The sequence below is a fragment of the Amphiprion ocellaris genome, chromosome 18 (assembly GCF_022539595.1).
Source record: "Amphiprion ocellaris isolate individual 3 ecotype Okinawa chromosome 18, ASM2253959v1, whole genome shotgun sequence".
Lineage (NCBI taxonomy): Eukaryota > Metazoa > Chordata > Actinopteri > Pomacentridae > Amphiprion > Amphiprion ocellaris.
Window position 1 is genome coordinate 5,381,516 of NC_072783.1, and position 72,089 is coordinate 5,453,604.

At 37.7% G+C, this 72,089-nt stretch overlaps 2 protein-coding genes across 2 annotated transcripts in view; both read right to left on the reverse strand.

Moving 5' to 3' along the window:
* The window catches only part of sost (sclerostin), a 7,240-nt gene extending 3,093 nt beyond the window's left edge, over window positions 1-4,147 (reverse strand). The window contains exon 1 of the mRNA XM_023270202.3: window positions 2,250-4,147. Within this exon, the coding sequence (XP_023125970.1) occupies window positions 2,250-2,493 (244 nt within the window). The 5' untranslated portion in view covers window positions 2,494-4,147. The remainder of the gene's footprint in view (window positions 1-2,249) is intronic.
* An 18,713-nt stretch (window positions 4,148-22,860) lies between these two features.
* dusp3a (dual specificity phosphatase 3a) lies at window positions 22,861-51,324 on the reverse strand. The gene is made up of 3 exons (XM_023270197.3): window positions 51,088-51,324; window positions 41,068-41,300; window positions 22,861-33,144 (listed from the first exon to the last, which is right to left on the reverse strand). Exons 1-3 carry the CDS (start codon window positions 51,270-51,272, stop codon window positions 32,915-32,917), a joined length of 648 nt encoding a protein of 215 aa, XP_023125965.1. The 5' UTR covers window positions 51,273-51,324; the 3' UTR covers window positions 22,861-32,914.
* Window positions 51,325-72,089: the final 20,765 nt, after the last annotated feature.

Below are 72,089 nucleotides of genomic sequence, written 5' to 3' on the forward strand. Positions count from 1 at the left end.
AGGCAGCATTTCATTTAAACTCGACCGCATTACGAGACACAAAGCTGATAGAAATACACTTTTATAAATTCGACTAAACGCAGCAATTTGTCCGTTTAAGTGTAGGTTTAAGATCCGATCAGGGGTTCTGATTTTGATTCATGGTCTAATCATTAGCTGACAAACGGAGCTTGACAAAGAAATCCAGCTGGCAGCAATCAGCTGATAGCAAATCCAGACCAGAGGGCCATTAAACAGCTCAATCAAACCCAGCGGAGGTTTGGGCTGGAAGGGAACGCTGGCATTCTCTGCTGGCCCTCAGGAAATGTATGTGGTGATGGAAGAGTAAATAGCTGTCTGGTTATTTTAAGGCAGCACAACTGGACATCTGCCAGACTGATTTGAGACAACACACTCGGCCTGAAATCCTATATTTGAGCCTCGGCTTTTTAACAGCCGCATGCATGAGTTATTGTCCATGTTTTTTTACAAGCTGTGTGTAAAAAAGGGGCAAAAGAAGCGTCGGTTAAGAAATGATACGCTCGGAGAGGGATCTGTTTTCCTCTGTGGCTTTCTTTGCAAAAAGGGCTGAACAAAGGATTTATGTGAGGTGACTTCCTCTTTTTTTTCTCCACCATGAGAACCTGATATAGTGTTATTCTGCGGCCGAGGGGACCACAGTGGTGCAACAAAGCCTACAGCGCTCACTGGGCAGCGGTTTGTACCGAAGTAACCGCCAAAAATAGTCAAGCAACTTGGTGTGTTTTAATCTTTTCCACTACATTTCCTCTCCTCCTCTCTGCTGCCACTCTGAAAAAATATTACTAATGAGGGTGGCCTGTAAAAGAAAAGGAGAAATATAAAAAAAGGGATCTAACACTGGGCTATTGTGGGGTTGCGTGAGCTGTTCAAGCCTTGGGAGAGGACTGGATGGAGGTCAAAGCCGCCGCCGTGACCCCACGAGAAGCAGGACCAAATCATCCAGGAGATTTCTGTCTCCGTGTGTTTTCCATCGCTTTTTGGGAGGCGAACACAGAATTAAGCACGAGACGTTGTTTAATTCGGTGGTAATATCCTCAAAACAGACAAAAAAATCAGTCCCACTAACCGAGCATGACTCGCTAATTCCCTCCTGTCAGCTGTTGCTCCTCTAATCTAATCAATCATCTCCTCTGATCTGAGAATCCAGCGGCCGTGATTAAGCAAAGGCACAAACTCCACTTCCACCACCCATCTCGAGCGCATGAGAGCGAGCGTGAGATTATCCTGCTCAATCAGAACATGAGCAACCTTTCCTGGACACAGGTGGGAATCATTGTCAGAGGCAGTGTTGCATTTAAAAAGCAATTTCTAGAAAGCCCCCAAAGACATCTTCCCCCTCTTCCCAAGAACAAACTGTGGGGCTTTTTCTATTTGGGACGACATGTTGTTGCAATCAAATAGTTATTCCGTAAGTAGAGCTTGACTAATAGTATGAAGACAGAAGGAAACAACCTGGAAGACCGAGTGAAAAAGCCCCCGATGTGTCTCAGCTTCAAGATGTGTCGGGGAAGAAACCGCAAAGAATGTGAGCCCCTCTCATCACTGCATTAAAACACTCTTCCCACACAGCTCCACTGCTCCTAATCAGGGAATTGGTGTGAAAACGAAGCACAATGTTGTCTCTGTGTGCTGAGGAAGACAAATTCACTAAGGCGGGGAGCCTAGAATTCCCACATTTATAAGAAAATTCAATTTTATAATAGAAAAAAGCTCCTCAAACCTCGAACAAAATGTGGGAGATATCAGGTACATTTCTGGAATTGACATTTTTGAGCTTTTAAGTGAAGATTCTTGAACTATTTGTTTCTATTTAAGCACAAACCAACTGAGTCACAAGTTTTTAATATTTAATGCACAAAAAATCTATTTTTGTCAGAATAAAATCTAAATTTAGGTAGGAATTGATTTTAAAATGTGCGTAAAACGTGCGTAAATTGCATTTGGATTACTAGAGAAATATAATGTTATCTTTCTGTGTATTTGTTCACATACAAGCGGGTCGTTGACAATAAGGTTTAACTGATGCATGTTTTGTTTGATACGTTTTTACGCATTTAAAAAGCTTTAATGTCAATTTGGACACTTTTACGCACGAAACTCCAAATTAAGGCGCATGAAAAATTACAATATGGCACATAAGTAATTATAAAGCTGCTATTTTTGAATTCATTTAACACGTATTATGAAGAACTAATAAAGGATTTCACATTTAATGACAGGATACTTACTGTAGGTGACCGTGTTTCCCGTCCTGCCGCCGGTTTTCGCCCGGTTATTCACCGTGTTGCTGCTGCTGTTGCCGCCGGCCGCCTGCAGCATCGCCTCTTGGGGCGTCCGCGCGTTCTCCCGGTACTCCGGTAAAATCTCCGTGGCATCATTTTTTAATTCCTTCCATCCCTTGACGGCGGCGCAGCATCCCTGGAGCAGCAGGAGCGCCGCGCTGGAGACGAGGAGGGCCACAGACACCTGCATGCTGCTCAGTCGGGAATTTAAAAAAAAAAAAACAAAACGCGCGCAGAGGAAGAAAGAAGGGAGGAAAAAATGAAAAGAAAAAGACGCACAAGAAGATGCCTCGCTTGGAACAAGTTTCCACTCTCAGTGCAACAACAAGGCGCGCACGGTATTTAAGCGTTACGCAAGTTTTCGTCAGGGCTGACAATTAGGAGCTCAGTGGGAGGGGTCGAACCTGGGAGAGATTCATTGAGAAAGGAGGAGGGAGAGGAGGAGGAGAGGGTTGGATGATAGAGGAGACGAGAGGGGGGAAAGGTGAGGAAAGAGGAGAAGATTTTGAGGGAGAAAATACAGAAAAGGTGCAAATAAAAAATAAGATGCAGAGAAGGAAAAGGAGACGCATCTTTCTCTGGAAATGAAACGTAGAAATGCATCTTGTCTCCGCAGCATTACGTGTCTCTAAAAGCATCTTCGAGGTGGTTTATTTTGGAATGAACCTCACAAAGGCGCAGCTTGTTCCACTGCTGCAACAAGCCTGAATGTTTGGCTGTACACAGATGAATCATTCATCTCTTCATTAATTACACATTAATAAACCTCTCAGTAGAGACATCCAGCTCGCTAACATCTCCCTTCTTCCCCATTTGTATCTAACTAATGGTTTGAATAACTGGTTTGAATAAAGTGATAAAGTTTTTTGGCGTCCCTCTACTTGATGAGTGCTTACAGTTGGAGGATCTTTCATTCAAACACTGCCCTCTAGAGGGAGAACAAACCAATCAGAAGATGGGATTAGAGGCTCATCAGAGGAGCACATGGAGAGTGGAAGATAAAGACTAAAAGCGGAGATATAAGGCGGTCAAACACCAACAACATCCAGTCATTTCAGATGCTTCCATAATCACACGTCCTCTTCATGGTCCTTGTCGTTTCATACGAGTCTTAAATCAGGGTTTGGAGCTGCGGCCACAACTCACAACGATGGATGGAATCAGAGGCGACGCTAAATTAAGATAATTTTACTGCAGAACAACGTCGAGGCGGTTGGAAATGTGTTCTTCTAAAGACTGATGAGCTTTTTGAAAATTGCAATAAACAGTTAAAGAGCAGCCTGTTGATATGAAACGTATGAAGGTCAAGTTATTTCTACTGGTGAGACGTGATTCTGAAAATTTATCTAATTAATTAGAGGCTTTGCAGTTCATTTATGCATTTTTGCACAATAAGCAAGTTTTTCAGTTCAGATAAATGTTGGTTGAGACGGAGTGGATGAATAGATGAATACGTAAACTTAGACAACTAAAATGTTTGTTTCATTTCTATTTATCTGCATTTTTCATCTGTTTACTACATTCACAGCTCATCTACTGCAAACAAAGTGCAATTCTAGTGATTCTATTTAACATTTTAAGATTTTTCGTAAATGCAAGCACTTTCAGTGTCTTCTAAAGTGGTCTATTATGGGATGGCTACACCGTTAGCCACTACCACGACTGTCATAGCTAACATATGGTGCGTCGCTCCAGAGCTCATTTGCATAAAGTAGCTTCATTTATGCTAATACAGCATGGGAACGGAAGTCCACGAAACTTTCGCTAAAGTAAAGTAGCCATCGTTGAACTAAACTAGCCTTCGCTTTACAAAACTAGCCGTTACTTAACTAAACTACCCGTCATTGAACTAAGGTAGCTGTCATTTAACTGAACTAGCCGTCATTAAACTAAACTACACGTCATTGAACTAAGGTAGCCGTCATTAAACTAAACTAGCCGTTGTTGAACTAAACTAGCCGTCGCTTAACCTAACTAGCCATCGCTTAACTAAACTAGCCATCGAACTAAGGTAGCCGTCGTTGAACTAAACTAGCCATCATTAGCTAAACCAGCCATTGTTAAACTAAACTAACCTTCGTTGAAGTAAACTAGCCGTCGTTGAACTAAACTAGCCATCATTAGCTAACTAGCCAGCGTTAAACTAACCTTCATTGAACTAAACTAGCCGTCGTTGAACTAAAACCAGGACAGATTCAGCAGATCATTTCTCGACAAAACAGACTTTAGGTTCATTACCGCCACCTGCTGGGCTGGAGTGTGCATCAGTGTTACCAGTGTGTCAGAAATTAGGGAACTTAGAAAGGTGTGATTAAACGCGTTATTGTTCAGAAACCAGTTTTGGTCTTTATCAGGGATGAGAATTTTCCGCGGATCCGCGGAATTCCGAGTTTTTTTCCGCCGAAAGTATAGTTTTTGTGAATCGTGTAAATCCGTTGAGAAAATTGTAGGGGGGTAGGGGTAGGCAAGCGGCCGGCCGGCCGACGCGTCGCGAGCCGAGGCTTGTGATGGCCGCCCGCCGTGATGGCCATCCTGCCGCCGACATCTTTCGGCAAGGCGCATTGCAGGGGGGGGGGGGGCCGCCGCCTTCGGCAGACATTTTCAGAGTTTTTTTCCCATTTGTCATTCTCATCCCTGCTTTATAGAAGCTAAAACACAATGTATTTTTACACATAATTGATTAAACTGAACGGTAATGTGAATATTTTCGGAAAAAGGTCTTTATTTATAATGAAGTGCGCATTTCTTTGAATTAGTTGTCAGATAACCACTGAAAATTGACCTTCAAGATAAGAAAATGACAGCAAATTACAAAAGCTTTGCAATTTAATGAATATTCTAGGTAAAAAAAATTTTTTTTTTTATGCATTTAGTATGTTGAGATTAGCAGTTGGTGGTGCAAATTTTTCACAGGTGAGGAAAAAGGCACAAAGAAATAAAAAAAAAATGTAGTCCCAAAAATTGCATTTCTTTAAATGTCCACTAGAGGCTGCATCTAAAAACGACTCAATCCCCATAGAGCTCCATGTTAAAAAGTCCAACTTTACAGCAGAAATAAACATGATTATAGTCTGGTATAAAAACTGTTTTGGTTTCTAGAGCTAATTTGCTCATTCATGAGAACTTTACAGGAAATTAATTTTAAAATAACTCTTCTGTTTAAATCATATTGAGGATACAGAGAAATTTGGAGCTCTTGTGTTTGCTGCACTGAAGTTACAAAAATTTTCTAGGTGGAACCCTCTGAGTTCACTGATGCTTTTTGAGAACAAAAAAGTTTAAGATTCAACACCTATATCTGTAATTTCTTGTCCATCTTGAGAAGCTCAGAACGAATCGTCTTCAACCATCGATGGGACTTTTCTAATGTTTATGAAGCCCAACATTGAGCACGATTCTCCTTTTCTGATCCAAGAGGTTTTAAAGTAAGTTGAGCAGACAGTTCTGTCCTCCTGTTGTGTGGAACCCTCCAGCTCTGAGGTTGTGCCAGATGTCTTTTATTTTTTTCCTCAGGGAGGGATTGATGCTCCCTCTGTCTACACTGAGCCAGCTCTGATTACAGCCTTCTCGCCGACATTGCGACGGATGTCATTCACGCTCTCCATTTAGACCTCTCTGGGTTTCTTTATGGAGCCCTCGGGCCCCAGCGCCATGTTTTTATCATGACAACGGCACAATGAGGCCTAAATAACAATCAGATGCTCGGCAGATTGCAGGAAAGCCTCCAGCGCTGCAGACGACAGCAGACGGAGCTTCGTTGTTTTTGCAGAAAAACAGTGTTTTCGGTCCGTAAATAAAGTGTTCCAGCTCCTCGTGCCGGCTGTTTGCTGGTGTGATTCATCACATGGAGGTTAGAAGCAACTACAGGCCGGCGATAGTAACTACGGAGATATTATTACAGCGTTTGGAACCGTGCAGCGTTTAACGTGTAGTGAATTATTCATAAGGCGTCCTCCACAATTATGCAAAGAAGGTTCAAGTTTAGCTTTCTGGATTCTAAATCAGCGCTGGACAAACGTTACAGTCGGGGTTAAATTAACATGTACGTTTGTTTTTTTTCTGACACAAATGGGAACATGTTGAATAAAATGAACTGTGACGCTGAAGAACATTAAAAATCCACTGAGTTCCCATCGTGACTTAATGAGGAACTCCATAAAACTCTGCAGCTCTCAGGTGGAAAAGAAAGTAGTTTTTTTTATATCATTTAGGTGAAGTGTGGGTCGAGATTCAGTGGAATCTGGTGTAGAATAAACACTGTTCAGTGCTCCAAATTAGTCAAACTTCCATTTTCACATCTTTGGTTTACTCTCATTTGGAAATACCAATTATTTACTATTTATGTTCTTGAACCACTTGTTTTTGTGTTTATACAGCATCCAGTGGCTTCTTTTTTTGGAATAAATCAAATTTTTGTCATATTTCTCAAAGTAAGGCATCAGAAAGTATGATTTTTGGTATTTATACAGAAATTTAAGTTGGAAAAAACTGCTAAAAAATATAAGAAACCCTGTGGTGGTTGTTTATTTACTGTATGTTGCAAAAGGAAGAAAGACAATTTGTCCAGCAACGCTCTCCAAGAGAAACACAAGCTTATTTATCATACGACAATGAACACAAAACTCTTGTCCATTGGCTCGTTTTTACCAGTTTGGCTACTCTGGTGCAGAATAAACAGTTAAATGCTGTAAATTGGTCAAACTTCCATTTTCACATTACTGGTTTATTTTCATTGGCAGAAATTACACTTTGAAATTCCAGTTATTTACTATTTAAGTTCTTGAACCACTTGCTTTTGTGTTTATACAACATCCAATGACTTCTTTTACCATATTAAACATATTTTTGCTGAAAACTCTTCATATCTCTCAAAGTAAGGTATCAGAAATAGTATGATTTTGGTATTTATACAGAAACTTGGGATAAAAAAATTGTGGAAAAACTGCTAAAAAAAAAAAAAAAAAAACACAAGAAACCCTGTGGTGGTTGTTTATTTACTGTATGTTGCAATAGGAAGACAGATTGAATTTGTCCAGCAGCTCTCTCCAAGAGAAACAAAAGCTTATTTATCGTACGACAATGAACACAAAACTTTTCTCCAATTGGCTCGTTTTGACCAGTTTGACAAGTTTAACCAATAAAACTCCAAGTCAATATTATTTAAAGCGAGAAAATAGCTTCTTTAGACTAGAACTTAACTCCTAATGAGAGCTGTCTCTATTTTTGTCTCTACTTATGTCACACAAACACATCTGCTAACCTGGAAGCAGCAGTCAGCTTTAACCTGAAAATGCATTTAGTTTCTCTAAAAATGATGATAATGAATAGATGATTAAACATAAAAAAGAAAGGATAAGCTATGAGCTTACAGGTGATTTTGTTTTCACAGTATGTGCACTAGTACTTGTAAGCATTATTTCTAAATTTTAAGTAATATCCTAAGTTAAGGCTGCAAAGATGCCACATTTTACCATTTTACTTTTGGAAAAAATATAGTAAACGACAGCTGTAGCACCAATTTAACTAATATTCTACGTAAAAAAATAAACTTTTTATGCATTTAGTATGTTAAGGTTACCAGTTGGTGGCCCTAATCCTTCACCACAGCAGAGGAAAAGGGCACGAGGAAATAGCAAAAAAAAAAAATAAATAAATAAAAAAAAAATGTTGTGCCAAAAACTGCAGTTCCTCAAATGTCCGCTAGAGGCTGCATCCAAAAGCGAGTCAATCCCCATAGAGCTCCACGTTAAAATGTCCAACTTTACAGCAGAAATAAACAAGTTTACAGCCTGGAACAAAACCAGTTTTGGTCTCTAGAGATAATTTACTCACTCATGACAACTTTAAAGGAAATTAATTTTACTATAACTCACCTCTTGAAATGTTATTGAGACTTAAAGTTGTGCATAATAAGGAATGACGTCGCAGAGGATTCGTCCATCTTTACATGCAGTCTATCGGCAGAGCGAATAGAGCTCCTGTCAAATATCAAACAGTAGAAAACAAAGTAGTAAGTGTACTAGAAATGTCACATTTGCTGTAAGTAAATTGCATGTATTAATGTGAGGAAGGTTGCAGACTGTCTTCTTTATTATCTGCCGGTTTGGTGCTTCTACTACAAGTTATCGCATATTGCTTCTATTAAAACACTGACTCTTCCAGCCTTGTGTCATTATCCATCCATTATCTATACACCGCTTAATCCTCACTAGGGTCGCGGGGGGGGCTGGAGCCTATCCCAGCTGACTCGGGCGAAGGCAGGGGACACCCTAGACAGGTCGCCAGTCTGTCGCAGGGCTCCTTGTGTCATTAATGGTGGATAAATAACATGTCAGAGTTACTTTTTTGCAAATCATCTCACACCATACCTCCTTACGCTCTGACCTTAATCCATCTCAGAACGAGTAGATATGAAATGCAAAACATGCCTGAAGTGGTGCAATCTCACCATGACCTGTTGACTTTTCTATCACAGCCAAGAACAATAAGGGTTTCACAAGATCTCAAAGGCTTTTTATGCAGAAATTAAAATTGTGCAAAGACCTGCTGGTACGTTGTTCAGTCTTGATCCATAAAATACAACAGAAGGAGTTTCATAAACTCCATGTGATTCTCATTACAGGATCCAATACGACATGGAACAACACAATCTGTTTAGAATGGAACCTGGGCTCCGTCACAAACTGGATATTTATGCTCTCCTCTGTGAAACATGATGTTAAACACAAGGATTCTGATGGGTTTTTGATACACGGTGATGGATTAATGCGCTGATGGCTGGAAGTCGTCTCAAACATTGAAGAGTTGTCATGGAGCGTTCATCTAAAGAGAAACTGGACCGACTCCTGAATCAGGATCAGACCTGCAGGAAGGAATCGGTTGTGAGGGGATGAAGATAAAGTTACGCAGCAGAACCACGATTCATGCAGATATTTATCCAAGTGTTTGTGGATCGTATTTGCATTTCAAGAAGCCGCACATCTGGACGGATTTAATTCAGTTTTTAAACTGAAAAATCTACTTTAAATGTCGCACCGTTTCCACCCTTTAATCTGTCGCTGTCTCTTTTTTCACAACAAATAATCTAATAACCACTCAGATTTGATGGATTACATAAATGTTTTCTGTCCAGGCCTGGTTTAATTTTAACAGGATGCAAAAGTGAAAATCAAGCCACACCAAAATGATCAAAAGCAAATGTGTTCTCGCTCTTTCATCGCGTCCACGTGTCGGGAATTTAAAAACCGCCAACAAAGAGCCTCGTTCTGCTGCAAATGATCAATAACTGCATCAACCCTGGACCTGTTTAAAACAAGTTTCTTTATTGAAATCGGCTCTGCTTTGCATCACTTTGTGTATCTCACTCAGATTTCAGTGCATTGTTGTGTAATGAAAATAATCTATCACGGAATAAAACTGCTGCGAAACGTCCTGACCTGGATTGAGTTCAGTTTGGAGAAATGTACAGACAGAATGAGTGGAATTAAAAAGACGGTGAAATGGATTATAGCTCAGGATGCTGCCAGTAATGTGTATTTTCCTCATCCTAACCCCGACGCTCAATCTGTTTGTCTGCTGGCAGCCCGGCCGGGTTCTCCAGGAGGTCACGGGGAGGTGAGCGACTGCTCCGATAAGCCTCTGAGTCCAAACTGGAATTCTTCTTCCTCCCTGATCTTTCATGTGGTTTTCCATGCAGGAAAACAGGAGATTTAACCCTGGCTGGTAGAAATCACACCGCAGCCACTCCATTGTTTGTCTTTCAGCTTTTCAGAGAATCGTCAAAATAGAAAGTACGCCCATTGAGTCGAGCCTCGCAGCCAAGAAGGAGAAGAAGAAGAAGAAACTGTGGGAACTCGTCTAGCCGGACCTCGGAGACCACACAAAACAAAAAAAAGCGAGCTTCCCATCGCACCGCTCACCACCGGCACGCTGCTGCCAGCCGGCCACAGGCGCTATTCCTAGCAGCGACAGATTACCCAACAAATTATTCACTGCACAAAGTGGAGCGCTATCTCCGTGTGAAAGTCGCTTTTTCTAGAACATAATAGTCCGGCGTGTCGTCGCCTGTTTGGTCTCAGAACAGGATATTTTTGCTTCCACTTCCTGACTCTGGAAAAAGTGGTTTTTGATGCGTTGTTGCACAACTAAACAAGAACTAAAAACTGAAATCTGCAGCACAGAAAACTAGATAATAAAAAACTCAACTTTAAGGTAATTTTAAAGCATCCATATAGACTGCATGTCCAAAAAAAAATTCTCCACCTGGATTTAACTAAGCCAGTAGGTAAGATCCTTCCATTGGATAATTACTGCAGTGACGACAACAACTTATTTAACCCTAGCTGATGCATTGAGGAGCTTCTCATTTCTTGAACAACCATGTTGGAAGACATATCCTGTGGTCATGGAAAAGAACTTAATCTGACTCAGAAGGGTCAAATTATTGGCAAAGAAAACAACTAAGAAGATTTCTGAAACTACTAGAATCAGGTTAAGAACCATCCAACGCATCATTAAAACCTGAAGGATAGTGGAGAACCATCATCTTCCAGGAACAAATGTGATCAGTCATGTGGTCTCATCATTATGGTCAATCATTAACCAGCTGCTACATCCTGTATGATGTGTAAAGTCCCAGGTATATATATATATAGACTTTTGTGTATATCTACTTCTACGCTACTGTCCTCATAGTGTAGTACTGTATTTGGATGTCCACAAAGGGGATTGTACACACTCTCGTTGAAACTAGTGAATGACGAAACTTAGGCCAACCATACTTTCTACATTCCCGGATACACAAAGGTATCTGAGAGTCGGTGTGATGTGGGAGGAAGTTAAAGCACCTGGAAAAAAACAACACAAGTATGAAGAGAACACGAAAACTCAACATAGAAAGACCTTCATCAACCAGCAGGTTCAAATCCAGAACCTTCTTGATGTGAAGCAACAGTGATAGCCACTGTCCCACAGCGCCACCCTGCTGTCTAAACTGTATTATTATTAATTATGCATGTTATTTTTAAGGCTTGATTGTACAGGCTATGCACAGAACGTAGTTGTTGTTGTTTGCAGGCGTCCATTGGGGGACGCCGTTCTATATATTAGCTGTAGGTCATATCTACATATTCCATGCATGTCCACTGTTGTCCTTGTACTGTAGCCCCCACATGGATATAAATTCTAGGTTGCATGTGGACGTACATAAAGGGTTCTACTTAGACTCTTGTAGACTTTGGAACATGGAGGAATTAACCTTACACAGACCTTTGCAGAAAGTACATTTCGTATCTCTCTAAATACACAAAAATCCACATGCGGTCCAATATTTATGTCCGTGCAGCGACTATGCTAGAATAGGTGCATTCGCATTCATGCGTAGGCATGATCTAATGCACATGTATGCAGCATAGTTCTCTCAACAAATTCCCACGGACTAGACAAGTAGTATAAAGTCCAATTAATGGTTTCCACATGACCAATGTGACTTTGAAAGCAGATGCTGTTCTGTTGGTTCTACAGTAGGTGTTAGTCGGTCTGACAAAAACTAAAACCTCAGTCAGAGTTAACAGGTATGAAGGTGGTTTTCTTTCTGCTTCGAACTCATCCACACAAACAGGAATAATCGATACAATACTCCATTACTAAAATAATCGATAGATGCAGCCCTAGTGGGTAGATGATGAAATTAACATTATGTAGACTGTAGAAAGCATGAATTGGCATTAATAACAATAACAATGCATCAGTGGTTGCCTGCACTGGAGTATAATCATGATTTACTGTCTTTACTTTCATATATTGTTCATCTAACAAATAAAGGAGCTTCTCTTGCCGCCACGAGTTCGGCACCATGTTTCGTGTGTAATCCTGATTGTAGCATAGAAGTGGATGCATGTCAAAGCCTCAAACACAGATAGACTAAGACTGGTATCAATGCTCTCACCTAACAAAAGTAAAGATTTATATTTCAGAACATGCTTATTTTCAATTAAAACCTCTATAATTACTCTGACATTTTAATATGAGTAAACTAACTGTTCAATCAAGCCCTGATTCAGACCTGTCCATCCTTTAGTTTCACAGGATCTGACTGTATACAAACAAGATCCACACAGGACAGTCATCACCCATCTGTTTCTGCTTTACAGGTTAAATGAAGTAAATAAAACCCAGGATTTATCCACCCAGCATGCACTAAATGTTCCTGTTTAGCAGCCTGTCCTATTAGTGTCATTCTGAAGGTGTTTCTAGCTGCAGTGTTCTGCTGACTCATGTCGTCCTGCAGCTTCCCTACAATCTGAACACTGTATTATCAAACAGCAGCGCCATAAAATGTCTAAATATAACCTGAGCAGCAGTCAGAGAGGCCAGGATTGTAATTTACACTGCAGCAGGAGGAGGAGGAGGACTGGAGACTGCAGTTTAGGTTCCATAAAGAAGCTGCTTTTAGCCAAGTTTAGACAGAGATGTTCTGCTGTTATATATAGAAACACAGCGAGTTGTGTGTCCTATAAGAGGTAAAATATACTCTACTGTTCAAAAGTTTGGGGTCACCCAGACAATTCCATGTTTTACATGAAAACTCCCACTTTTATCCATGTGCTAACATAACTGCACAAGGGTTTTCTAATCATCAATGAGCCTTTCAACACCATTAGCTAACACAATGTAGCATTAGAACACAGGAGTGATGGTTGCTGGAAATGTTCCTCTGTACCTCTATGGAGATATTCCATTAAAAATCAGCTGTTTCCAGCTAGAATAGTCATTTACCACATTAACAATGTCTACACTGGATTTATCATTAATTTAATGTTATCTTCATTGAAAAAAAAAACTGCTTTTCTTTCAAAAATAAGGACATTTCTATGTGACCCTAAACAGTAGTGTATGTAAGTTTCATGCTAATTTGAAAAGAAATAGTTTTAAGAAGAGCAAAAATTCCCCTTTCTCTAGCTGACAGATGAACTTGTGCTTTAAAGATGAAATGCTCACTCGTTTTTTTGAGCTAAATCAAAGGACCGTACCATAATAAAACGCATCAGTGCTGCAGTTAATGCTAATATTTCCTGTCAAATTTATGAAAATTCGTATTTTATGGGTTGAAACTGGCTAAACATGTCACCTGCTGTTGCTTTAAATCATCTGAATCTTGTAACTCAGTGCTGACAAACGGTTAAATGTTTACAAAAAGAAGAAAATAAAACACGAAAACATACTAAACTCAACTTCATCCAGCCTTGTTTAGCCTTCTGTTTTAGTTTTTTTCTCAGTCTGTAGCACTATTAGAGGAAGCTGCTGCACCACAGTCCCCATTGTTTCCCCATGAGATCACACGAGGTAAAGCTTTGCTCCCTTTGGCACCATAATCCTAATATTATTTCTAATTATCCTATTATAGTGTCATGCACTGTTACTCTAAAGTCTTGTAGCTTCAGCATTTCTGATATTAGAGGAGTAACTGTGAAGTTTCTCCTTAGTTATTTCTATTTAGAGCTTTATTTCAAACACAGATCGTCTACATTAATAAAACCTTTCTGTAAATGTACTGGAGTTAGCATTAGGATAAATTATACTAAATACAAAAAGGCAAACAAACACAACCAGCATCCCATCACAACCAAGACACACACACACAAATGTGAAATGTTAAATAAATGTAAATTATATGATGATCCATAGAAATGAATGCAATTATTCAACAGAAAGGTCAAATAAATGAACAAAAAACTAACAAAAAATTATGTGTGATAAACCCTGATTTCAAAATCTGTTATATTTTAAATCTCCTTTAAAGTTTTAGTTTTAGACATGTTAGTAGGTGGATTTTTGACCTTTAAACAGAGTAATGCTAAAACTGTTTTGCCTTTTTCTAGTTTTTACGCTAAAAAAGTTCAAGCTCCAAACCCCAAACTGTAGATAAAAGGTCAAACTCGTCTCTGGGTCTGAAAAAGGTAAGTAGAAACAAAAGTATCCTGTGTTTAATGAGACAAAATGGAAGTTTGTTAAACCTGCATTCTTTCTTTCAGCCAGCAGGGGGCAAATCCTCTGGTTGTATAGAAGTCAGTGAGAAAATGAGCCAACTTCTCACTTGATTTGTTGCTTCAGTCAACATTTTCCTGATGAATTTATGGCCTCAATAGTTGGTTTCAAGTCTATTTTAATACAAAATGTTGTGCATTTTGTAAATTATGATCCCATTAATGCAGCGGTGTCAAACTCATTTTAGCTCAGGGGCCACATTCAGCCAAATTCATCAAGTGGGCCGGACCAGGAAAATTACAGCGTAATAACCTATAAATAACAACAACCCCAAATTTTAATCTCAGATATCTAGAACTGAACAATATAGTATTTTACTTTATGATAAAAATGACAGACAAAAAACCCACCAAAAACAAAATATTACAAAAATGAGAGACAAAACAACAAAAAAATGACAAAATATGAGACAAACGGCACGAAACAAAACAAGAAAGAGACAAAAAATTAGACAAGTGACAAAAAAATGGACAAACAATTTCAGTGAAACAAAAAAATACAAAACGACAAAAACAATGCACAAAACAGCAAATATAGCAAATCACAAAATGACAAAAGCGAGAGGAAAATGACAAAAATGAGACAAACAACATGAAACAAAACAAAAAAGCGACTAAAAATTTGACAAAAAGTTACAAAGCGACAAAAAAATGGACAAACTACAAAAATGAGACAAAAAAATTATACAAATGACAAACAGGACAAAAAATGCGGGTCGCATGTTGGACACCCCTGCATTAATGGAAAATTTTGGATAAATTAAGGTATTTTTTAGGTCCCCTCGCTACAAAACAGTCGGCAACGTCCAAACTCCAAAACAGTAGTTCAGAAACCAGCGTGTGACGTCATGGTGGCCTCATCTATCGTCTATATACAGTTTATACGTTAAACTCATCAGAATCGCGTCAATATTTTTATCTTGCTTTCAACACCAACGCAAATAAGCGGATTTGCCAAAATAGCCCCATAAACTGCAGACGCTGTAAATACGGTCTGCTTTTTCCCTTAAACTTTAATTTATACGGAGCTGGAGTCATTATTCATGCAACGTATGACGGCTATAACATACGTTGGAGCTTTTTCTCTGTTGTTCTATCAGGTGCCAAGGAGTGACTGACAAGTGTTTTTGCAAGCAGAGAAAAAAAAAACCTCTGCAAGTTTATGGAAATATCAGCAGGAACCAGCGTGATATATGGAGGCGCTGAATGAGAAATCTGCTGCTGCCTCAGCGCTGCTCGTTCCTCCACGTCAGAGATCTCCCAGAATACTTTGCAAGGTGCGTTAATTAAGCATGAAAGTACGAACAGGCTGGGAGTCGCTCCCAGCTTTACAAGATTAATAAAACAAGATAACAAGCGTGTGAGAATAATCGTGTTTAATCCAATAAAGGCTAATTATAAGCAGAGGTCTGAGCAGAGGTCTGAGCGGCGGTCGTGCCTCGGCTCGTCCTGTAAAGGTGCTGCAGCTCGACGTTGGTTCCAAGCCCACCCACTGAGCTCCATCTGAGAAAGTCCAGGATTTGTTTTAAGCACAAATGTTGCTTCCCTGCACTTTTACACAAAGTTCGAACGGGTTATTTGTGACTCACGCGGCTCAGAAACCACCGCAGAAACCATCCAAAAAAGAAAAAGAGGAGTATTTGTTGGCTTTGAAGACAGATTTCTCCATAAACAGGGTGGATCCTTTCCCCTGCATGTGATGTAAGAATACATCAGGTGCACTTTGCTTGTTGTTGAAGGCTTTAAAGACGACTTTATGATTCGTCATGAACAGGATATCACTCGGCTTCCGCTAAAAGCTGCACACACATGCTTTCCGCTTCATTCCTAATGACTCAAATGAGCTTATTAAAACGCTAAACCGTGCCTTGAAGAGGAAAGAAAGGCTCCCATTAATGAAGTGAACACTGCTGCAGCCTGCATTAGCAATACGAGCCAGTTAACTCTGAGCAGGTGAAGCTAATTGAGTGGTACAGACCATCTGCAGGCGATTAAAGAAAACATATCACTCAAACACAATTCCTGTAATGGGACAGGTCAGTCCCGATCGCAGCGACGTAGACGAGCTGCAGCGCGTTGTGTTTGTGTAATGAACAGATATTTGAAGGCGGCACTTTGGGGAATACTTAGTTTTTTCCATGGTTCAGTCAAATGTTGGACGTCTGGTGACACAGCAGGTTGATGATGTGCAGATTTTTGCAGTTAAATCTGTTTCAGAGCTGAAAACGAGGCCTGCGTTCCAACAAAGACACCCGGGTAGTTTCCACGACTGTTAAACGCTGCTGTGCAACAACGACCGACAGTTCTTCATGTTTGTGTTTATGGATAAGTTGAGGATGTTGTTCCTCCAACAACAATCCTGCACTTTATTACCAAAGCTATACAGTTAAGCTAACCCTAACCCTTTGACCAATCGGTTTCTTCTAGCTGTAAATGACATAAACAAGCGACTGAAGATGGTAAAACATCAGGTTTGACTTGTAAACTATGAATTTTAACTATTTTGATGCATTTTTTTTTACTCAAAATGTGTCCAAAGTTCTTCATAACCACTGTATCTCACAGATTTTTTCAATCTTCTGTTCAATTTCAAATGCCCCTGTTAGTTTCGTCCACGTCCTAGAGAGTTCTAATGCACTATAAACTACGAATAGCTGATGCAATAGTTCTCTAGTCAGTTCCACTGTTTATGGATAAGTTGAGGATGTTGTTCCTCCCACAACAATCCTGCACTTTGTTACCAAAGTTATACGGTTAAGCTAATGATAACTTTTGATTTATAATGAATTTTTCATCTGACCAATCAGTTTCTTTTGGCTGTAAATGACATAAACAAGCAACAGAAGATGGTAAAACATCAGGTTTGACTTGTAAACTATGACTTTCAACTACTTTTGTGCATCTTTTACTCAAAATGTGTCCGAAGTTCTTCATAACCACTGTATCTCTCACAGATTTTTCAATCTTCTGTTCAATTTCAAATGCTCCTGTTAGTTTTTTCCATGTTCTAGAGAGTTCTGATGAACTATAAACATAGAACAGTTGATGCAGTAGTTCTCTAGCCAGTTGCTAGTCAGTTCCACTGTTTATGGATAAGTTATACAGTTAAGTTTATGCCAACTTTTTTCATTTATAGTGAATTTCTGTTGGACCAATTGGTTTCTTTTGGCTGGAAGTGACATGATCAAGTGACAGAAGATGGTAAAACATCAGGTTTGACTTGTAAACTATGAATTTGAGATATTTTTGTGCATTTTTTTTACTCAAAATGTGTCGCTGAAACTCACAGATTCTTCAACCTTCTGTTCAATTTCCAATTCTTCTGGTAGTTTGGTGACTTTGCTGATCTAGCTGAGATCCCTGCAGAGACAGGGAAAAAATAGGAAGCCATATCCAAGTAATTTAAGGCTCCAGTGGCCACTTAGGGAAAGTATCTTCAAAAAGTACAAAGATTTCCACACTTAAAGAATGAAAAAGGCCTAGTAGGAAGATTAAAGTAACCCAAGAAAAATCCAAGGATCAGCACCAATATCATCCTGATGAATGTGAGCAGTTCTGGTAGAAACATCTCAATCAATCAGACACTGGACAAGGCTGATCTCCATGAAGACCAAGAAGGACTACATTTCTACTAAAGATCAGTTGGTCAAAGGAGAAACCTGCTGATGTTCAGTTCTGTGGTCAAGTCAGATCAAAATCAAAGAAATTAGAAGTTTTCAACCCCCAAGAACTCCATCAAAACAGTCAAACATGGCGAGTCATCAAGCATATACATTGGGTTGATTTTCTTAACTTTAATGAACTTGAAATGTGTATTATCTCGGAAAATAGTACAAAACTGGGATTAAATTGAATGGCTTGGATCTGACTGGGGCCAAAAAAACAACTATTTTAATGACATCCCTGACAGAAAAAGTTAACATTTACCACTTAAATCTGTAACACATGTCCCATGTCCTATTTATGACATTTCCAATCCCTCCCCCAAAAATGAAAAAACACTTTTTGGTCAAATAAAAGTTGACTATAAATTAAAACTGGCTGTTGGTAATAATAATTTTAGTTTTTTTTAGTATCCAGGAAGAGAAAAACTAGGATTTCAGTTGCTATTTCAAAAACTTCTTGAATGTTTTTTGTGTAGCAGCTTGAAGTTCTGGTCGGTTTGTGGGTTTACGTCCAAACATCGGCCCTGCAGGATCAGCGTTCAGCACAGCAAGTGCACCGAAACTGCACTTTAGAGATGAAACAAGCGACACCAGCCGTTTGGAAGAAGATCTGAGGATCGCTCAGCTCCAACAGCCCATTCTCTCCTTCTCCCTCAATATTTTCTAATAATTAGCGCTGCGCCACAGATGTGCTTTTTTCCCCCCCTCTTTTCACCACACTCCGAATGCAGGATATTAGGATTGAAAGCGAGCATCATGTGCTTTCTATTTGATAGAGCCATTAAAAAACGAGGACAAAGATTAAAGCCGTGAGTAAAAAGTAGTTTGACGAATCCTCAACATGTGGGCGAAAAAAAGAGAAGACAAATGTAAGTAAATCAGCTGACTGGGTTTCATAAAGCCGGTGGGAAACGGGACAAATGAGTCAACTGGCAGTAAAATTCTGATAACTTTATTTAGTGAAATTATGGGGAAAATCCAGCCTCATTAAGGCCTAAAATATCTGCGAATGATTAGATGTCCTGTTTCTCACTAATGAATCATTTCCCCCGTAAACAAGAATCCAACACCAGCTTCCACCCATATTATTCAAACATGACTCAGGTATGAGGACGATGAATCAGAGCTCACTTTCATCTCCGAGCAGAAAAAAACCCTGCAGATGTTCGGTTTCTAGCTGAAGCATGACACTTTATATTTGAAACTTCCTAAATCAAATCCATCCTGAAAGTAAACACACGCTTCCGTTGGAGTCGCCGGTTAAAAGTGTCGCAGGAACTGGTCTGCTTCGGTTCCGTCCTCGGCTATAAACATTTCCACGAAAAAAAAAAAAAGACCTGCATAGCTGAAATAAATGGCACTTCATCACACGGGGCCTGTTATTGATGAGAAACAAGCATCCTGGATTCCTTCAAATAAGCAGCAGAGAGGGACCTATAACCTGCTGCAACACATAATCCCTCGTTTCAACTCCCCGGCCAGCGCTGTACCTGGAATATTTCTCAGTCTGCATGCGGAGGTTCTTTTACTTCTTAATTGTTCACCTTTCTCTGTGCAGTGAAATGTCATTTTTCTGTTCTGTACTTGCAGGGATAGTTTGAATGGAGCCGGAGCAGGGAGGAGGAGGAGGTCCCGGTTTACTGGAGGCCCCTGAAGGGACCACACAGCTGGTCGGCAGTAATTGCAATGCAAGAGAGCGTGGAGAGAGAATACCAGAGCAGCGGGTAGAGAGAGTCACTCCAGCCCTGATGGATGTCACGCCGGTCCATCCCAGGTGTACCGGGGCAGGCTTGTGAAACATAAAATAGCATTTGCATCAACACTTGGAGAGTCGGACTTGGAAAGGCCGTTTCCTTCCCCTGTCATCTCCTTCCCACTCTTGATGTAATTTCCCATCAGACCCTGCTGCGTTCTCTCCATCTTTCTCTATTTTCTGTCATTAGTTCTTGCTGCTTTCGTCCAAGATGAGAGTTTAAACAGGAGTTCGGCTCCACCTAGTGGCCAAATTCTGCACACTGCTGCTGTAAATGGAGCAGCAACAACTTTAAAACCACTTTAAAGCCAGGTGGAGTTAATAACACTTATAATCTCATTAAAATGAGATGTTCTGCTGGGAATCTTTGGGTTTTGGCATCTATGTGAGTCCAGGTGTTCAAAAAAGTTCATCTGGATCAGAGTTATTGAAGTAAATTACTGTGAAACTGCAGCCAAATTCTAACAGTAGTGTGTCGTTTCTCCAAAATACGGTGAAATACTGTAAAGTCTTCATTTTAAGCCAATTATCGTGGAGTTGTAATGTTTACATGACAAGTTATTACGCATCAAATGGAGGTTTTAGAGAAATTAGGTAGGAACATTACTGAGGCAGCAGAATGACGTTAAAGGAGACGTCTGGAAATATTGACTCTGAAACACTTTGACCAGCTGCTGACAGCTGCTATATAAACTTTCCTTGCTTTTAACTGAACCATGCTCATTTTAAGGGTTTTGTCTGCAGTACAGATCAATGGACTCAAGTTTAAAAGCTTCAGACAAGTTGGAGAAGTTAAAAATATTCAAAAATAAAATTGCGATCCAGACGTAAACTTGACAGCTTTCTTCTGTCATTCAAGTTTTCCATGACTATATCGATCACTTTGTTCCTGATGGTGTCGCATCATGCTCTTTAAAAACATATTAATATATTGTTGTCCTGAGGGACTCAAAAGCTCCCAGTTCTGCCAATGTAGTTTTGCCAAATAAAACCATTTATTCCAGATAAAATCAAACAAATGTGAAAAAGTTCCAGCCTGACTCCCTCAGAATCAGGTGATGTTTTAAATATACAGTAGTGTGGCACAATTAATAAAGCCTCAGAAAATGTACCTTCCTTTTTGCCTTCCTAAAGTTGTTGTACATAATAAATCCACTGATTCTAAGGCACTGATTGGTTTTTCATGGACTGACCCTCCTGAGTGTAGTTTGCCAAAGGTCCTACTTTAAAGAATTCTACACTATCATATGGAATAGGGGCACATGTAAACTAATGTGGATTGTACTTGGAATAAAAGCTGTAATTTATACTTTAAAAACTGATCTTATTTTAATTCTATATGATACATCTTTGTAATACTGTTTTGAGAAGAAAATAGTTTGCATTTTGCTATGGTGGTTGTCGTCTTGGTGGGCTGAAGGTTTTGTGCATGCATGCTTTTTGTTGTTTGCTGTACCTTTAATGTAGCTAAGTATAGCTGCAAAAAGATATGAAGATGTTTTCTTTTGTTGTTGGCATAAAAATACTTTGTAATGAAATCCTACATTAAAGTGCAGCTCAAAATGGGAGTGCCTCAACCTAATTCATGGATATTTCTTGGTATATTTGATGTACAGAATATAAACAGGTACATATACATAGATATAAAATACAAACCATCCACCATCATCCAGTGCAGCTTTCATTTCAACAGAAAACATTGTGCCCTAATCCACCAAATCTTAAAACCACTTGCCTGTCATTGTGACGGTTCCTCAAAACAGCCCGGGACCACCACGGTATGAATATGGGACCTCTGTAGGTGTCCTGTGGTGCCTCGAACCGGGATGCTGGATTCCAAGATGGGGACTTTGTAGGATCAGGATTGTTGTGGTGCATTTTGTACATCCTAGATTGGATTCACATCTGTGGAACCAAAAGACCAGGTCAAGAACTTGGCCTCTTCGTTGTGTTCCTTGAGTCGTCCCTGCACTTTTGGCTGATTGGTGTAAAAAAAAAAAAAAAAAAACATTCTGAGTATCAAAATAACAAACCAGTCAAAGCTCTATGATGTTAATACCTCAGATAATTAGCAACGGGGCACCATGACTAAGACTTCTGTGACAGTTAATGGGCTCCAATCAGAGCTCACACCTTGAAAACAAGCTTACCTGGACAACCACTTCTGAGTGGCTAATCTACCTAAGTTAGTTCTGCAGCGGTCTGCAGCAGTGTCAAGGTAGGTGCTATGTGTTACGAATGCCAGGATCCACGGTGTCTCTGCAAAACATTGCATTTTATCAACAAGATCAATGTTAATTACGTCACCTGCCAGAGGTTTTAATGTTTTGGCAGACTGGTGAAGAAAAAACACGATGAGTATCAAAATAAATAAAAAAAACCACTCATGACTCTTAAGATGTTAATACCTTAAACAGCTAGCAATGGGGCACCGTGACAAAGACTTCTGTGGCGAGTAAATTCTGCAGTGGTGGTGTTGCTGGTCTGCAACAAGGTCAGTGGTTTTATTGTTGCGGCTGATTGGTGCAGAAAAAACACTTTGAGGATCACAAACAAAGTCATGACTGTAGCTAGGTAGCAGGTAGCCAGCAAAGGGCCACCATGACAAAGACTTCTGTAGCAGTTAAAGGGCTCTGATCAGAGCTCACATCTCAAAAACAAATGTAAGTTTACCTGGACAACCTCTTGGAACTGAGTGGCTAATATACCTAATCAGTTCTGCAGCGGTGGTGTCCTTAGCCTGCAACAAAGTTATCAATGTTAATTACGTCACCTGTCAGTGGTTTTAATGTTCTGGCTGCTTGGTGCAGAAAAAAACATGCTGAGGATCACAATAACAAAGAAAGTCATGACTTTGAGATGTTAATTCCTCAGGTAGCTAGCAAAGGGCCACCATGACAAAGACTTCTGTAGTGGTTGATGGGTTCCGATCAGGGTTCCCATCTTAAAAACAAGGCAAAGTATACCTGGACAACCTCCTGAAACTAAGTCAATTATGCAGCAGAGGTGGTGTTACTCGTCTGCAACAATGTCAAGGGCAGTGGAAAAAAACATTTTGAACATCAAAACAACAAACCACTCGTGACTCTGAGACATTAATACCTCAGCCATTTATTTCTTAAACATAAGAAAGAAGGGACTTCTCCAAGGTAAGAAAAATAACATTGCAATTTAAAATCAAGTGCACTTCATCGATGTGTCGCTCTGTAAGGGATCGTCCCTTCCTACCGTGTGAAGTGAGATACACAAACTCAAAAACATATCTGAAGAATCAATCATTTACTGTAAGGCTTTGGGTGCCGAGTGCCGTGTCGTCGTGATGCTTTCGTTGAGATGTCAGCAGCGGTGACAAATATACAGTATATATAGATATCTATATTCATATAAGTGGATATACCCATTGACAGCCAATCCAACGTCACAACAACGTCCTCTGCAACACCTGTACACAAACAGAAACGGTGTGACAAGATAAGACTGTAATGGACTCCAGGAGGAGTCAGGCAGTGGGCTCATTTGTGCTAAAACTCCTGCTTTAGGCCAAGAAGATGACAGCTCTGCAGTCAGAACCTCACCTGCGCCAGACGGTATTTGTAAGTAATCCCAGTTGTTTGTTGGAGCCGCCCTCAGGAGCTCCGGAGGGATGCAGCTTATTGCATCATAAGCTCAACCACATGAGTTTCCATGACATAAAGAATCAGCTGTCGGTCACTTTTCAGCGTCTTGCCTCCAGATGTTCGAGCTGCGCCACACGGGACGGCGAATTTGAACGAAAATCACAGGAAATCATTCGTAATGTACTTTTTCTACGATAATAAACACAACTACCTGTGTGATTGATTTACCAGCCCTCCTCTCTACTCTGGTTTTTGAAACAACCGGCGAGTTACAATTACAGCCTGGCCCAGGTCTGACCACCATTACACATGTAGGCGACTACATCCAAAAACAACACGTATCAAACTGAAAAATTACGTCGGAGAAGCAGGTCACAATCACACTTTCATGAACATTCCCTATTGTACAAAAAATAGCCGTCTTTAGTTAAAATAATCAGAACTTATGCCCTTGCAACAGGACAAAAATCTAGATAAAAACAAACAAAACATCACTTTGAGGAGAAAGTAAGTCAAAACGAATGTTTCATCAAGATCCAATATCAAACTATGTCCTATCTTTACACTGTAATAGGCCAGTTATAACAGTAAAATGCAGCAATTCACAATTGCCTTATAGTGCGTGTTACATACTCAGTATATATAACAATATACATCAATGGCATTTCACATTTGACATTCTCAATAATACATAATGTACTGTATAACCCACAAAATGATGCTGGTACCTTTGAAACGAACAAATCCATTGCTTAATATTGACGTTACATGGTTTCACATTTGGGAACACGGGATTGGATTGTAACTATTTACTGTATGATGCCATGAGTTATAATCACCATAAATCAAAGAGTGTGCAAACTACTGGATTTGTTGAACAGCAGGTGGCAGTGTTTATCTGTTACTCAATGCATAAAGGAGCCAGCAGTGTAGCCATGATAGACATCTTCTTCTTACGCGTGATTTGTTGCATTTTTGTTTCATCCAAAAAGTGTTTTCAGCAGTGGAAGAAAACGTCCACCATGGCTAGTTCGGCCACCACAGAGTGTTTGTGTCTCGGAAGCCAAAAACTGTCAATGGTTTACTCAATGGGCAGGTCAGTGTAGGCAGTTAATGCTATAAAGTCAAGTCTGTCTCACAAAAATGACGTCGTTATTCAAGTAAACTGCATTCTCATTTACGACATGAAAGAAAACTGTATTGTAGATCAGCTGTAGTACCTGGGAGCACCATCAGGTGGAGCCTCTTACTATTTAAAGAGATGAAATACTGCACTTTGGGTTTTATGCTGTAGCATCCCAAGAAGGCGGTCGCTAAGGCTATGGGCAGTTCTCGCTTTTGGTTTTTGTGCCATCAAAAGCATTGTGGGGGTTTAGCTAGCAAGGGGCACCATGACAAAGACTTGTGTGGTGGTTAATGGATTTCCACCAAAGCTAACATATGTAAAACAAACCAAAGTTTAACCAGACAACCTCTGGTAACCATTACATTAGTACTTTGGTCAATTCTGTGGCTACATCAGGGTTAGGGGTTGGCTAACTAAATTATGCATCACTACAAGCGAAGTAGGAATGGTCACAATATCCACGTTAGCAGGTAGAAGTTAGCAACAAGACTTTACTCCAACACTTACTTTTCATTTTCACTTGTTGCTTACTTTCAGTTGTAACCCTTTACTTGGTTAAAACTATGTTTGGACATTTTTTGGGTTACCAAGGTACTGAGTTCTGCCTCACCTAATATACAATAGGTGGGCTATAAAGGAATGACAGCAAAACAGTACAATAAATGGCAAAGATAGGTTGATCTTAAATATCTTTGTGGTACATCATGAATATAATTTGGAAGAATATCCCGGAAAACGGAAATAAGAATGCAGTCTAGTTGTATAGAAATGTGATTTTTGGGAGACAGTGGTGTATAAAGTACGTACCCTCATCCTGGACCGATTTGAACAACCCCAATAATTCCCAAATTTAAAGAAACACCGTGTGTACAACTGAACAAGGAAAAAGTGAAGGTTGTTGCTTTTTGTGTATTCAGAAGGAGGGCAGTATTGTAGAGCAGATGCAAACCCCAGGCCATTTGAATGACAACAAAGCCAATCATGAATGTTAACAGTACATTGGCACAAACAGTTCTGGTAAAATATGTAGTTGTGAGAGGTTTGTAATTCTCTCTGGCTGTAGACTGAAGTACAATCCTTCAATCTTCATCGCTGTGTGGTGTGGGGTTCATGTTGAGGTGATGGGAAAATGAAAGTATGACGCCATGCACTAAATTACACTCCTCAAATCTGAACTAGTGCACCTGATTTATCCTGCCAGACACTTTGGTGATCCCACAAGAGGAAGCAAAGTTTGTGAGATGTCTGAAATCGAATGTATTGCTGTAAGGATTTCAAACATTGTATGAAATGACCAGATGACAGGGGTCAGAGTTGACTGAACAACCTGTAGATGAACCTGGACCGAGACACTCACTCTGCAAGCTTTGCCCTCAGCTTTAACTCCCTGTGAGAATATTAACTTCTTCCTGGCCAGTAATGAGTCAGAGGCCACAGCAGCGCTGGACATTTCAGTGAATGTTTCTTTGGGATCTAAACACTGGATTTTATGACATCAGGGGCCTTTAAAATGGCTCCTCGGGCTGTTTTTATGTGCACTCGTGTACATTTTATGCACACTACCTGGACAAGAAAGGCAATTACTCACTTTATCATTGATCTGGTGATTATTTTTGGTCTATAAAACCCCAGAAAACAGTAAAAATAAACTTTATACTGTCCTAGAGCCAAATATACGTAAGAACTGACAGTCCAAAACCAGATGATATTCAATTTACTTTGCTGTAAGACAGGAAGTCAACACAATATATTTAGCATTTTTACTTCCTGCCAATCACCTAATCAAATAATGGAACCTTTTCTGGACGCTGTCATACCTACTTTAGAATCTTTATTCCAAAGTTAAAACTGAGCATCTAGATCTGCCATCTAATGCACCTAAAATGTAAAAATTAGAAGTTTGACTTGTTTGATGGTCAAGTTTCTAAATCACTTCATGCCCTGCCCTGTTCATTGATTGTTTTAGAACGGACACAGATATAAAAGACACGTATAAAATCCATTGTCTGCTTGTAAAAACACAGCTTCTAATACTTTGCCAGTAGGTGGTGACAGAGCCTCATCTGCAGGTCTGAACTGTAGGGACACAGTGAAGGTCAACATGTCCAGAACTTCACAAAGTTACTTTAACTCTGACTGTGGCCTCATTTAAACTTTGTTGTCACACTTCAGGTCAAATCTTGTCTCCAGATAAAATATTTTGTGTGTTTAATCTTAAACATAGACTGTAAATAAAAGATGGAGATGGATCTGAAGAGTGAAGCCGATGCAGAAGTGACTTAAATCTGCATTCTATCTAACAGCCAGCAGGGGGCGACTCTTGTACAAGTCTATGAGAAAATGACCCTACTTTGTCCTTGATTTGCTACCTCAGTAAACATTTTCCTGATGAGTCTATGCACTCAATCGCTAATTTTAAGAGTCCTTCAAGACAGCACGACTTTTATTTTGTAAATTATGGTCTTATTTGGACTAAAATAGACAACAAAGGCATGCATAGTTCGATTCACACCTTGCTTGTCATGTCTGGTTTCAAGATCGCTCCAAAACAGTAGTCCACAAACCAAAGGGTGACACTATGTCCATCTTTCCTATACAGTCCATGATCTTAATTTGGACCAATTGCTGTGAATTTTGGGTAAATTAAGACTAATTTCAAGCGTTTTACAAGTGCTCAGCTCTTTCTGTTTACTCTAACAGAACTTGTTTGTGTTTTGGAAGAACTCTACAGTTAAATAATTTAGCAGTGAGTGTGACAACACAAAAACTTTAACCCTCTGAACCCCCAAAACCTGCTAGCAGGTTTGAACGTCATGCTGACTTTGAAAAAAATGGGCAAACGGCATCATTCATCTAAGTCTTTCCAATGGTCTTTGAACTACTCATTTGTAAAGTGACATTCTGTTGGAAAAATCAACCAAATCTACACTTAAAATTGTGACATTTAATCAATATCGTGTCAAAAATGTTCCTCGGTTGAACTGCAGGCTGTGTTTACACAAAGCAGAAAGACGACAAGAATGGAACCAAGTTAAAAATGTAAATAGTAAAATATCTAAAACATGTAGAGCCGCCATTTTTACTGGTAACACCTATGGACGCTTGGAAATATGTTGTACTTGTTGATTCCAGTTTTTTTCTATTTCTGCTTCATAGCATTATACTTTTAATTTACTGCACAGAAGACATTTCTAAGTTCTTCATGGTTGTGCCGTTTCCAAAGAGGTGCATGACTTTATATTGGAGTGAAAAATGAGCCTACAGTGAAAAAAAAACTGTGACTGGAGCAAAAAAGCGTCCAGAAACTGCTTGGTGTTCAGAGGGTTAAGAAGCATATAAGTCTTTCAACTCGATTAATCTTTATCTTTAACTCGTATTAGACGTATCCGGAAACGAAATCAACACTAACCAAACACTGAAATGTCTTCATGCAGCAAGCCTGTAATCCAACAATAACTGAGCTGCTGCCCCTAGTGGAGAAACTGCAGCCTGCAAATGCAAAGAAGTTATAGATCTAAACAGAAAAAATGTGATTCCTATCAACAAAGAAACTGCTGAAAATGTGTTAAAGCACCATATAAATGGTTGATGGGACGATGTGATGGTTCGTACGCATATGCAGGACGATCTCATATGCATCTTATGCTGCCACCTGCATCCTGCTGTATCTTATGAATGAATCAGCATCACTAATGGAAACTCAAACCTTCACGAAACACTAGTAGAACACCATGATTACATGCCTCAGTATCCCAGCTAAGCCCGGACGAAAAAAAAAACCCAAACCCTGCTATCAAGCTAGCGAGTTTTGCACAATTGCGATACCAAATATCACAATCACACAGAACATGTTACATGCACATCGTACCTGGATACCAATGTGCATGTAGACAAAACAGAAAGAAAGGAGGAGCTACTCCATGATACGAATATAACATGATATATAAAGACATACTGACGATACCTACACGTTATAGACACATTGCTCATACATTCATATATGTCAACACTTAAATATGTATATACAGTATACATGTATATATTTAGATGTATACAGATATATCAAAGGAGGAATAAATAGTGCCAATAATGAGGTGAGGCAACCTAGTTTTCATCTATCTTCCTCTGTCCCTCTTGGATTCATGCTAACATGCCTCAGACCAGAGAAATATGCATCTGACGTGTTGGACATAGTGGCTGAACTGACTCTTCTCTGACTTCCTGTCTCACACTTTCCTCTCTAAACCCGGAGGAGTGATGCTGTGCAGCTTCTAGAGACACTCCATCACCCTTCCCTCCTGGCACTAGGTCTAGTTTACAGTATTATGTCCAGTAATAAATACAGTGTCTGTCAAAATGGACTGTAAAGTTGCCGTGTACTATATGTAGCAACTACTGCCTGGTTAGTGGGAGTACATGTGGTTACATTCTATATATCTGATGGGGTATTGACATATATTGCAATGCTTTAGTACAAACGAAAACAAGGCTTTGTGAGGAGTTGTGTGTGCATAATTTAGTGTATGACACACACAGTTGGGAGTGAGACATGTTGTGTATGGACCTCGGACAGACTGCGTGGATGAAACAGTGTCAGGGAATTGGCAGTGGACAACTCTCTGGCGACGATGACTGGAACTTTCTGTTGGGAGCGGGTGGCATCTTTCCCCGGTGGAAACTGGAGGCCTCTAGTTTGAAGCTGAGCATTATCGGCTTTTAACACCCCGGTTGCCGCCATGTCGAGCGAGATGTTGAGAATGGGTTAGGAATATTCAGCTAAAAGCGCTAACCTGCACACTAGATGCCAGATAAATCTGAAAAGATGTCTGATTCTTTCCATTTTGGCCTTTTATTTGCAAAAATCTAGAGCTGAAATAAGCTGGCAGATCAAATCAATCAACGAATGTCTTCTTTTCAGAATAACTGGTTGGTCGATATGCTCTAATTCAACCAAAATTTCATTAGTTGGACCATGTCTGGTGCTACATCAACAGGTCTTCTGGGATTAATCCGTTACTTTTGGTAATGGTTGAAAGAAACAACCTGTGAACAACCCCAAGATGTTTTAAATACCATTTACCAGCAGATTTACACAAAAACTACCAAGACAATTTTCGTGAAACATGGGCTACCTACTAAATTTTTTGTGCAAATCTGGTTTGGATGGTGAAATACCATGTCGTAGAAGAGTGGACTATTAACTTTGGAGAAAGTCCTTCTAGTTATAGTTTAATTTTTAGAGAAGAAATTGGAATTAGAAGGTGGTTCCTTGTAGTAAGCTGCGTATTTGCTAGGGGTTGTAGGGTCCAGGTCGATTTAATGGTCGATATGCTTTCATTCCACTAAATTCTTATTGGTCAAACAATCTCTGGTGCTACTTTCATAATGACAGAAGCTCTACATCAACAGCCTTCTAGGAGTAATCCATTATTTTTGGCAATGGTAGGAAAACACAACTTGTGAATGTTTTGATAACCGTTTACAGGCAGATTTATACAAAAACCACCAAGACAATTTTCATGAAACTTGGTGAAACATGAGATACCTACTAAATTTTGGTGCAAATCTGGTTTCGGGTTTGAAATAGCATGTCGTAGAAGAGTTGACTACTAGCCTTGGAGAAAGTCCTTCTAGTTTTAGTTTCTCTTATAGAGAAGAAATTGGAATTACAAGCTGGTTCATTGCAGTACAAAGACAGCTCTGCCATTTCCCCAGTTTCAGGTGTGTGTGGTCCAGGACAATTTGTTGGTTGAAATGCTCTCATCCGACCAAATACTTACTGGTTGGACAATCTCTGGTGGTATCTTTATAAGGAAATAAGCTCTACATCAACAGTATTCTAGGATTAATCCATTACTTTTGGTGATGGTTGGAAAAAACACAACCTTTGAACACCCAAATGATGTTTTAAATAGCATTTAAAAATTACACAAAAACAGAATTACACAAAAACCACCAAGCCAATTTTCATGGAACTTGGTGAAACATGGGCTACCTACGAATTTTTTGTGCAAACCTGGTTTGGGGTGTGAAATAGTGTGTTGTAGAACAGTTGACTATCGGCCTTGGAGAAAGTCTGCACTCCCCAAGTGTCTTTCTCATTTTAGTTTCACTTTTAGAGACCAAATTTTTACTTGGAGCCAACATTTGACCTTTTCTTGGGGGGTTCCTTGTAGGGCTGCTCACTAGACATTGATTACTCAAATGTATCATCCAGAAGTCCATTTGAACTCTGTTTATCCGCTAGTTTTTTAGCTGTGTAACTGTTAGGTTTGTAGTGTCCATGGACAACTGGTTTGGTTGGTGCTTTTATCCAGCCAAAATTTCACTGGTGGGACAATCTCCAGTGTTGCTTTTTTAGGAAGAAAGTACTACGTCAACAGTCGTCCAGGATTAATCCAGTGTTTTCGGTGGTGGGAAGAACAGACTACCAATGAACACCCCTTTAGTGTTTTCACAACCATTTAGCAGCAACATTACACAAAAACCACTGAGCCAATTTTGGTAGAAGGATGCAACATGGGCACAGCAAGAAACTATTACAGTTCGGCGCTAATCTGGTCTAGGCTGCAAGATTACACGTAGAAGAAGAGTTGATTATTGGCCTTGGAGAAAGTCTACGTTCTCCAAGTATCATTCCAGGAGCAGTCTTCGTTTTAGTGAAGAAAATAGAATTATAAGCAAACATTTGGCCTCTTCATTGAAGAACTAGGATGGTTCCTTATAGTGCAATGACAGCTCTGCTTTTATTTTAGGGTAGTTTTTAGCTTAAGCTCAGCATTTTTTAGCTGTGTGATAGTTAAACGAAGTAACATTAAACTGGTCAAAGCAGCTACATTTTAAGGCTGCAAGAAGTCACCGATTAATCAGTTAGTTGTCAAATTATAAAATATTTGCCTATTTGGATCACCGATTGATCAGTTTCAGCAACTTTCCAAGAAAAAAAAGTCTAAATTCACTGATTCAAGGTTCTTAAATGCGAAAATTTTTTGAATTTCCTTCCTCTACTATGACAGTAAACTGAAAATATTTGGATGGTGGACAGAAGATATTTCAGGATATCATGTTGAGCATTGGGAAACACTGATTGACATTTCTATTTTACCATTTTTTTGAACAACAAATTAATTGACAAATTGACAGAGAACTGAACATAATTGTTCCATTACACTGGAACCCTGTTACAGCGTGATAAATATCATGAAAAACGATGAAAATGTTTGAAAATTACTGCAACCTTAAGGGATTTAAAACACATTAAGGGTCTTTTTAAGTCTTCATCCAATCTTGGACTTTATAAAGTCTTGCAAGTAAATAATAAAGTGTTGCTTATAACACACAAACTCAATCCTAAATTTATTTTTTAGATGGACGCTATTAAAGAAAACAGAAAAACAGCCTTCTGGTTACTTATGTGAGTAAAATAATGCAAATCTGAAGCTGCTTCTGTGGCCGAAAATTAAAACAACTTCACATGAACGTCTACTTTAAGCAGAAGGAACTGCAGGAGAAACATTCGACGCAGTGTTTCCCTCAGATTTCTGTACCGTGGAGGCCGACTGTCGAGCTAAAAATCAACATCCGTCATATCTGCTGCTAACTACGGCCGCCACACGAACAACCAGCGCAGCTCGTTATTTTTAATTAGCTTGACCTTTGCTGCTCCCGGCGCCGCTCCGCTCCATGTCAACAACCGATAAATTTCATGTCGCCACCGTCAAACTAGAGGCCGGAGGACCGAGACGCTACGCAGAGCTGCAGCTTTGGAGTGCGAGTCGTTTGTGCATTAAACATCCGCCGCTACGGGCAGAAGAAGGAAAATAATCGAGGGTTTTAAAAAGAATCTGGGCATCTTTTTTTAAGTTTTCATGGAATGTTTGGGATTTTCCTCCTCCATCCACTCTTTGTTGCATCTCGTGTGGCCATCGATGTTTAGGAGTTTGGAATCTGAGGATCACTCCTGCTGGCGGAGACATCACTGACATTCCCGGCAGTGGAAAACTATGGAATGATTGTGCTATCATCGTTTTTTTTATTTTCCTGCAACTCTGAGAAAATTTCTAGAAATCAGGGCAAAGTTTTCACCTTCTTACCTCACGGGGAATCGAAGGAATGCTTCAAAGTGGCTCGAAAAGTGACGGTAATTTGGTTCGAGCGGCGAGTTAGAAAAAGGGGGATTTTTTGTTTTTGTATTTTGAGATCACACTTTCGTAGGACAGCAGTGAGAGAGACTAAAAAGGAAACGGAATGAGCGCGAGACGATTATCTACACGGATAAATGCATGTATGTTTGTGTTTCAGATACCCCTGGTGTGTTGGATGGGTGCTGGTTTGGTCTCCGAGAGCAGCTGAAAGGCATGATGGGAGGAGACGGGTCGGAGAGTCTCTTTCTGCCTCCTTCTGCTCTCATTTGGTCTTTAGTTTGCCCACCTCGCCGTTCAGCTTGCCCTCCTTTGCCAGTTTCTCGTTCAGCTGGCACAGCTGGCGGAGGAAGCCGTCGTTCGGCCCGATCTCCCTCTTGTGCCTCACCGTGGCGACCGCCAGCCGGGCGTCCATCTTGTGGCGCAGCATGAGGTAAGCGACGACCATGGTGGGGGAGCGGCTGTAGCCTTCTCTGCAGTGAACGTACACCTTCCCTACAGGAAACAGGAAACAAGGAGATCAGTGCTGCTGTATAGCCAGTGTTGCCAACTCCTCAGTAAGGAAAGTAGCTATTGGCTGTCCTAGAAGTCGCTAAATGACCTCATTGTCTAATTTGCATAACCGGTCATTTCATGTATTTGTAATGGACGCTGTATTTTAGAATATCAAATTTAATCAAAAGACTACTACGTGGGGTGGAGTTGCTAGCATTCTGTTTATCTAAATATTGCTTTTGTGTCCTTATCTACACTGTAAAGCATCTTTGGGTCTCTTAAAAAGCACAATACAAGTATTATGCATTATTATTATTATTCATGGTGTAGTTATATCCAGGAGTGACTGGACCTTTAAGATACTGGAGTCTTTATACTACAATCACCGAGACACATTCACTACATTTAGATTATCTTTATTTTAATAACTGTGTGACTTTTAGCACCGATTGGCTGCACCTGTGTGCACTTATGCAAGCCAATTTACACTTTTAATTCATTTGCGTGACTTTGTATAAATCTGCGGAATATGTCGTCTTTTTTGTACATTTTTTGTCGAAAAAAAGCCAAATTAAATTGGCCAGGATTCAATGCTAAAAAGCAATAAAAAGAGCAAAACTTCTCACTTTCCAGATGCTGAGTCCTGATATAAGACCCCAAAGAAGAACAACACAAATCCCAAAAAAAGACCAAGACTAACCCAGAAACTGCAAGGTATTATATTTTTAGCAAACAGATTGAATTTACTACCCGTTTAGAATTAGAAGAACCTCCAGGAACTCTAGAGAAACTCAAGGAACCGTACTTGGTTGTGGGGTTTTTAGAGGAACCTTTAAGAGCTGAATGAAGAGAATATGTCATTGGAAGAAGCTTTGATGATTAAAACTGGTTCTTGGAGAATTTTTGGTTGAGCTACACCCCTTTCTTTTAGTTGTTTTATTTTCTAATCTTTGTTTTAGTGCATTTATCTGCATTCGACTATAGATAAAATCAGTTTAGTTAATTTTAGAATAGAAAAGAACAATAAGTAGAATATAGTTTTAAAAATTCTCCATATTTACATGATATACAGAATCTTGGCCCCATGACCTAGAAGACAGTGGTAGTGCTGCCGCTTTGGTGGTTTAACACCAACAATTAGAAATATACAGAGAAATTAGTTTTTTGGTGCTAAATTATGGAAACTGTTTGGACACTATTGGAGATATTGTTGGACGTTATAGAGACCAGTTTTGTACATTTGGCAAATTGAAATCATGTTTCTGTCAACAGATTTGTGTGCAAATAATGACACTAACGCCAAGCTTCCCACTCAGGAAAATCAGTCCTATTATATACAGAAACGTCTACAATAGAGTCCAATATCTGTCTTACATTTGGAGTTAAAAAGCATAACCACCACCAAACTTCTAGACTGAGTATCATGGATTGTGTTTCCTTCTGTTTCCTCTTTTATTCACTTAAGAGATCAGATAACTTCATGCTGGCAGTGGCCTCATATGACTCCAGCAAATATTATGACATTCAAGCTGCAGAACTTCCACTTGATACACAAGAAAATATGTAGTGGTTCTCTAGAGGAAACTGCAATTGGACTTTAAATGCTGGGTGCTCCAGCTGTTTAATGAAGTCAAAGAAAACAAGGTGATGATGTTTTCTGAAAGCAGATTTCAAGATGCTGTATAACTGAAGCCAACAGAGCTGGACTCGGGCCGGTCTAACTCCTGATCAACGAGACCTTTAACCACCAAAATCTAATCAGTTCACGCTCCAGTCCAAGAGAAGTTCTGTGCCAGATTTAAAGAACTTCTCTCAAGGTGTTTCAGAAATTCACAAGAATTGGACAAACGGACACAAATATGTTTTTTGCACAAAAAATTGAAAAAAACAAAGAGATAAGGGAATAATTATATTATTAGAACCTGGGAAACTCAAGTTTTAATTCATACTGTCCTTATAGCACCATTTAGAGATGCTTATTGTCCTTGGGAACTTGGGATGGAGAGACACTCAAATCAGATTTTTTGCACATAAATTTGCCAAAAACAAAGCGATAAGGGAATAATTTCAATAGTAGAACCTATAAAATTCATGTTTTTTTTCCCACAGAGTCCTGAAAACACCACCAAGAAAAGTTAAACATCAAGTTCCGTAATAAAATCAACAGGATTTCTCTAGAATTTTTCCTGTAAGACTGCAGCTGAAGAACACAATAAGAAAAAATAGCAAAAATAGGGACGGAAAGACACTCAAATATGATTTTTTTTTGCCCCCCAAAACTGACAGAAATGAAGAGAAATGGGAATATTTACATGATTAAAACCTAGTAAATTCCTTTTTTTTCTCCACTGTGTCCTTATAACATCTTCTGGAAATGGTACACATCCAGTTCATGATTAAAACCAACAGGATTTCTTTTGCATTATGGCTTTTTACTTCAAAAAAGCAAAAAGCTAAGGAACCAAATAGGCCATTTGGAGAAAAAACTAGTAAACAAATGAGAGAAAACTTAAGACAGAAAACTAAAGAGTAAGAATAGCAAGGAAATGTATGCTGGGACACTCAAATGTGAGTTGTTTTGCACAAAAATGTGCCTAAAACCTGTAAATAACCTGGAAAACGTATGTTACAATTCATAATTCTTATAAAAAGCCATAATGCTGGAAAAATCCTGTTGGTATGATTCTTTTCTAAATGGTGCTATTTCAAAAAAACAAAGAACTAAAGAACCAAGTAAGTCATATGGAGGAAAAAAGAGCAAAGGAATAAGAAACAACTTGGGACAAGATACTCAAATAGGATTTTTTTTGCCCAGAATGTGACAAAAATGAAGAGATATGGGAATATTTACATCACTAAAACCTAGTAAATTCCTGTTTTTTTTTTGCAGTGTCATTAAAACACCAACCAGAAATGTAAAACGTAAACTTCAGTGTAAGAACCAACAGGATTTCTCCAACATTGTGGCTTTTTACTGCTGTAAAAGCTGAAGAGGTGATTTAGAGAAAAAAAAGAGCAAAGAAATGAGAAACAAGGTAAGACAGAAAACTAAAGACAGTAAGAACAGCTGGAAAACATATGCTGGGATGCTCAAATATGATGTTTTTTGCCCAAAATGTGTCAAAAACAAATTGATAATGGAATAATTACATTATTAGAACCCCGAAAATTCATTATTTTTTTTCCCCCCAGTTTCCTTAAAACAAGAAATCTTAAATGTCCAGTTCTGTATTAAGGCCAACAGGGTTTTTCCTGCGTTGTGGCTTTTTACTGTAAGACTGCAGCTGAAGAACAAAAGAAGAAAAATGAGGAAACAAGTTGAGAAAGAAAACAAAAGACAGTAAGAGTAGCTGGGGAACATATGCTGTGACTAAAGTTGCCGAGCGAAGCAGCTTCTCTGCCAGGAGATGCAAATACTCGACCTGACCTCTGCTGCAGACTCGGCAAAGTCAATCATCTTCACTGCAGCCACAGGGAGGAAAAAAAGCCGCTTCCTGCTAGAACCCTGTCATCTGCATGTCCACGCTCTGTGTTTGTGTTTTCGTACACGTTAGTCTTGTTTGTTTCAGTACGCTGAAGCCCCACCTGGGATTTCTCTTGGCAATCTTCACAGAGCAGCTGAGCTCAGGTCAGATCTGCACATTCTGCACTTTATCTGAAACCCAACACCTCCTCTGGTATCGTCCCGACATCTCTGCCCTCGACACCTCCCTCTAAGCTCGCCAATGACGCGACCTCTTCAATACCTAATCAGCCGCCTGCCACCGATCAATGTAGATTCCTCTGTAGCCTCTTGTTCGACACCAGGAGGATCTTTGGCTGGTTTTCTCTCCATCACTCTCCGGCTGACAAATCTCCCTGTCTTTACTCTTTTCTTGTTGCTGTTTAATGCAGTTAAACACTCGAGCAAATTGATGCTTGATTGCAGTTTTGCAGTCAGATCAGATATTTTATGGATCGTAGTTGTGGATCAGGTGCAGATTTAACTAAAACCAGAGGGATTTCTTTGATTTCTAGACTTTATTTTTAACTAGATTTTCTTTTTCAGATTCTGAGTGCAATCCTAGAAAAAGGTGTGTCATGCAACTCCTCTTTTTCACAACATGGACCAATCAAACAATAAATACCTAAGAAAAACAAGAAAAGCACTCAGAGAGTGCAGTCCTCCCCCAAGGCTGCTCATTCCCCCATATGTCAGAAATGCACCATTTGTTTATTAGTTCTTGATGATCAGAAATTACGGCACCATAGAATGTGTCCATTTAATGTAGATGTACCCACAAACAAAATGACTTTGCGCTGAGCACAGGCATGTGTTATGCATGTGTACATTATGTACGGATACCGAATCACGTGACCTAAATATGTAGCAGGCGGCGGGAATTGATGGGACTCAGAAACACCCCCACAATTTAATCAGTTGTTCCTTGGATCATTTCTGATGGATAAGTCCTGATAAGTCCTCAGAGGTGGATTTGTAGTAGGATCACAATCATGTGATCTTCAGCAGGCAGCTGACGTAGTGTTCACTGGTTGTCATGGTTACAGTGACGCTATGCTGCTATCTCGCAATGATACAGAAATGTTCAACAAATCCTTGGATCCAGATTATAAGCCACATCACTGCCAGAATCGAATCACTTGGTCCTTGTGACCTTCCCTGAAAATTTCATCCAAATCCGTTAGTTCGTTTTTGAGTAATGTTGCCAACAGATGGACAGACAGACAAACCAACAGCGATTGTATAACATAACTCCACCGAGGCTCCACCTCCTTGGAGTAATAACCCCTGCAATATTGTTATTTTGCACATTTAGAGGAATCTGTGCAAAACCTGAATTTTTACACATGCAAAAATTGCCAGAATACCAAGAGAACTTATGCATATTTCATGTTTATTTCCTATTTGTCTACTGCATTTTTGCACTATCCTCTTTCTTGCTGTAATGATGCAAATCTCCGGGGATTAATAAAGGATTATCTTATCTCATCTTAAGCCACTTGTTATATTCTTATGCATACAAAAGACACACCTACGGATGACCTTGCAACACCTGCTGAACACATCCATCTACAAAAACTGGCAGCAGAACACAATATTTGCTGTTGGAATCAAGGTTGATAGATCAGATCAATTGGAAAACCTTGATGCACAAGAAGCTGAAGTCCTTCTCAGAGCAGAGTTGGTTCAGATTCAATGTTCTTCAGTGTGAAAATAGCAGCATGAGTTTGAAACATGTCCACTTCGAGGCTGCAGCCCTGTGTCTTCATTACGTGGAAGCTCAAGGGGACGATACATCAATGCGGCTCCTCATTAAAACCTCGAACCCACGACCTTTTCAGAGCCAAGGGTCACAAAATGTCATGGATAAGGTCGCACAAACTGCAGCAACACCACACGCTTCTTCCTTGTGATTTACCGCAGCGTCGGCGCACCGCTTGTCAAACTGTCGGCAAATTAAGATGCTTTTCTGTGTCAAAGCTGCCAATAAATCCATGCGGGTTCGGCACACTAATTGAACACATCCGTCATGTGCCGGAGACTAAATTTAGCTTTGGGAGCGTTGACGTCTTCTGGGATTGATTATTTCTTCAATCTTTAATACTCTACATTCCAAATAACACGTGAAATGTAGTAAAATGTGCTAAATTCTCCCCAACCTCAAAGCTAAATCAAATTTCCCTCGTGATTCATGTTTTGATTGCGTCCCAGCACCTGTTCAACGTGGCTACAGGTGCTTGAAACAGTTTGTCGGCGTTCGGGGACTTGATCCGATAACAGAATATGGAACAGGACTCGGGAGGACGTCAGATTTAGCCCGAGGTGTTTGGGGGCCGCCGTGATTATCTCCCGTCTTCAGTCCGACATCCACGGCGATGAGATCGGATCATTAAAAAGACGCCTCGAATCTTGTAGCCTTTGTTGGACGAGCAACAAGAGGAGCTTGTTTTCACGTCTCAACTTGTGGGAACAAATTACTTTCAAGCAGCAGCTACTGAAGTAAGACAGACATCGTGTTCCCCTTTGATCTCTTCTACCTTTGAGGGCTTTTGTGAAGGAATAGATTTTCTGTTCTTTTTGGGGGTTTTAGATGCATTTGGATGCACGGATATCACGTTTTTCTTCAAATATCAAATAGCCTTAAATTTCTACAAATATTTTCACCATTTTAGGGGTTTTCTTGGCTCAGAATGGGCCTTTAGACACATTTTTTGTCATTGGTGGTCCATGTACAGTAAATGATTAAATTTGTGTTACTTGACAGAAATCTATGTACTTTCCTGTTGGTTTTAAGGCGCATGCAAGGTACATGGACATTACCAGAAGGGGAAACAGCTAACATGGCTAAACAGTCCAAATAGTGGTAAAATTGAGATCAAATCAACCATTAAAAACCACCCAGAGAGTCAGATAAAATACAGCCACTTTGGATGGGAGGAGAGCTGACTGCTGGATGTCAGATTTAAGCTGTTTATACACCAATCAGCCACAACCTTATGACCAACGACAGGCGAAGTGAATAACATTGATCATATTGGTTCTATGTGGTGTTCTGCTGGAAAACCTTAGAGTTTGGCGTCTGTGTTGATGAGACTTAGACACCCAAATAAACGTTGTCCCACAACAAGCACACCCCCACTGGAAAATACACCCCACTACATCGCCAACACATCAAACAATCAGGAACATCTTGGGGAACAAGGCAGTCACCCAAGATGTTGATTTGACCTCCAGCCTTCCTAGACCCCATTCTGATGAAGCATCGACAGGATTCAGTGGAACAAGTTTGATTCCCAGAGCACCCAAAGGATCAAATGTCCTGGTTCCAGACCCCATCGAACACCTGAGAGGTCCTCTGGTCCAGACCCCATAGGACACCCTGAGAGGTCCTCTGGTCCAGACCCAATGGTTCAGAGCATTTTCACGACATAAGGAGGACCAACACAATATGAGGCAGGTGGTCATAATGTTATGCCTGATCGGTGTATGTTCTGTTGTTGAACAGTTGGTCGCTAAATTGCAATTGAACACACTTGAAGAGGATTTGAATTGCTATTTTAACACTCAAATAATTCCAGTTTTCCTTTGGTGCCGACTAGAACCTCTTCAGGAAGGAAAAACTCTACATTTCTAAACAAATACATCAGTCCACATCGGTTGAAAGTTTTTCGGCCACCTTACAGCACTCCTAAAGTTTCTGCAGTGGAAAATGGCCTTCTCAATGCAAAGGGTTGCACGTCTCATAGGGGCTAACATCAGTAGTGAGAGCAAAACTCTCATTTTTAGATCTGTGTTTCTGGCCATCAGGCTAATTATATATCAGGTCCTACATTTCCTTTTTGCTCTGTTTTGGGTCTCCATCAATGTGTGATGTTAATATTTGGTTCTTTAGCTGTGTAGAAAACAGACAACAATGCTACGTGAACCAAAGCCAAACAGTGAAGAAGTTGTGGGATGGGAAACAAGTTGGGTCATTCTTTTAGCATTTAGCTTCTTTAGCCTAACAGAAAGACCTTACAGCAGCCTTAAAGTTTCCATTGTGGAAAATGGCCATATCCCTGGCCCTCAGGCTAATTATATATTAGGTCCAACATTTAATTTCTTTTTTGCTCTATTTTAGGTCGCCACTAATTCGGGATGTTAATATTTGGTTCTTTAGCTGCTTAATGTTCCACTGTATTGACTAGCTAGTTGCTAACTCTGTTTGTCTGCTGGTCTGGTGCTGAGCAGGTAGTAAGAAATGTTTTTTTTGTAGAAAACAGACAACAATGCTACAAAAACCAAACTCAAACAGTGAAGTTGTGGGATGGAAAACAAGTTGGGTGATTCTTCTAGCATTTAGCTTCTTTACCCTAACAGAAAGACCATTCCTGCACATCAAAACAGAAAAGGGGAACAAATAATCCTCAAAGTAAACTCACCTTTGCTGTTATTGTGTGCTAGGGCCTTGTCGATAAAATCAGCCCCCTCCTCAAAGAAGGCACTGAGGTCGAACTGCTCGGTGTCGTTGGCCTGGATGCCGTGGTACGTGATGCCGGTTCCGGCGTAGAAGTCTGCACTGGTGTTGACGTGCATGAAGGAGGTTCCCTCGGCCACATTGAGGACATGCGTCACTCCGAGTTTCTGCAGTCGCATCGCATTCTGGGCAACAAACCTGCACAAGAACAGGCGAAAAACATCAAATCGGTTGCTCTAGCAGGTCGCTGATGTCTGTGACAAACCTGTACACCCGGAAAAACTCAAGAGTTCCTCCACTGACAGCCAAATAAAACTTATTTTGTTCCCTCACAGCCCAGAATGATGAGCACACAGCAGCAGAACAAGACATCTGAGACAAATAACAGCACTAATAATAACACCCAACAGATACAGCGGAGCGGCATGTCAGCACAATTTATCTTAAAGTGATATTTTGACAATATAGGTTGCACCTTTCACGACAGGCAGGATCACAGCATCTCCAGAGACGCAGCTGAATACTGCAGCACTGCATGTTGCTGCTTCAAAATTGAGCTCCAACTAAAATACTGTCACTAGTAGGACAGTTACAAATGGCTGGATAGATAGAGGCTTTGACAAGAGATTGAAGCTGTGTAACACTTGTGAATCTTCTGTCATCTGTTAAATATCTACTGTTGAAGGTATGGGCCTTAAGAGTTGCAAGAAAAATTTAAAAACAGGCTGTAATGCCTCTAAAACAGGAATATAAGTGATAGAAAACAGAAAAACAAGAAATAGTCTCACACCAGAAGTTGAATTTGGACATGTTTGGCATTTTAGCTCAACAAATATTCATTATCTAAAGATTAAAGTTCTTGTAAACAACACATTGAAATCATGTGATGCCACATTGACGTCAAAATTAGCTTCCTTTCTGCCTGCATGTTGAAAATGTTGACTGGATTAGTACATATTCCTGTAGATCTTTTTATCAGGTCATACATTTTGGCTTCTTACAGGTATAAATGCTGACGTATTCCTGTTTTCAGTCCCCTGTTTGGTTTGTTAATGCTGTTTATCTTGCTTTCTTTTGAGGATGACGATCTGGTTTCTGCAGATTTTGTTAGATAGGCTAGTTAATGCACTAATTTTGTTAAGTTTGGGTGGAAGCTCGGGGTCTTACAGCATCACTAGTTCAGTTTCCCTCCAACCTTTTAGTCTTTCTGGCCTCTAGACTCCCAAAGTTTCAGTTACAATCTGGAAAAACAACTCCTCTCCGTATATTGTTGGTCACTGGGTAAAGTAAAATGCACTTGTTTCATGTATTTAAAATGCTGCAATCTGCAATACTTCAATCTTTTTAGATTAAATAAAACTGATTACAGTATTATCTAAAAGCTACACCATGCATACCTAAACTGTATCCTTTGTGAGTTGTTGGATCATAACATGACTTTGTGTTCACTGAGGAAAGACCTTAAACTTCAAAAAACAGTTCTTTTCATTTGGGAGTGGAAGAACTTCAAGAATCTCAACTGAAGCCAACGTATTTTTAATGAACTGAACGCTGATATTATCATCTAGTACCATTGTTGGACTTCCCTGCAACTGTTTTCAACATTTTCTGGAAATCCTAAATGCTTTGGTGGTTTCCTAAAGAGAGATCCAACAAACAAAGGTGTCCAAACACTTCATAAACTGTCTTACAAGTTGGCCAACTCTGGCAGAAGTCTATCAGACACGCAAATTAAATGGAAAAACCAAGTTGAGGAGTCTTAGTAAGGTGTTGGGGTACCACGTAAACTGTCCAAAGATATTCCCTCATTTAAGGTTTAAATGATGACATGTTGGTTCACGATCTCTCTTAGGTGTTCAACTTCATCAGACCATTCAGTGAACCTTGTGAACTGTGGATTAAAATGACCACTCCCATCAGGACAGAAGTGTTCCATCACAGAATAAAGAACAACTTTGTATTGATTTGCAGTGACCCTTCTCTCTGAGGGAACCCAAAGCATGGCAGGCAAGAGTTACGGGATGGACGCTGGAAGAAGACATGCCAACACATCATCTCAGAGCTTTTACATTCACTAATTTCAAGCACAACAGATAAAAAAAGACTATTCTCCTCTCCAGCACCTTTACCTCCCACTATACCCACAATAAAGCCACTTCTGTTTACCTCTTTTATGACAATCTTTGCGATTTAACAACTACAGTCCTGCAAATTAGAGCCAACAAGCCTGTACAACAAACAGAACACACAAAGCAATACGAGGTTCTGGCTGCTCGGTCCCGCTTGGCCCAATGCCTGCGTCCAGTGTTGCCATCCAACCTGGCCAGAGGCATCGATCCTGAATAAAGCTGCTCTTTATAAGTGTTATTAAGGTTTTATGGAACATTTAGTGTCTATAATTGTACATAATTTATGTTTAAACTAGAAAAATTGCACCATCTTGTTGCTAGGCAAGAAAAACAAAAGTCACAGAAAGGTAATACTTATACCGATCAGTTAAAACTTTACGCGATTCACCCCAATTTGCAGTATCTTTTTGTGCATGTAGTAATGTACCAATCAGGTTATATTTTTTAAATTTTTTTCCTCATCAGAGTCATTCTATATTTAGTATCTCCAAACAGCATTTTCCTACATATCCTAGAATGTAAATTAGCTGTAGTACCTTTTTGTGTCACCAGAGGAAGCCTTTTACTGTGTAATATTGTAGCGGAAGTTTCGTAAGTAAAGGAGCACTATGACAAAGACTTAAGGAGATTTACTGGCCTCTAGCCAGCACACAAGTACCAACTTAAGGTGGAATAAAATAAAACATCACTTCTGTATACCAACAGAACATCTAACAGATTTTTTTTAACATGACAGCAGATGACAATAGATGCAAACAAAAAAATTGGGCATAGGATTGAGCAAGTAAAAGTTATCGTGATCAGAAGCATTACATATCTTTGCTTCCTAACAACTACAACCCTGCAAATTAGAGCCAACAAGCCTGTACAACAAACAGAACACACAAAGCAACACGAGGTTCTGGCTGCTCGGTCCCGCTTGGCCCGATGCCTGCGTCCAGTGTTGCCATCCAACCTGGTCGAAGGCATCGATTCTGAATAAAGCTGCTCTTTGTAAGTGTTATTAAGGTTTTATGGAACATTTAGTGTCAATAATTGTGCATAATTCATGTTTAAACTAGAAAAACTGCACCGTATTGTTGCTAGAAGAGACACAACCAGAGTATACAAACAGCAGATTTGTGGTGTAAGCAGAAGATCTCCTATTTTAAATTCTACACAAGAATCAAATCTGTATTTGTGTTGCTTTAATTCAGGTCCAGGCATCATAAATCTCCATAACCGTGTAAAACGCTCACCCTGACAGCGCCGTGTGCTTTAATTTTACTGCTAGATCTGCTTACAGTCAATACGAGGCGGGGTGAGGCGAGGCTAGGTGACCCTGGGCAGCTCCCTGGAGGCGGTGGCTGCAAAAACTAATAATAAAAAAATCCTCTCCACCACCATTTTGCTTTACAGTCATCGGAGGAGGGATGAAGGAGGCCATCTGCCTGCATGTCAGCTGAAGGGCAGGGACTCAGACATGTGGTGAAACAAAGCCAAACGCTCCTTTTTCTACCAAGTTTCATTCACAAAACGTATATTTAGGCCGAGTTCCTCTTCATAAATGATTCAATAAATACTTACACATACAGCACGAGCACTAAAAGCAACATAAGTAAAGAGGGAATAATGCTGAGGCGTCTGTGTGCGAGTGGATGTGCCGAAGCTTTGTTCCTTTACTGTACTTCCACACAACACAATGCGGAGGGTTCACCTAGGTTCGCCGCCACCGGTTTCCTTCCTCCTGTCCCAGCCTCCTCACCCAGGGATCTGCAGTCCCAACACATCCATTATTAAAGAGCAGCTTCACAAAGAGCCAGAGTGTTTCTCACAGCAAACAACCACACCTTTAAGTCTGTCCCCGAGCTGCTGACTACAACCCATTTGAAAACTGTGCAAAGTGCAGTCGTAATCCATTTACGGACCGTAACATTTTACCGACTGGTTGAATAAAGACAAGTGCTGCTCTGGTTGGCGTCTTGTTATATTGAAATTATTCACAGGTAAGCATCTTTAATTTTGTGTTGGCAGTCTGCATTAAAAGTTGAATTTGGAAGTTTGCACGCTCCTTAAGAGGCCATGTGATGCTTTTTGAGGTAGTTATACATCTACCTTCACATGCATGTAAAAATGTCCCAATCAGATTTTTTATTTTCCTGATCAGAGTCATTGAATATTTAGTGTCTCCTGATACCATTTACCTAGATTTCCTACAAAGTACATTCGCTGTAGTACCTTCTATTTGCCACCAGGTAGAGCCTTTTACCGTTTCATACTATAGCAAAGGTATGGTAAGTCAGGGAGCACCGTGACGAAGACTTAAATAAGGCTTACTGAAGTCTGGGCCTTGAACAAGTGCGAATTTAAGGTGGGATAAAATAAAACATCACTTCTGTGCTCCAGTAGAATATCTAACAGTTGTTTTTGTGCGTTTGTATGATGCAAACACAAAGTCACGTAGAAGTTATAATACCGATCTGTTAAGACTTTAACCCCAATTTGTAGTACCTTTTTTTGCCATCAGGTTGAGCCTATATACTGTTTAATACTGTAGCGAAAGTTTAGTAAGTAAAGGAGCACCGTGACGAAGACTTAAATGAGTTTTACTGACTTCTAGCCAGTGCACAAGTGTCATCTTAAGCTGCAATAAAATATGATTTCTGTATCCCAGCAGAATATCTAACAGCTGTTTCTTGAGTGTCTGTATGACAATGGATCCATACAAATAAAGTTAAACGTTACCGCAATCAGTCGAAAATGTACAGAACCGAAAGTCCATTCTGTGTTTCCATGTAAATATCAAGCAGCTTTTAAGTAACCTTCTGAAACGTAAAACAATTGTCAAAAAATAAGGTTTGTTTCTGCTTGGAGCAAAATAACTAGGCTGGGTAGTGTGGCCAGTAGGTGGCAGTATAAGCCACAATTTAGCTTATTTATTTATTAATACTACCTTTGTTTATATGGTTTTAAGACCTATTTTTGAATTCTATTCATGCGTTTTCTTGAAATATGATATGGTATTCCTGTGTTTGCTTTTAATATTAAATTAAAAATTTGTGTTTGTTGTATTGATTAATCTTGTAAATTTTTCACCAAGTTTAACTCGACTTCTCTCTTTTGCTTCTTTGGTCTTTTTTCTTTTTGGTTTGGCCACCTGTTGTTATTGGTTTTCCTTTGTTAACTCTGTTTGAAAGGTGCCATATTAATATATATTTAAATTATTAATCAAAACTATTGTAAACATCATGGGGTTGTGAGATTGAGAACAACTATTTAACTGTGTCTTGACCTGAAAAAAATCCTGCATTTATAGACCTCAGACTACATACTGAAGCCTAAAAATGGTTAATGGGCCCGATTCTTTGGGGAATCTAACGTTTAACGGTTATTTTTAAGGTCAGATCTTTTTCCTACTTGAGTCATGAGCTGCAAAAATGAGAAAACGTGCTGCACCATGTACTCGCATTGTGTTAATTGCTGCATTTGTTTTGATCCGATTTCGCCAGCCAGCTACACAATTAGATTTGTACCAGAGAACAACTAATAGGATGAATCAGCAGAGAGGCTTACTGGGTCCCAGCGGTGGAAACGGTGGACGAGGTTCAGGCTTTAATCAACAATCGATACCGCCCCGGCCGGCCTCAGTAATATCACTTTACACTACTCGCCGCTTTCATCCTGTTTGGACACAATATTCAGTGTTTACTTTATAATCAGCGGACATAATTTCCTCATCAGGCATCAAAACCTTCTCTTCAAAGCGAACCATAGAACTGAATTGGAGTTTCTCTCTGATGGGCTTCAGGAGTGCCAGCACTTTGTCTGGAGACTTGGCTGCACCGTCTGGCATATTCAGATTGATTCTGTAGCAGCACCGAGCTACAGTAATGTGCTTGTATTCAGTGCTGGAGCCACATGATGGACTGCAGAGACAACGAGCTTCTCGGGGGGCATCGCTGCATCGCTTCTCTACCAGGAATCCATAAAAGTAGCGTTAGGAGCTGCTCCGGAAAAGCTTATATCACATTACAGCTCAGCAAAATGTATCTGAAAGGTAGATTTTCTGCAGCTGTTGTTGTTATTTATTCAGATTTGACACTAGAAAGAAGAGAATGTTTGGTATTTTTGCGTTACACTGCAAGAAACCTAAAAGTCCACTACAGATGGAAAGGTTGTCTGTACACTTGATCTTAAAAGTTAGTGTTTATCTTGGTCACAAGTCCTGTTCTGGTCTTGTTTTATAACAGATAAGCATCTTTAACTTTGTATTTGGTGTCTGAATATACAGCTGAAGTCAGAACTTTGCATACTTATGAAGCCAAATGATGAATTTTGTGTTTTTTTTATTTTCATCAATGTGTTATACAGTTGCTTTTATGTGCATGTAGGAATGTACCGATCAATCAGGTTTTATTTTTACTCACCCCATTAGTCATTTAATATTTAGTATCTCACGAAACCCTTTCCCTACATTTCCTAGACTGTACATTAGCTGTAGTGCCTTTTTGTGTCACTAGACGAAGCCTTTTACTCTATAATACTGTAGTAAAGGAGCACAGTGACCAAGACTTAAGGAGACTTACTGACCTCTAGGCCAACGCACAAGAGTCAACTTAAGGTGGAATAAAATTTTAAAAATCATTTCTGCATCCCAGCAGAACATTTAACAGATGTTTTTTGCATATCTGCATGACAACGGATGCAAACAAAAAGTTATAGATAGGTATTACTAACACCGATCAGTTAAAACTTTATGCAATTGACCCCAATTTGTAGCACCTTTTAGTGCATGTAGTAATGTACCAATCACGTTTCATTTTTAAATTTTTTTCCCTCATCAGCGTCATTAAATACGTAGCATCTGCAAATAGCATTTTCTTACATTTTCTAGAATGTAAATTAGCTGTAGTACCTTTTTGTGCCACCAGGGAAGCCTTTTACTGGTCAATATTGTAGCGGAAGTTTCGTTAGTAAAGGAGCACCGTGACAAAGACTTAAGAAGACTTACTGACCTCTGGGCCAGCGCACAAGTGCTAAGTTAAGGTGGAATAAAATAAAACATCACTTCTGTATCCCAGCAGAATATCTAACAGCTATTTTTTAACATGACAGCAGACGACAACAGATGCAAACAAAAAAATGGAAAATAAGTCAACACTAATACCGTTAACACTGTTGCATGTGAAAGATCTCCCATGTTAAATGTGTGTGTCTTGGTCACAATTTTAAAAAATAAACCCGAATCAAGATTTTTTAATATATAGTATGTGATTATGTTGAGAAAAAATACTCTATCTACAACATGTACTCAGTTATTCACTGTCCTCCCAAAAAACAACCCCATGGTTTGTTTGTTTGTGTAGGAACCTTATTACAACCCAACACTTCGCTTCAACCAGTTTGAAAGGCGCGTTATCTTTAAAAACATCAATGAAAAATTGCCAAAAACACATCATTTATCTGCCCCACAAACTGTAAAAACACAAGAAATCATCAGTTTCAAGAACATGGAAAAAATCTGCATTTGATGTTCCATTCGTCAGGAAAAGGAATCAAGTCTAACCTAAAACCAAGATTAAAATCGCTTAATCCTACATGTATCATTTTTAAAAACTCACCAAAGACAAATGTTTGCACCAAGTTCTGTCAAAAACTAAAAATTCTGCTTTCCTCAGTGCAACTAATAAGCCACGATCCACTCAACTGTGACCAACAGTCATGTGACAAAAATTTAAGAAACGCAAAGCAAAAATAAAACATATTAGACCGATAAAATAAATTCAACACAGATCAAGAACAGGTAAACATCTTTCTAGAGTTAATGTGAAGAATCGTGTGAAAACATCTAGTTAAATACATATAATCCATATATATAAAATATCTATAGAATATAGAGTCCCCAAGTTGTCCAGTAACACCTGTGGAAAAATGTTGTTCTTGGTGATTTCAACTTTAGTTTTCATTTTTTAGATTATTATTGGCATCATACCTGCATCATTCAGCACAAAAGACATTTCTGAGTTCTCTCTACTTCTAGTCCTGGTTGTTTTGTTTCCATAGAGGCACAGGACTTTATATTGTAGTGAAAAATGAGTCTACAGTGTGTTAAAATGTGACAAGAGAGAGCTAAATTGGAACTTTTGAGACTTAACACTTGAATATTCACTGCTATGAGCTACAAAACCACCAACTGGTGCCAAGATTTCACCAAAACACCCAAAGAAAGAATGAGGAAAACCAACGAGGACTGACGAGTGTCGTGTTTCTTTCTCTGGAACACAAACATTTCAGTCCAACCCGAGCAGGAAGCAGCACAAACTGGTTTTACTGGAACACCGAGCTGTAAATCCCTAAAGAGTCGGCAGGTTCATTACAAACCCGATAGTCGACCAACAACCCTGGATTTATGTTCCAGCTGCTGACATGTTGAATCTACAGAAACACCACATTCACTGGGAGCTCAGAGTCTTAGTATTAGTTAGAAGTCATTTATTTTTCTCATGATGTCATTAGATAGTTTTTGTTTCCACCGCAGGAGTAATCTGTCACAAATAATTGCATGAAAATTTTCCCTTCAACAATTTACTGTTATTTTACCAATTTTTCCGTTTTGTTAAATTTCTGAAAATAACCAGTAAAAATCACAGAAAAAGTTTTATGACTAGCATAAAAATAAACTTTGTTGAGTCTGACTTGCTTTAAGCACCTGAGCTGTAAAAAAATTAATGTCTAACTTCTTCTTACCTGTAATTTCTTCAACAGTTTACTGTTATTTATGGGTTTTTTTTGTTTGTTTTTTTTTACAAATTTTCCCTATTTTGTTAAACTACAGATAAGAGCTCATAAAATCACTGAAAAACAGTTTGAATTCACAATTATTGAATTACTTTTTTTACAGTGCAAAGGTTTTTCTATAATTAGGACTAGAATGTGGATTAAAAACATTTTACTATTATCGTTTTTTTACAGATTTTCCTTATGTTGAATTACAGATCATAACTAATAAAATGCTAGGACTTTTTTTTTTAATTCACTAGTATATATATTAACAAATAAATGAAACAAGTCCTGAAAATGGATGGATGATGGATGGATGATTGGATGGATGGATGGATGGTGGATGGATGGTAGATGGATGCTGGATGGAAGATGGATGGATGGATGGATGGATGGATGGATGGATGGATGGTGGATGGATGGTAGATGGATGATAGATGGATGGATGATGGATGGATGATGGATGGATGGATGGATGGTGGATGGATGGTAGATGGATGATAGATGGATGATAGATGGATGGATGATGGATGGATGGTAGATGGATGATAGATGGATGGATGATGGATGGATGGATGGATGCATGGTGGATGGATGGTAGATGGATGATAGATGGATGGATGATGGATGGATGGATGGATGGATGGTGGATGGATGGTAGATGGATGATAGATGGATGGATGATGGATGGATGATGGATGGATGGATGGATGGATGAGGAGTGGCTGGTGCAGGAGTGATGATGGAAGGATTGTCAGAGTGGAAACTGGTCCTGAGTGTCCTTCACGGACCCGTTTCTGTGGCTGATTACCGGAGCCCGGTTTCTCCGGTACTAACCCCTCGTTTCTCCGGTACTAACACCCCCATCCCGGTGCTTGTTGTGGGGCTCCGCTGTTACACAACGTCCACCTGTGCGCCGCTTCCTGGAGGTTATTTGTTGACAACAACAGGCGGTCGGTCGGTCGGTCGGAGGGAGCGGAGCCGCCACAACAACACGCCGCCCTGCAGGACCTGCGACACGGCCGTGACCGCCCCAACCTGCCGGTGCACCTGTCGGGCTCCGGTGTTTATTTATGACTTGATTATTGTGGACTCACGCGTTGCCGACGTAGATTCTGGGGAAGACCTCGTTGAAGTGCTGCGTCGGGAGGCTGTAGAAGCCGCTTCCGTCCGACAGCAGCTCGTTCAGCGTCTGGACCGTCGCCTCGCCGCCCGGAGGAGCCGCCGCCGGGACGTTGGGCGGCGGCTGCGGCTGCTTGGAGGGGCTCAGGTGCTTCTTCATCCTCCGCGTGGTTCCGGTTCTCCGGGGCTAAACGGCGGACAGCAGCCTCCGCCGCTTCTCCTGCATCTTCACCTCCGCACGTGAGGCTCCGTCTGCAAGGTGTCTGTCTGAGGAGGCGCGAGCTGCTCCTCGGCTTCGACCAATCACAGTGAAGCACGCAGGTGTGTCCGCGGCCAGTTCCGGTTTTGCCTGTCATAATAAAACACACTTCTTTAATGAAGGCAACATTTTTATTGCTCATTTCAGGTCTTATTTTTCATATCTGGATCACATTTAGTCCATTTAAAATCAGAAACGGCTAAACGCCCTTTTGTAAAGCATTAGATCCTATTTATTCACTTTCAGATTTTATTTTTACAGATTCAATCTTGTTTTCTTTCCGTTTTAGATTTTTGTTTTATATGTTTTATTTATTTTTCACATTTTTTTTTCGATTTTTCAGGTCATGTTTTTTCCAGTATTGAAGAAAAAAAAAAAAAAATCTGAAACTGAAAAATACAGTTTCAGATTTTTTTTTTTTTTTTTTTTTTTTTTTTACATTTTTTTTCCATTTTTCAGGTCATCATGTTTTTTTCAATATTGGATTTTATTTTTTCAGTTTCAGATTTTTTTTGTTTTTTTAAAAAAAAAATTTACAGTATTTTTTTCCATTTTTCATGTCATGTTTTTTCAGTATTGAAACTGATTTTTTCAATTTCAGATTTTTATTTTATTTTTTTATTTTTTTATTTTTTCACAGTAGTTTCCCCCAATTTTCAGGTCATGTTTTTTTCAATATTGGATGTCATTTTTTCAATTTCAGGTGTTTATTTTATTTTTTATTTCTTTTTTACGGTATTTTTTTTGCCATTTTTCGTATCATGTTTTTTTTCCCAATATTGGGTCTTATTTTTTCAGTTTCAGATTTTCTTTATTTATTCATTACAGTATTTTTTTCTCCATTTTTCTGGTTATATTTTTTTCAATATTAGATCAGATTTTCAGATTTGCATTTAATTAATTAATCAATTTGCTTATTTATTTGCTTATTTATATATTTATTTGTTACAGTATTTTTTCCCCCATTTTTCAAGTTATGTTTTTTCAACATTGGATCTTATCTTTTCAGTTTCAGATTTTTATTCATTTTTATTTAAAATCTCTTCTTTAAGTGGGACCTGAACAAGAAAGCACACGGTTATAAGACAAAAATAATTTTGAAATTACCACAAGGAAAGTAAAGACACAAAAAAAACAAGAATCCAGTTTAAGAAAGACATTTGCTGAAAATCGATCTGTCAAAAAAACGCCAATATTGTAATTTCGTTCACCTCATTTTTATTCAGCAGTTATTACCCAGAATGAGAGCAGCAGGAGTCCTTGCAGTGCTTTTATTTTTTAGCCACTGTGGTCCAACTTCCGGTGCTCCTGTACGTGTTTCCGGTGACTTTACGTCTCCCAGCAGACACACCCCACCGGCGGTCAGACTCTGAGAAGACTCCAGGCTGGACTCGGTGCTGCCTTCAGGTGCTGCTGGTGTCTTTTTAAAACCAGTTCAAGGATTAGAATCAAACTGGGAACAGTTTGGAGCCTCTCAGACAGAAAATACCCAGAATCCTCTGCTGCAGATATCAGCTGTTTGTGGTGAATTCAGAATAAAAACTGGAATCTGTGACTCAGTTTGTTGTTCTGGTGGTTTCTATTCCTGCAGGTCCTTCAGCACAACAGGTGATCAGGGGTTTGATTGTTTAGATTTAGTCTAAACTGGAAGAAAATCTGGTTTATTTATGAATTTATCTGCAGAAAAATATTTATATAACTAATAAATTCAGATTGCATCATGAATTCATAGCAAAAATGGCTAAATTTAATTCATAATTGTCACCTTCAGCTGCTTTCTAGTGGCTTTTAGTTTTATTATATCATGTTAAAATCACAATAAATCTGCTTTTAGATAATATATAATGTCTTCTGAGTTATATTTCACTAAAAAAATGCCTCAAATTATGAAAATAGTGGGATTTTCAGGGGTTAAATGCACGTGCCACCTTATTAATAGAAATCTCTGCATTTTCTTTTAATTTCTGATCATTTTATAACCAAAAATGTCACTTACGTTCAAGAAAATGAGTCTCTAATTAGCAGAAGTGGTTTCTAAAAAGATGAATTCCCAGTTTTCTTATTTTAGTGCAAAAACCTCTTTAAAAGACACCAAAAAATCCTCTATGCAGGAAAAAGACTGATGTAACGCATGTACATGTGATTATAAACTTTATATATATATTCTGAAGTAATGCCTTTAAAGTCACACTTTTTTCACTTTAAAGCAGCATTTCTAAATATTATATTCTAGAAAATGCTGTTTTAAAGTGGAAAAATAGACATATGAAGATAAAATCATCCGATAATTAGGAGGAAAAACATAAGAAGGAAAATAAAAGGTGTGAAATGCAAACTGAAGGAAGGTGTGAAGATAAAATTAGAGCTGAGCTGATTTTCATGAAGGTCTGAAACAAAAACACCTCAATTATCACCTTAGAATCATAAATTAATCAGATTAAAGCCTGGATTCTGTTTATAAATCGTTCTGGGGAGACTTCAAGCTTTTTATTACTGATGGAAACTCTTCTTGTGTGCTCTTTAAAAATGTTAACTGTTTACTAGACGTGTTTATTTCATTACAGCTGCTTGTTGAGGTCTGAAGGATCTCATTAAATGTAATAATTAAACATGCATATGAAGAAATCTGATATAAAACCCTTAAAGCCAATTATAACTACAAAAATAAGATCCAAAACTGAATAAAAATTACCTTAAAATGGGGGGAAAATGGACACTCACACAATAAGATCCAAAACTTAAAAAAAACAACCTAAAAATGTAAAAAAAAATAAAATAAAATTCCGATGTAAAATTGTAAAAAACAAAAAAAACCTCAAATTGAAAAATCAAGATTTAAAATTACATTTAAAAAATATCTGAAAATTACAAAAATAAAGATACAAAATAAAACAAAATAAGATGCATAACTAGTAATAATAATAATAATAAGAAGAAGAAGAAGAAGAAGAAATTTGACCAGAAAATTATTTCTAAGAATCTGATATAAAATCATTCAATCAAAAGTTAAACTGAATAAAACAAGATTTTAAAAAATGTATTAAAAATTACCATAAATTAAAATCTGACATAAAATGTGAAAAAATGAGATTTAAACTAAATTTAAAAATTATCAGAAAATGAAAAAAAAATCTGACATAAAACTGTAAAAACAAATCTCAAACTCACAAAATAAAATCCAAAATTAAATTTAAAAAGAATTACCAGTAAATAATAATTTAAAAAAATAAACTGCAATAAAACCAAGTTAAACCAAAATTAAAAAATTGATCATAAATTGAATTCAGACATAAAAATGTGAAACTAAATCTCAAAATGAAAAAATTAATGAAAAAAACTGATATTAAATTGCATATATAAAAATCAAACTGAACAAGATTTAAAAATGAATTAAAAAATGACCTTAAAACTGAAAAAATGATATAAAACTAAATACAAATTTGATCTTTAAAAAATCATAAAAAATCTGATATTAAATAAAATCTCATATTTGAAAAAGTAACTAAATAAAATATGATCTGAAAATGAAAAAAAAATCTGATATAAAATTTTAAAATTAAACCTCAGACCTTCAACATTAAATCAAAACTAAATATAAATTAATCTAAAAATAAAATAAACAAATATAATCTGATATAAAACTATTAACCTAAATCTCAAATAAACTGAAAAAATAAAAATAAATCCAAAACGGAATTTAAAAATATGACCTGAAAATAACAAACATGTGAATAAAACCATAAAAGTAAACCTTGAACTGATGTCGAGTTCACAGATTTTATAAAATGAATAATCAAACTACGACAACTGGTCTGAAATGAACAAAACTTGATTGAAAACTGAAAATATTTTTCGTCTAAAACAGTGATAATATGACCTGAGAGTGAAATAAATCTTTTATCAAACTGTAAAAATCAAATCTATGTGTATAATAATGGATTAAATTCATTATTTTGACTATTTCAAAAGTTTTTTCTCTAATTTTCTGTATTTAAAATTATGCTTTTGGATCCATAACTGATGACAGAAACTTTCTGTTTAATAGATTTTGTTGGTTTTCCACCAACATTTAGTAAATAAATGTATTTTTTGCAATTTAAACAGAGTTTGGGAGTTTTTCTGCACCTTTTTGTCCGTCTGGATTAAATTAATCTGCAGTTATTTCTAACTATCCTCCTGATAAACATATTTTAGTGTCTTTTTCTTCCCTCCTTTATTCCTCTAGGTGTCAGCAGAACTCTGATCCGTTAACGGAGGTTTTTAATCTCCAGGTTCTGACTCTTTCTGCTCAGTGAGGAGATAAAACCAGATTTAGATCCTGTTCATGTCACTGAGTTCCTTTAATAGAAAAACACTGAAATAAAAGATCAGTCAGGAGGATTCCTAACAGTAAAACAGACGAACCTGAGGACGTTCAGACTCTTTATATTATCCAACGAGACATTTTAGTGTTTATAGTTTATGTTAAAGCTGCTTTTTTATGTTGAACACAAATAATTTATTCACAATTTGCTCATTGATTGAAACGAATGTGTAGAAAATTCATCCTTTGACCTAAAAAAAGTGGAAATGTTTAGTTATCTCTCTTAAAATGGGAATAAATCAGCCATTGTTGTGATTCAGACAGTTTAAAACATATGAGTTAAAAAGGAAACTGCATTTAAATGGTAAAAAAGTTTCATTAACAGGCCAGAATGGTTTATTGTAAAAACTTTTACTGTATTTAAATAGGATGAAATATCACAATTTTAAAGATATTTGCTGTTCTTTGAAAGAAAAAAATGTGTATCTTAGGACTGAAATATGGCAATGATTTATGATTATGATGATAATAATAATAATAATAATAATAATAATAATAATAATAATAATAATAATAATAATAATAATAATAATAATAATAATAATAATAATAATAATAATAATAATAATAATAATTATTATTATTATTATTATTATTATTATTATTATTATTATTATTATTATTATTATTATTATTATTATTGTTATTATTATTATTATTATTATTATTATTATTATTATTATTTATTTTATTGCCATTAACAGATTTTCCTGTTTTGTTAAATTAAAGATACAAAGAGTAAATTTGTTCTTTAATAATGTCTGACCTTCAAATGACTCCATTTATTGCATTTAAATCTGTATAAAATGTTATTATATCGCAGATATTTGCTGTTCCTTGAAAGTAGAATTCTGGATATTAAAGATTGGAAAACAGGAAATAATTATTTTACAGTTGTTTTAAAGAATTTCCCTGTTTTGAAAAATTACAAATATTGATAATAGTAGTTTTTTTTTTAAAAGATCCAAGACTTAAAGAAAAATATGACCTTAAAATGAAAAAAGTCAAACAATGCATATTAAAGACTGAAAAATGGGAAATATTTTTTATCATTGTTTTGCAGATTTTCCCTCTTTTGTGAAATTAATTAATATTAGTAAATGTTTTTTAAAAATCTCCAACTGAATAAAAATATGATCTAAAAATGAAAAAAGGGCCAAAAAAATGTAAAATTAAACCCCAGACTGAAAATGAGACTCAAAATCGTAAAAATAAATTTTAAAATCGACAAAATATGATGCAAAACCAAACAAGAGATCTAAAATGAAACTATTCACTGCCTTTAAATCAGCTAAAATCTTATTATTTTGCAGATTTTTGCTGTATATTAAAGATTTAAAAATGGGAAAGATATTTCTTACAGTTGTTTTACAAATTTTCCCTCTTGTGAAACTGATTAATATTGATAATTGTTCTTAAAAAGAAAAAAAGATCCAAGATTGAATAAAATATGACCTTAAAATGAAAAAATAAGTTCCAAAACTATAAAAATAATTTTTCAAACTGTAAATAAACAGGCATGTAATCAACAAAATATGATGCAAAACTTGAAAAAAAAAAGATTTAAAACTGTATAACTAATAATTCTTGGAGGTTTAAAGCATTAACATCACAATGTTTTATCTATTTAATATAAATAATTCTGTATTTCAGATGTTATTGTGACCATGTAGAAAGTTTATTTTTTAATTTTCTTAATTTTTGATTACCTTTGACTGTCAAATTTAACTATTTACTGCCTTTAAATCAACAAAAATGTTTTTATTTTACAGATATTTGAAAGAAAAATTCTGGATATGAAGGACTGATTTATTCACAACCAAAAAATATTCAATTCATGAGAGAATTTTTTTCCTCTAAACCGATTTTCACGTTGATTTAATCACTGATTCATCGCTGCAGCTCCATGAAGTCTGATCGGCCACAAGATGGAGCCACTTTTCTGTCCAATAAACCAAATAAAACTGCAAACCTGTGATTTTCAACCATCAAGAGCTTCTAGTCAGAGAATAATTCCAAGAGTTGAAGGTAAATAATGATCAGATTGAAATTAATGAGGCGTTTATTCACTAAAGACATTCATTTCATCCAGAAAACGTGACTCATTAAGACGATTTTAAAGCTTTTTATTTGTTCTCAGGTAACTCTATTAGTTCTACTTCACTTCTTTCTACAGAATAAGAGTCAAAGTTCTCTAATTTTGTGACTTTATCGACACGTTTCATCACTTTTAATCAGATTTTTAGGTGAACATTAATAATTTCATGACTCGACAACAGTTTTCTGTATATTTTTGCAGGGTTTTTTTGCAGTTTTTGGACCTTTAAATCCCACCGAGACGCTCCTTCTCCACTCAGATGATCTTGACCCATTTCACTCGCAGCCAGTGGTCGTTTTTTTTGTGTGTGTGTTGCCATGGCGACGCGGGGAGATGCAGTGTGATGCCATGGCAACAACAGATCTGGAGGAAACACAGTCTGAGCTGCTGTTGTTCTACACCTGAATGTTTCTGAGCTTCAATCTGACCTGAAAACAAGGAATGTTCCAGAAACACTACCTGAAGTTCATTATTATCACTATCTTCAGGTATTTTAGGAGATAAAAAAACACAGAAACTCACCTTTTCTCAGTTAAAACGTCTAAATCATCGTGCTTAACCTAAAAAACTTTCAGTATCGAGCCTCCAAAGCTACCAAAACACAGTAAAGAACTAAAGTTTACGTTAAAAGTGTTACATTTCTCATGTTTATTAGACATTAAAAGATCCATAAACTTCTCACACAGTTTAATTTCAATAAAATGATGCAGTCTCATCAAAAATTTAAGATTTGAGCATCAGAATTTAGTTTTTTCTACTTTTTTCTTCCATAAATCATCACATTTATCAGTTATTTCTGTAGATAAAGCAGTTTAAACAGTAATTAATTAAAGATCTGCTATTATATCAGTTAAAAGGACCAAACCAGGACTCTCAGAGCAGAGAATTTTTGGTACTTTTACTACATTGAAGGATCTAATACTTCTTCCAACTCTGTACACAAATGATACTGATGAGATTCTCAACAGTTTTGCAGGTTTTTCTCAAATAAAACCCTCATAAAAGCAAAATTTTGACCCTTTAAACTTCACTAAATTGAGGATTTCCCCCTAAATAGTCAAAAATAAAGATATTTTTGCTCTACACACTGTTTTTACATGAATGTATTTGTACTTTTACTACATGAAGGAATCTGACTACTTCCTCCACATCTCTACTGATGAGAATATCATTAATTTTGTTGCTTGTTGCCAAATAAAATCCTCGTAAAAGTAAAATTTTGACCTTTTTAACTTCACCAAATTGAGCATTTTCTTCTAAATAATCAATAACAAAGATATTTTCCTTCTTCACATTATTTTTACAGGACTGTATTTGTAGTTTTACTACATAAAGGACCTGAGTACTTCCTCCACATCTTTATACACATGATACTGATGAGATTCTCATTAGTTTTGCAGCTTTTGGAGCTAAATTTTGACCTTTTTGAGGCATTTGAGGAGAATTTTCGGTTCTCTAAAGAGAGGAAATTCATCAAAAAGTCAAAAATAAAGACATTTCTTACTTAACACACTCTTTTTACGTGACTTTATTTGTACTTTTATGACAGTAAAGGATCAAAATACTTCCTCCACATCTGTTCACAGATGATTTTGCAGCTTTTGGAACTAAATTTTTACCTTTTTTGAGGCATTTGAGGGGACATTTCAATTCTCTACAGTGAGAAAATTCATCAAATCATCAAAAATAAAGAACTTTGTCACTTAACATAGTATTTTACATGAATGTATTTGTAGTTTTACTTCAGTAAAGGATCTGAATACTTCTTCCAACTATGTACAAACACAATGCTGATGAAAATATCAACAGTTTGGGAGCTTTTAGAGCTAGATTTTGACTTTTTTGAGGCATTTAAGGAGGAATTTCAGTTCTCTAAGTTGAGGAAATTCATCAAATAGTCAAAAATAAAAACATTTTTCATTTAACACACTGATTGTACGTGAATGTTTTGATGTTTTTACTTAAATAAATCATCTGAAGACTCCTAAACTGGGTCATAATAATGAAATATGAGTGAGAAAACGAGTCAAAGATGTCGATTCTTATATTTCTAGGCTTTCTACTTGGATCCTCAGATGATCCGGATGATGTTTTTTTTTTACTATTTTTGACGTTTAGAGTTTTTCACCTATTTTTATATATCATCACACATTAGGCATCAAATACAGATTTAAGACAGTGATTAAACCTAGTAATATTGTATATATCTTGTAATATCACTCCGTTTATAATTTAATGAACATTTCCATCATTTCTAAACCCAGTAGTTTTAAAACCAACTGTTTAATCTCCTGTTTTCCAGCAGCTGTGAGACGTTTCAGTCTTTATTTCTGGGTTTTATTTCCCGTTTTACACAAAGAATGAGCAGCAGCAGGAGATAATACAACATAAAGATACAGATCAGATAAATTATGGTCTGGATCTGCGACGGAGCCTCGTCTGGTTCACAGCAGACTCGACTTAACTCTGATTTAGGAGCTTCTTTATTGACAGTTCTGCTGCTCGGTCGGTTAAGTGGATGAAAACCAGCTGAGTCCTGCAGCAGAAATCTGATTTAAAATCTAATTTAACCAGAATAAAGGGAGACATTTAGGTTCTCTTACCTTAGGATGAGAAACCTGGATGTAGCAGGATGATGATGGAGATTTTAGAAGATATTCTGCAGGAATATTTCACACATTAAGCTCTCAGTAAATTTGATTTATGAGGAAGAGGGTTTCGTTTAGCATTTATTTGATGGTTTCTCTGCATTTTCCCCATAAAATCTTTAAAGAAGAAGAAAACCTGAATGTGATATTTAGTAAAACACACCATGACTAAATAAATAAATAAATAGAAAACAATGGTGAAAATCTGGCAGCGAGGGTCCCAGAAAAAATGTGTTAAAAAACAGTGGAATGTCGTGATGTTCACAATCTGTAAAAACAGTGATAATAACGGCAAATATCTGTAAAATAAAAAAACAAAAAAATTATAAAACAATTAATTAAAATTATCTGATTTACATACATTGAATATATATTAAATATACATTGTAATTTTATGGTGAATTTTTAAAAATATTTTTTAAACTGTATTTTACATTATTTTACTTAATTAAAATATGAATTAATATTTAGTTTCTGTGACTTTAGCAGATTTTCTCTGTAGAAAATCTGCTAAATAACAGTTAAAAAAATGATTTCCCATTTTTTAAAAATAACAGCAAATATCTGTAAAATAAATAAATTTTTAAAAATTTTAAAAAATTAAATGATCTGATTTAGACACAATAAAGCATAATTTTGTGGTCAGTTTGTAAAAAAAAAGTAAAACTGTATTTTACATTATTTTCCAGTCAGCATGTAAATTAATATTTAGTTTCTGTGACTTTAACAGATTTTCTCTCTATCTCCTATTCTTTATTATATTTTATTATTATATACTTTTATAAATAACAGCAGATATCTGTAAAATATCGGGGGGTTTTAAATTATTTGTTTTTTTAGCGACTTTACAATAAAATTATAATATTCTATGGTAATATGCTATAAAGGATAATCGATAATAAATTACAGTTAGTAAAAATCTACATTATTTTTTCTGACATTATTTACATTTTTGGCTTTTTTTGGAAATTACTTTTTCTGTGATTTTTCTGGATGTTTTCTGTAATTTAACAAAACAGAGAAAATTTAATAAAAATTTTAATATAGATTTAACAAAAAAATTTAAAATCTATATTATTGAGTTGGACATTATTTAAGTAAATTATCTCTGCACTTTTAAACTTTATTTTTATTTTTATTTTTTCTGTTAAAAAATTTTGCCACCCTTGTATATATTGTAAATAAAGCTGCTGTAACAATGTAAATTTCCCCTGGAGTGGGGAGAAATAAAGAACTTTATCTTATCTTATCTTATCTAAATTAACTGTTTTCTGTGATTTTTCTGATTATTTTCTGTAATTTAACAAAGCAGGGAAATGTTTAAAACAACAATAAATAGTTTTAAATATTCCTGGTTAAAAAAAAAACATAAAAATAATTAAAACACTTTAAAAAAAATTGTAAAAAAACATCTAAATTGTCAAAACAACTGAAAACATCTGAAATGAATGATATTTTTAGCTGCTTTTATTACAGCAAGAATAGTGTCATTTTATGCTGAAATACTGATTGATGGATTGATTGATTTTAGATGAATAAATTACAGTTTGTAAAAGTTTATAGTATTGAGTCGGACATTATTTACATTTCTGGCCATTTTTAATGTAAATTAGCTATTTCTGTGATTTTTGGGGATATTTTCTGTAACTTAAAGCAGGGAAATCTTGAAAAAACTGTTTAAAAGAATTTGTAAAAAGAAATTAAGAAATAAACAAATAATGAAAATAACTGCAAAAAATCTGTAAGTAAAAGATATTTTTGGCTGTTTTTTTTTTTTTTAAAAATTACTTTTCTGTGATTTTTCTGGATATTTTCTGTAATTTAACAAAGGAGAGAAAAACTTGAAATAAAAATAATAAAACTGTATAAAATCTTTTAAATATTTCTGGTAAAAAGGTTGATTTTTTTTCCAGTGAAGAATCCTGCGAGCAGCTCTTCTCTGGAAACCATTAATTTTTCCTCCAGAACTGAGAGCAGATCTTTAATCAGAATATTGATTTTATCTCTTCTGGTGAATTTCCAGTGGAAAGATGGATTTGCATTTTCATGTCATAAGAACAAACCTGCAGGATTTATTATTTATATTTTATTTAAACTCTGTGTGGGAGAAACATGTTGTGAAGAGTTTTTATTTTTAAACTCCAGCAGAGGTCAACGTTCTGCTCTGGATGCTGAAATGTTCTGAGGATCTGTAGAAATCTTCCTGTTTTCTCCTCCAGATGGAGCGCAGATGAGCTGGACTCTCCATCTTCCAGCTTCAGATCAACCTCAGCCTTTTATTCTGCAGCTTCTTCGTCTCATGAGGAAACCGAACGATGGACTGAACCATCTGATTAAACCCAACGCTGAAGGAAACCTCCGTCAGGACGTGGAAGCTGCAGAAAACGAGTTTGCAGACGAGTTTTTGTTACTTTTTTCTGTGTTTCTTCTTCTGGATGACTTCATTCATCTCCCAGATGAGAGTAAAGGTCTCGACCTTTGGTGTTTTTCTTTCAGCCGAGGTTTGTTTCAGAACTTTTACTGTTTTTCTTCACCGGTTAATTAAGTCTGAGGCCAGCAGTCGACTGAAAACACAAATAGAGTTGGTCTAAGATGGGAAAACACAACTTAAATCATGTCTGAAATGATTTAAGTTGAAATTTTGATGAAACATTAAGATTTTTAGCTTAGATTTGGTACATTTTTCCTCGTGTTACACATGTTTCAGTAAAAAAATTGTAAAAAAGTTGAAAATCCAACAATTGTTTTGGTTTTTACTGTTTCTAGCTCTCAAAAATGATGCAATTTTGATCAAATGTTGACATTTTAACCTTAGATTTGCTCCATTTTTCCTCACAGAACAACATTTTACATCTAATTTGTTCAAGAAAAATTTAAAATTCTGACCTTTGTTTTCAGTTTTTACAGTTTCTAGCTCTCCAAAGTTGTTTAATTTTGAGGAAATATAAAAATTTTCAGCTTAGATTTGGTTCATTTTCATAACTAAACACTACAGTAGACATGGTTTGCTAAAAAAGAAATGTGAAAACATTGAAAATCAAACATTTTTGATGAAATGTCAAGATTTTAAGTTTTGTTTTTTCATTTATTTATATTCACAGAACCTCCAATTACACATCATTTGTTGAAGAACAGTGGAAAAATTCTTCAAGTTGACAATTTATTGAATCGTTTTGATGAAATATTAAGATTTTTAGCTTAGATTTGGTTCATTTTTCCTCATGTTTCAGTAAAAAAAAATTGTGAAAATTTTTGAAAATCCAACAATTCTTTCTGTTTGTTCCATTTCTTTCTCTCAGGAATGGTGTAATTTTATCACTTTTTAATAGAAAATATGATTTTTAAACTCATGTTTTGGGGTTTGGAGGGTAAATTCAGAGCAGATCTCTGTTTATTAGGACAATTCATTTTAATAAAGTCACTCAGATGGACATTTAACTACATTTTCTCCCCTTTTCATTAACAAATTCTCTAAATTCTGTTCATTTCTTAAGTTAACAGTAAACGTGAGATTAAAATCTTCTTTTCTATTTGAACTTTTCTACCATGACTGAGCAAACATCTTCACCTGAATTATTCACATTAGAAATCCAGCCTCGTGATGCATTATTTATTAACGTCCTTCATTTTACTCTTAAACTCGACGACCTCCCTCTTCCAGATCTGGACCCAACATGCAGCTTTAGAACCTTATTTTCTTTACATCCCATAACTCACTGAAACAAGGAGAACCTGCAGCTCGAACATCTGGAGAACACCGATAACATTCTCAGGTTTTAGGAGAGGATTCTGTTCTGAGCTGTGATTTACGGCCCGTTTGTGTTGAAGCTGATTATTTTCAGGTAATCTGGAGGAAACCGAGCAGAAATGTGTGAACTCTTGACTCCAGCGTGACATTAAAATATTCATAACATCTCCTCATGTGATGTTCAGGACTTGTTGACCTGTTTATTTTCTATATATTAGAATCATCTGAGTTACATAAGATCAGGTTATATCACAGGGAGAGGATTGTTTCCTGCAGATTATCTGGATTTATAGAACAGAAAGTGAACAGATTATATCACCTCTGATGTGTGTTTGCTTTGTTTGTCTGGAGAAAACTGTCTGCTGGTCTGGATTTAAGCAGCAAAAATATATTAAATCTCCATATACTATAAACTGCAAAAGGAAAAAACAAAGGGAATGCCAGACAGACAAAAAATATGGTTAAATAAAAATTGTTGGGAAAAAAAAATATTTTCACAGTGAAATTTCTGATGTCCACATTTTCAACATTTTTGGGAAATCTTTGAACATTTTTTGGTTTTTCTTGCCAAGTTTGGGGGATTTTTTTATAATAAAACTTTTAAGTGAAACTTTTCGGGAATTATTGGAATTTTCTTCCTGAAGGTTTTGCAAATTTTCTGAAATTTGGGGAATTTTTTTGCTGATTTTTTGGATTTTTTTCAGACAAGGAAACAGTATTTTTTGGTGCCCGTAAATGAGGACAACAGGAGGGTTAAAAAAAACTAACTACACTGAGTTAGACGAACTAGTCGTACCACTTACTTAATGATTGGTAGAGTAAACATGAGTTTTTAAGTTGATTGTTCATAAAATTTAAGTTGTTCCAACAAGTTTTTAGGTGGTATTTTTGCAAGAACTGATAAAATATAGAATATTTTAGGCTCTCTGTTGTGTTTGATGATGCAGATTTATAATTACAGTGATTTATTTCCATATTTTTTAAACAACCGTTCAAATAAAACAACAGTTGTGGAAAAACAGTTACTCAAGTCCTGTAGTTCTGAGGTACTTATAGTTTACAAATAGATCTTATCTAACATAACCAGGAAAACTCATCTCTTCACACTGCAAAAACTACTCGAGGAACATGACCAAGAGTCACCCCGACTTCCAAACTCCCCAGATCTGTGTCTGATTAACCCTCCTGTTGTCCTCATTTATGGGCACCAAAAAATACTGTTGCCTTCCAAAAATTCTGCAAAAAAATTCCCCAAATTTGTAAAAATTTGCAAAATCTTCAGGAAGAAAATTTCAAAAATTCCTTAAAAGTTTCCCTTAAAAGTTTTACTTTAAAAAAAAAAAATCCCCAAATTTGGCTAGACATAAAAATTTAAAAAATAAAAAATAAAAATTGCAGATATTTTCAAAAAATGAATAAAAATCTTCCAAAAAAATCCTAAAAATATCTAAAGTGATTCCATATATATCAGCAAAAGTTCTATTATTTTCTTTAAGAACATTCAGAAAAAAATGTTGTTCTTAAAGAAACAATTTTTTTACATTTCTTTTTTTTCCACAAAAAAATGTTCAAAAATTTTACAAAAATGTTAAAAATTTGGAAGTTTTCACTGTGAATTTTTTTTTTCCCCCCACATTTTCAAACTTTAAAACGGGTCAATTTGACCAGCAGGACGACACGAGGGTTAAGCGTTGACAGGAAGTATCAGAACAGATCAACTGATTCCTAAAAGACCCAAAGGATCCACTACCAACATCCCGGTTCCAGAAAGGAGCCTCCAGTGGTTTTAATGTTCTGGCTGATCGGTGCGTATCAATGTTTTTATCCTGTTTCTAAATAAATCCGGTTGTTTCGACCCTCAAGCTCCCAGAAAAGCCACAAATCGGCTGAGTGTTGCTCCGAGGAGCTTTAACTAGCTGTGATTGACCTCATGCCTGTGCTTAGCGGACTTTTGGACAGTATCCATTAGTTCTGCTCTATCTTTAGCGTCCGGCTATTAGCGAGCTGGCGAGACGTATCGACATGTGGCTGAAGGGAAGTAAATCAACGGGTCGCCTCTGCTGGTGATGTAACTTCTGATTAATTCAACACTTAACCCCCACAGGGTTTAAAATGGGATCAGAATGGGTTCTACAGCATCAGGTTCTATTTTTCTGGGTGGAAGATCTGTCCACTGGAGACTTCCTCAGACATTACAAACTCAGGTGGCAGAAGATCTAAAAGTGAAGTTGGAACGTTTTGGTATCACAGCAGACCTCATAAGACTCCAGACAGTCAGCTGTGGTGTTCTGTTCTGCAGCGTCATAAATCAAAGAGATTCTTTTACAGATAAACTCACAAAAACACACTTTACAGCAGGAAAATGCAGTTTGATATTTATCTTTGTGACACAATATTAGATATGTGGACAGATGGAAGGGAAAGGGCTCAAAAAGATTCCTGAATGGTTTGATAAATATGAATATTAACTGAATCAGATGCTATGATCTTTGTAGTAACCAGATCTTGAATGTTTATGGCACATTTTTACAGATTTTTGTGTGTTTTGACAACTTCAGGAGAAGAAGTATGACTGATGAGAATCAAGGTTGTTCTAAAGGTTCACGTTATGTAGATTTTTCTTTAAAATCTCAGCATTTTTCAACATGAAATGGTAAGAAGACATCATGTTAAAGGAAGAAAAATACACTTCGGAGAGTGTCAAAAAATGCAGTTCATTTTTCAACATTTTTTAATTTAAAACAGCGCCTGACTTGATTTTGGTGCAAAGCAATGCTCTGCAGGGAAACCTTGGATAAGGACATGTGTCTTTGATATATATAGGGACTCAGGGCAGATACAAGGTGGAGTAAATGTTTACAGGAACCATAATCGGCCCTTTCAGTCCTTCTGTTTCCATTCCAGTGCAGAATCCAAAAACTCTGACCATGATGTTAACTAAAAAGTGCCCCAAAACACCAAAAAGCAGTAGTTACCAAGTTAACTGCAGTTCTATGATTGCATAGGAAACAGAACAGTGGCGGGTTTGTTAGCCTAATTTAATGTTGTTGATGGCGATGTTAGACTTCTGTTTGACAGAAAACATTCACTTGTTTTCTTCTCTGGGTTTAAATCAGCAATTTATCTCTTTTGAGTTTAACCAGTTGGCAAACTGGTTAAACTATTCTTCAGGACCACTCATGCATACTTGTGGTAGGAACTTTTTTCACTCCTGGAAGAGGTTCTACAAGGGCAGTTTCTGCAGGTTTCTCTAGTGGAAAACGGCCAACTTAGAAAGGCTATTTAGATCATACTGTAACAGTTAGGAGGAGATCTACGACACCACTTATCAGGTACTTGTCATGCAGTCTTCCCAGAAAGTTTGACCACCTTTAACACCCTGAGTCATCTCACATCTGGCAGTTTGACAACCACGCCATATCTTAACACACTAGAGACCGAGAGTTCCCATCAGTCAGTTAGAACTACACAAGCCTCTTGAAAGATGGTGAAACCTCTTCAAGAACCAAAAACAGAAGTCCAGTTGCTCTCTTCTGAGGATTAATGACCTATTGTTGCAGACCAAGCACAGAATCCCTACTCAGTGTCAACGGGACTCCTTGAAAGCAGGACGCCACCACACCATAAAAACAGCTCAAGGAATTCGAAGAGCCAGGAGGAGGTCTACAGTACTACTTATCAGGTACATATAATGCTGTCCTGAGATCTTTATCCAGAAAGTTTGATGACCATTATCATCTTGAGTCATCCCTCACCTTGCAGTTTCACAACCATCTCACACTGCCAGCGAATGTGAAACTTGGGTTTACCATTAGCCATGTGTCTCAGGGATGAGAATAAACTCCCGGGAGTCCAAATCAGTCGGCCAGAAGTAAAGAAGCCTCTTGGATGAAGGAGGAACATCTTCAAGAACCAAATAGAAAACTCCAGTTGCCTTTTACTAAAGCATGTAGGAAAACTACCTAGTGTTGCAGACCAAACATATCACCCCATAGCACTGACACTTCCTGACAGTAAGACAATGAGCCCCACCACACCACAACAACCCCTCAGGAACAGCTCGAGGAACACAACCAAGAGTTCAAGTTGTGGACAAGGTCTCCAGAATCCTCAGATCTGAATGCAATCAAGTCTGTAGAACCCAAAGGATCTACTGCCAACATCTTAGCTGCAGATACCAGGATGTTGGGGTGGCGATGGTTCAGATGGTAGAGCGGGTTGTCCACTAATCAAGGGGTTCAGTCTCCAGCTCCTACATTACAGAAGTTCCTCTGATTGGTAAATGAGCATCTAGCATGGTAGGTGAAGGAGAATGATACTGAAACACATTATAAAGAGCTTTGTAGAACCTAGCTAAGGTGAAAAAGTGCTACTTGGGGTCCTCGAATTACATCGGAGTTCCATGCCTATGGTGGGATGCAGGTCGGATTTTGCCGTAAGTCGGAACTCCGGTGAAAACTTAAACAAAGTGGTTACGTACATCACGATATAGATCAGTTTACATATTTGTACAACCACAGTAACAACAAACAGTCATTAGCTCACACTGAAACACAACAAGAATTACACTTGGGAGTCATAATGAAGTTAGCGAATGTAAACAAAGCCATCTTATAGCGCTGCGTGACTACTGTACATACAGTATTCATCCGCTCTGCTCGCCAATTACTTCCACTGAACTAGTTCTGACGTAACAACGAAATGGCGTACATTAAACCGAGGACCGGCCCGTTATCAGTTCCAACGTAACAGCGAAACGACATAAGTCGATGATGTCATAAACTGAGGACCTCCTGTATAATAGTGCGGACCATCTATGGTCTGAAGGGATCTAGATATTAGTCAGGTGGTTCTAATGTTACAGTTAACAGTCCGGTCTATCAAGTGCAGCTTCCTCACATCCAACAATGTGACACAGATTTTCCATTCTGCACAATATTCACACACTTTTCTGTGTTAAATCATGAATATTCATGTGTGACATGCCGCTGCTTGATGCTATGGATAATATTCTACATTAGCCCATTAACTACCTGCTCAGTTGTTGTACTTCTAGTGTTTGGAAGGGCTCCTCGTGCCCTTGCTGCCGTCCCTCTGCATACATGTGTGTGTGGGTAACCTTGACAAGCTTCGCTGAGTGCCTGTGAGCGCTGTGCTATCTTTAGCTTTTGTTGAAGCTTTTACCACTGGCCTCCTCCTCCTCCTCCTCCCACTCTTCCTCCTCCACTCCCATCAGCCCACTCACTGTTGGCTGCACATGCAAACATGCACACTTATGCATGCTTGCACACAACCATCGGGCCCATACGCACACACTCGCTATCATACATTTGCACACCGCCTAACTGTTACCGGGCAGATTAGAGGAAGCAACCTACTTCTGGGATAAAAACACGAAGCCGATGTTTGTTTCTCCATGCAGAGTGAAACACTGACTCCCGTTTCCCTGATTCCTGCCCGAAGGCAAGTTATAAACCTCACAGGATTCACATTTGTATTCCTGTTGGCCCACAACATATTAAATTCAGCCGGTAGAGCTCTCACAGACTGCAAACTATCACTAAAGGAATTCACCGTTACACCAAACTGTAATGCAACAATCCTACAGCACTTACACTATATTTCTATTTCATATAATGCTCTTTTTACTGAATCTGTGCAATGCATTCTGACTTCACATGCTGCAATTAGATTCTGCTACAGATTTGTAATACTCTTACTCAATATTTTGAAATGTTTTCCTCCAAAAAGACTTTAGTTTCAAAACTAAAGCTAAAGCTTCTTCCGAGGGATTATCGAACAATAAAGTCTAATCTTTCTGCTCAAACAATCCACAAATAGCTCGGCCACCGATCGAGTGTTAATCACGTTAATTGCTGCTGTACGGAGGGTAAAAGGAGGCCAGTTAGGCAGGTGACGTGGTCAAGCTAATCCAATCAGAAACGTTGGTACTGAGGGATCAGTTCCCACGAGGCTTTGCTCTTTAAACATGCACAGGCTCTTTCTCATGATACATTTCCATATGATGGAAGCTGTGAGAGATGAAAGGAGTGCATGTATGATAGCTGTTGGTTTTGAAATAACTACCAGAAGGAGGTCAGGGTAACTCAGATTTCTATAAAACCCTGTAATCTGCAACTTTTAGGTTCCTGCCAGAAACAAACCGAATAAATGGAAAGCTGTAATAAAAATACATTAAATAAAACCTCTTTATCCTGTTAGATCTTTAATAGAGAGCAGTTAGTTCTTATACATGGATGGAGGAGGATGTCATGTTTATGATACGGAATGAAAATCCACTTTAAAGCAGATATTTAGAACAAAAATGCACATTAAGTGGAATGAAGTGAGTTTCCTGTCATTATTTTGTCGGGGAATGTGTCCTTCTCATCAATTTGACTGGAACAGTTTAACCGTTTCTGATTCAGAAATACTTATTGATGTCTAAGGGGAAGTTGCAGGCAGTAAAAATATAAGACGAACAAACACTACTGTTCAAAAGTTCCATTCCCAATGTAGCATTAGAACACAGGAGTGATGGTTGCTGGAAATGTTCCTCTGTACCCCTATGGAGATATTCCATTAAAAATCAGCTGTTTCCAGCTACAATAGTCATTTACCACATTAACAATGTCTACACTGGATTTATCATTCATTTAATGTTATCTTCAGTGAAAAAAACTGCTTTTCTTTCAAAAATAAGGACATTTGTTGTTTACAACATAGTTCCATATGTATTCTTTTATAATTTTGATGTCTTCAGTATTAATCTGCAATGTAGAAATGATGAAATAAAAACCACTGATTGAGAAGGTGTGTCCAAATTTTTACTGGTAGTGTATATAATGAGACTTTAGAGCTGCTTCTCGGCAAATTTTCCAAGTCTTTTGAACCAAAACTACCAGTTTTCGAAAAGATGTCAAAACATAGAAAAAGCTTCAGAGACAGCAGATCCTTTGGGTTCTGTAGGTTACTGGGTGGAACCTCTGTGGATCGGGCTTGTTTTAGTATAATCTGATTGGAATGAGGGGAGTTTGGAGGTCTTCGTCCGGTTCCTAGAGCCGTTGTTGAGGTGTTGTGGGGTGTGCTGTTCTAAAAAGAGAAACCACTACTGCTGTAGGGGTGGGTTTGATCTGCAACAAAGCTTATGTAGGAGTCAAACTAACATCTACATGAATGAAGAAACCAAAGAACCAGCAGAACACTGAACTGTAACCAGATAATCAATGATAATGACGTCACCTGTCAGTGGTTTTAATGTAGTGGCTGATCGGTCTACGCTGATTCGCCTTCTTGCAAAGAGTTACGATCACACGGGTGTCAGATTCTAGTTCAGGGGCCACATTCAGCCCAATCTGATCTCAAGTGTCCAGTAAAATCAGAGCAAAATATCCTGTAAATAACCACAACTCTAAATTTTCCGCTTTGTTTTAGTGCAAAAACTAGGTTTTATTGAAAAACTGGACCCTGTGGCTGGCTAGTGTTGGCCCATGAGTCATATGTTTGACACCCCTATGTTATCAGATGGTTAGCTTAGCTCACTTTAGCATAAAGACACCAAACAATTCGCTCTTTGTCACGGTCTAGACGGCACCTACCTTTATCTTGTGTTTCCTTATCGTTAATCCTTCCCTGGTGTTTCTCATCTATCCTCTCTCCTGTTTGTCTCCTTTGTTGGTTCTTGTCTGTTTGACCAACTTTCCTCAGCTGTTATTCATCACCTGAGCTTCATCAACCAATCAGACGCCTGCAGCAAACAAACCTCAGGTCAACCCTTCATTCTCCACCAGATAGATCTACCTGCTCCAGAAGAAGGGTTGTCTTAGTGACCTCCACCCCATGATTGTTTATTTGTTTACTA

What these genes read in the sequence shown, in the direction of transcription:
- dusp3a (XM_023270197.3), bottom strand. Translation starts at nt 51,272, where the DNA reads ATGAAGAAGCACCTGAGCCCCTCCAAGCAGCCGCAGCCGCCGCCCAAC. An exon ending in AGAATCTACGTCGGCAACGC is followed by an intron (nt 41,301 to 51,087) that starts GTGAGTCCACAA and finishes GTTCTTGTGCAG; the next exon opens with GTTTGTTGCCCAGAATGCGA. An exon ending in AGCACACAATAACAGCAAAG is followed by an intron (nt 33,145 to 41,067) that starts GTGAGTTTACTT and finishes TGTTTCCTGTAG; the next exon opens with GGAAGGTGTACGTTCACTGC.